This window comes from Oreochromis aureus, linkage group 14, assembly GCF_013358895.1.
Source record: "Oreochromis aureus strain Israel breed Guangdong linkage group 14, ZZ_aureus, whole genome shotgun sequence".
NCBI classification, from domain to species: Eukaryota; Metazoa; Chordata; class Actinopteri; order Cichliformes; family Cichlidae; genus Oreochromis; species Oreochromis aureus.
Genome location: NC_052955.1, coordinates 9,870,859 through 9,942,622, shown reverse-complemented (window position 1 = coordinate 9,942,622; position 71,764 = coordinate 9,870,859). Strand labels below are relative to the sequence as shown.

Below are 71,764 nucleotides of genomic sequence, written 5' to 3'. Positions count from 1 at the left end.
TGAAACCTAAAATATTCTTAACAATATGCACGAAGTACCATAAAATAGTTTAAAGTACAATGACTGTAAGGTATTATAAGTTTAAATGTTATCATTTATCTCAGCATTGTGTGTTTTCCAGTGTTCTCAGGAAATTTCTCCTCTGTCATGCCTGAAAGAAATCATAGCAGTGTGACGGAGTTCGTACTTACTGGATTCCCTGGACTTCATCAGGAGTACTATGGTCTTGTCTCAGCTCTATTGTTTTTTGTATATTTGGTAACGATGATAGCAAATGTTACAGTTATTTTTTTATTTGCAACCAACCGCAGCCTCCATAAGCCAATGTATTATATCATTTTAAATCTGAGTGTATGTGATATTCTCTTTAGCACAACCACTTTACCTAAGATCATAAGCAGATATTGGTTTCAGTCAGGAAGCATTTCATTTACTGCCTGTTTTATCCAAATGTACTTTGTTCACTATCTTGGTTCAGTCAATTCTTTTATTCTCTTTCAGATGGCTTTAGATAGGTATTTGGCTATCTGCCATCCTTTTAGATATTCACATATTCTTACAAAATCTAATATTTTAATTCTTAGTATTACTGCATGGATTATTGCCAAGGCATTCCCTCTAATGATGGTTATTAGAGCATATCCTCTTCCTTACTGTGCCTCAAACATAATCACTCACTGCTTCTGTGACCATATTGGTATAACAGTTCTGGCGTGCACTGAAAGGGCCCCTTATTCCATCCCTGCCTTTGCAGCAGCAATGGTTACCCTACTGGGGCCTCTGGCATTTATCCTTTTCTCATACTGCTCTATAATTATAGCAGTGTATAAGATAGCAAATGTGCAAGGTCGCCTGAAATCATTGTCCACTTGTAGTACTCAGCTGATCATAATCTCCCTCTATTTTTTACCCAGATGTTTTGTATATTTAGCCAGCAATGTTGGCATTACATTTAGTGCTGATGTGCGAATAGTGATCATCATGCTGTACAGCCTTGCCCCACCAATGATCAATCCACTCATATACTGCTTAAGAGCAAAAGACATGAGAGAAAGCTTGTTGAAGCAATTTTGCAAAAGAATTGTTCCACAAAAAGCTGAGGTTGCAGCTATTAGTAACTCGTAAGTTGACATATCTTTCAAACAGGCCTTAATGTAAATCATTCTAAAGCAGGGGTGGGCAATCTCAGTCCACGAGGGCCGGTGTCCCTGCAGGTTTTAGATCTCACTTTGGGTCAACACACCTGAATCACATGATTAGTTCATTACCAGGCCTCTGGAGAACTTCAGGACATGTTGAGGAGCTAATTTAGCCATTTAAATCAGCTGTGTTGGTTCGAGGACACATCTAAAACCTGCAGGGACACCGGCCCTCAGGGACTGAGATTGCCCACCCCTGTTCTAAAGGGAAGGCAACTAGATTGTCTTGTTGTACTGCGTTTATGAAAGAAACCTTTGCTGGATTTATGTAAAAAAAAAAAAAAAGTTTATGTAGTTGATGTTCAGTGGTGTCTGTTGCAGGACACAGAGGAACAAACGCTAAAAAAAATTTGTAAGCATTTCCTGGAATGTGTCAGAATATGTTTATTGCTTCTACTGACCCCTTTTTTCTACTGATAAAACAAACCAGGCTTTGAACTTCTCACATGCTTTTTTTCATGTGTTTATGCCCTCACCAAATTTAAAATTCTTCTTACCTGCTCCTTGTTATTAAAATCAAGTAGTTTTTTTTATGTCCATTTTGTTTTTTTGTTTTTTTTTTAATTTAAAGTTATACTAAATAATTTCTTAAGGTTATCTAATATAAAAAATAATAGTGTCCTGATAAATATACTTTAATTAATGTGTAATTACACCACCCAATTATTCATTTGAAAATATATAGGAGCAGGTGCTGGTTTGTGGAAGTTTCCCCACCATCTTGAATACAGTGGCCAAGACATTCTACCTAATAACATTTTTATGTATGTTGCTAGAGACCAGGCACATATGCAGTACTCTTTGTAAGTTTTTAAAAGTTGTAACTTTCAATTTTAGGATACCAAATATGTTTTTCAAACTATATGTGATCACTTCATATGCATCTTTCTCATAATGCCTTTCACCATGCGCTCTCTCCTGCCTTATTTCTACTTCATTCACTTTCTCCTCACTTCAAGCTTCATCTTCTGAACTAAAGTCTGGACTCTAACACAAAAAATGGCCATAAACATGCTTATTTGTCATCCATATCCCCAATCGCAATTATTTATTGTCATCAGATTACACACGTGACTCTCCTGTTTCCTGACAGCTGAAAATGGCTGACTAAACAACAAGAACAGTTTAGCTGCGAGTGGACTAAAATCACATTTTTCCCTCTGATAAGCAGTTTGACTGTATTCTCACATCGCATGAGTGTTTTTTCACTAAGTTTCCAAGTGCAACAATGTTTGATCGACTTCAAAGGAAGCTTCACTAATGCTGGCTAACAGCAGATAACAGCAACAAAAACAGCATTGCGCACTGACAGCCTCCTTCAGAGTAAATCAGTAAGGACACTAACAGTGGTAAACAGAATGATAAAATATGAAAGACAATATCTATACTGTTTCACAAGTTTAAAATGTTTTCTGACTGCCCTTATAACAAGATATCCATTTGTTTTTTTCTGTTTTTGTTTCATTCTGTGTTTTTTGTTTTTGTTGAGTTTTTATTTTATTTTTTTAAGAAGAAAATCTTTTCACTCTAACTGTGGAATGAATTAATTCTGCTGGCTGTAAAAAAAATATGCAGTTAATAAAAAAATAATTTATAAAGAAAATACATGATTTTTAACCTATTTATTATTGAATTTAGAGGTCTACATTTAGAATAGTGTTATATTTAAATTACAGCACCAGGGAAAATTCACATTCAAAAAAAATAAGCTAAAATAGCTGTTCAATGGGGGAAATAGCAAACAACATTTTTGTGTGTCTCCATGTTGGGCGAGCATGTGAGTATTTGTATGTGTGTGCATGAGGCTGGAAATGCATGCTTGTGACATAATTTCCTAGGGGTTAATAAAGTATTCTGATTCTGATTGTATATGTCTATGTGTCAGGTCAGGTCTTACACTTTAACTCTCTCGGAACATCTTAGGCTCCCTCAGGTGTGGTGGCCTATTTCCCCCGACCATTCTCACTGCCAGTTGCTGGTGCCAACATGCACCGGTGCATTGGTGGTTCTCTGTGTCTCTGGGTGGGTGCTTGGCTGTTTAGTGGCTCACTCCTGGTGGCTGCTTGGTGGGGCCTGGCTCTATTGGGCCCCTGCTGGGGGTCTCTGGGCCCGGGGAACAGTCTGCTAGCCAGACTGCCTGTGGAGCCCGCAGGCTCGCCACTGACGCCCCCTGTGGCTTCTGCACCATGGCCCCTGGGTGACCCCTGTCAAGGGCTCTCCTTAGCACTTTTCTAGGTGGGTGCTGTGATTGCTCTTGTACTCTAGGGGGGCTATGGATGTCTGGGGCCTGGATCTCCTCCATGCCTGCTTTATGTAATGGGGTCAGGGCTGTGGCTCCCCAAACCTACTATTAGATACTTAAATGGAGAAATCTTATGAACACAAGCACACTCACACACACAGGTGTGCACACAAGCGTACAAGTTTTCACACATGTGTACAAACAGGTACTTACAAATGCACACTATATTAGTTTACTGCTGAATGTGTAAAGCGCTTTGGGGTCCTTAAGGACTAGTAAAGCACTATACAAATACTAAACATGTCGTGTATCATTAATACGTGTATCATTAATACTGTGTCAAGTTGACCTGTATAGTAAAAGCTGTAATGGTGCAGTTGGGAAAATAAATCTGTTGATCATTTTTTCTGGCCTTCAAACAACTATTCTGATTGCTACACTGCCAAACAGTACAGGCAATAAATTACATGTTTTTGTAAGGCAACGATTTAGCAAAAAAAAAAAAAAAGAAGAAGTTCTGGAAACTATTTAGATTTTACAGTGTAGCACCAGGGAAATTCACATTCAAAAAAAGATTTTTCTAAAATGGTTGTTCAGTGGGGGAAATAGGAAACAAACAGACAAAGAATTAATGAAGACATTGTTGTACTTTTACTTTCACAAGCCTAATGCCTGCCTTCTAAAATTTGAAGTATAATTTTCTGACAGCAATAAAAAGAATCCTAAAAAGTCTTTTGCTTTTGAGAATAAGCAGTGTAATTACTTTGTACTTAATAATTTAATTGCACATATTCTTTATTGACTCCCCAAAAGCCTTGACACCAAACCTAAATAAATAAACAAAGAGAGATGGGTAGTAATGGCCTGTATTTGTATAGCGCTGTACTATTCCTTAAGGACCCCAAAGCGCTTTACACATTCAGTCATCCACCCATTCACACACACATTCACACACTGGTGATGGCAAGCTACATTGTAGCCACAGCCGCCCTGGGGCGCACTGACAGAGGCGAGGCTGCCGGACACTGGCGCCACCGGGCCCTCTGACCACCACCAGTAGGCAACGGGTGAAGTGTCTTGCCCAAGGACACAACGACCGAGACTGTCCGAGCCAGGGCTCGAACCGGCAACCTTCCGATTACAAGATGAACTGCCAACTCTTGAGCGACGATAGCCGGTAATGTTATGTGTTACAAGTAACACGTGACTGTAATCCGATTACTTTTTTCAAGTAACGAGTAAAGTAAGGGATAAATATAGCAAAAAATATTTAGATAACTGTTACTTTCCCGTAAGCACGCTGCATTACTCAGTTACTAAACCGTGATTTTGTCACACACGCTTACGTCATTGTCATGACGTAAGCGTGTGTGACATTTGTGGTAACAGACGTGCAGATCAACAATGGATAATATATCGAGTGCAGTGTTTAAAGCTTGGAAGTACTGATATTACTTTCAGTTTGATTCTGTAAAAAGTGACAAAAACATTAGCGTCCACTGTACACTGTGTGGGAAGAAAACCTCTTTTTACAGAGAAAAAAAATCCCTAAAACTTCTGAGCAAGTACCTAGCATGCTGTCACAGGAATGTGAAATTCACAGAGAAACCCCCGGATCCAGGCGCACCTGCACCAGGGCAAACCTCCACATGCCCCACTCCTGCTAAACAGGTGAAAATAGAATTATGAGCGACAGGACTTAGTGCCACTAAGTCTTTGATTTTATTTATTTTCTGCTGTGTTTTACTTGCATCTATTTGAAAGAGTGAGTGTGAAAACAAAAAATGTTATTTTATATGCTGGAATATGCAGAAAATAGGTTTAAATGTTAAACAAATTTCTTCAAGTCAAAGACTGTTGCATATAACTTTTGCTTGATGCAATGTCCATAAAGTTAAAAGATTAAAACTAATAAAACAAGTTTTAAAAAGAGACTTTTTCATTTGATTACATTTTATATGATAGATTATGCAGAAAAAGTAAAAAGGTCGGGCTGAAAGGTCTATTGCTTTATTACCTAATAAGGTTTTGTATCATGTTTTTAAAACGTAACTAAGTAACTAATTACTTTTGAAAATAAGTAATCAGTAAAGTGATGGGGTACTTTTTTAGAGGAGTAATCAGTAATTAGTTACTGATTACTTTTTTCAAGTAACTTGACCAACACTGTAAACAAACGCTGTGCTTTCAAAGCAAGAAATATAATTTTCTAACAACAACAAAAACAATCCTAGATGGCTTTCAGCTTATTTACAACTAAATTTAGCTCATTTCTACTAAATAATTATACATAATCTTTATTGAAGTCCAAAAAGCTGAATGACACCAAACATAAATAGATACAGATATACATACCTAAAATATACTTTTTTTACTTAAGCATGTCATACAGTTAGTACTTTGAGCATGTATATAGTTTTTAATTAATCTTAAGAGTAACTGGTAAAAGAACTTTTTCCTTTACTAAAAAATGCCATTAATGATGCTCTCATGGACTGACTGAATATTGAGGACTGACTGATCCACAGAGAATAAAAAAATGGCCCATAGCACACCTTCATCACAAGGCCATAGTGCAAGAAGTCTTTTTAAGCAGAGAACCAGGAGACAAGTCAGCAGAGTATACCCGAACATTGTATGAGAAAGGTATATATAAACTGAGCTAATTAAAGTCTAAATCACTACTATGTTAATTTATATTGTTAAATTTAACACAAAAAGGCTTTGTTTGTATACAAACATTCATGGATTGAAATCCTTTGTTAAAAGAAATAAGTAATCGAAAAGGATTAAAAACAATAATTTATAATCTTAGCATTATAAATGCATTAAATGGTACGATAGGGTTAAGAGTACAATGAAAAGAATCTAAATGAATTGGTTTGGTGCTGTACTTTATTGTGAGTTTAAATGTCATCATGTAAATGATGAGCCTTAAGTGTTTTATCTAAAGTATTGTATTTACTAGTGTTTTCAGGACGTCTCCCCTCCATCATGCCTGTGGAAAATCATAGCAGTGTGACGGAGTTCGTCCTGACCGGATTCCCTGGACTTCATCAGGAGTACTATGGTCTTGTCTCAGCTCTATTGTTTTTTGTATATTTGATAACTATGATAGCAAATGTTACAGTTATTTTTTTATTTGCAACCAACCGCAGCCTCCATAAGCCAATGTATTATATCATTTTAAATCTGAGTGTATGTGATATTCTCTTTAGCACAACCACTTTACCTAAGATCATAAGCAGATATTGGTTTCAGTCAGGAAGCATTTCATTTACTGCCTGTTTTATCCAAATGTACTTCGTCCATTATTTTGGCACAGTTGTTGCATACATTCTCTTTCAGATGGCTTTAGATAGGTATTTGGCTATCTGCCATCCTCTCAGATATTCACGTGTTCTTACAAAATCTAATATTTTAATTCTTAGTATTACTGCATGGATTGCTGCCAAGGCATGTCCTTTAATGTTAGTTATTAGAGCATATCCTCTTCCTTACTGTGCCTCAAACATAATCACTCACTGCTTCTGTGACCATATTGGTATAACAGTTCTGGCGTGCACTGACAGGGCCCCTTATTCCATTCCTGCTTTAGTATTTGCAATGGTTACACTACTGGGGCCTCTGGCATTTATCATTTTCTCATACTGCTCTATAATTATAGCAGTACGTAAAATAGCAAATGTGCAAGGTCGCCTGAAATCATTGTCCACTTGTAGTACTCAGCTGATAATAATATCCCTCTATTTTTTACCCAGATGTTTTGTATATTTAGCCAGCAATGTTGGCATTACATTTAGTGCTGATGTGCGAATAGTGATCATCATGCTGTACAGCCTTGCCCCACCAATGATCAATCCACTCATATACTGCTTAAGAGCAAAAGACATGAGAGAAAGCTTGTTGAAACATATCTGCGGAAGAACCGTTCCACGAAAAGCTCAGGTCGCAGTTATTAATATCATAAATCACAAATAACAGATCTTTTAAACAGGGTTTAAGTCATTAGGATTTTTGTATTGTATGAAAAACACCATGAGTTGTTGGAGAAAAATTACATATAAAAAATTACATATATTTGAGATCCAGTGCTATTTGTTGCAGGTTACAGAGGAAATAAAACCATTAGCAAGCATTTCCTGACATGTAACTGGATATCTTTATATGTTCTTTTGACCCCAGATATTTCTGCAGAGTTCTGTCAAGTTTTTATGGGAGCACAAACAGAGTTTGATATTCAAAAAACAGGCTGAGCTTCAAACTCAAAGTGTCTCACACAGTTTTTCCATTCCGTGTATTTGTGTCCTGAATAGATCAAAGTTTTGTCTTACCCACTTGAGCCTTTAGGCACCAGTTGTGATTTGGCGCTATATAATCAAAATTGAATTAAATTGTTACTTAGATAATGTACATTTCTTTTTTGTCCTGAGGGCAGAATTTTTTTTTGTAAATGTCAAAACATACCACAACATTTGTACTGTCCCAGGAGGGGGGGGGGGGAATTCTTTGTTTTTCTTAATGAGACAATCAGTTGGTGTGTAACTATAGAATAGATTGATTGTGTTGTATGTAAAAATAAAGAAAGAAAGAAAATCATTTTAAATTTTGCTGTCTTCCTCTGCTTGTCCACCACTGCTATATCTGGTTGGTTAGCCATCACTTGTTTGTCTGCCTGTATCTGGGAATTCCAGGCCATACTTGGCACAGATGTTCCTTTATACTATGCCAGCCACGTGCTTATGGTATTCCATGTATGCCCTGACTGCTAGCATTTTGTACCCTGCTGTTGTGCTGGATTGTCTCTGGGGCATCTTTACACAGCCTGCACCTAAGGTCTTGCCTGGTGTGTTAAACCCCAGCCTCTATCGATCTTGTGCTGAGAGCTTGTTCCTGTGCTGCCATGATTAGTGCCTCTGTGCTGTCTTTAGTAAGTATTTAGTACATACATGGTCAGTTATGGCCATCTTCCTGATGTGCTCATGGATGTTTGTTGCCATCATGTGATCATGGATAGTGGTTTTAACACTCACCAGTCCTTGGCCTCATTCATTCTGCTTAGCGCACAGTCCCCCCAGTCTCATGGTGCTGGATTTGGGTTAAAATCCAGGCTTCCTTGTCTTGATGTCAGTGGCTTTGATCTCCTTCTTTGGCCGGTTTATTATCCCAGCATGGAACCTGATCACCGGCAGGATACCTGATCACTTGCAGGGCATAGGTGTTGATTGCTTGGATCTTATTCTTACCATTCAGCTGACTACTCGGGACATGTCTTTGGGATTCCCAAGTATTTGCAGTTGTCCTTGATGTCTGAAATTGACCTCTAGTGTTGTTCGCAATATCCCCATTGAGTCCCCGATGAAGGCTCTTGGGGTCCTGTTGATCTTTTATTGTTCTAGGCATTCCAGGATCCATGTGTGGGCCACTGAGTTATAGGCTTTCTTGTAGTCAATCCAGGCAGTACAAAGTTTGGTCACTCTAGTCTTGCAATCTCGAGCGACTGTTCTGTCTACCAGAAGCTGGTGTTTCACCCCTCTGTTATTCCTGCCAATTATTTTCTGTGCCTCACTCATATATTGAGTCATATCCCTGTTCATCTTAGCCGCTATGATGCCTGGTCCTAGTGACTGCACCAACATAAGTATGTGGGCATACATTCTATTTTGTTTTATCCTATCATCTGCCTGTTCCTAATTTCATGATTTTAGATGCAGTGTCTCAGATCATAAGCTTGTGTTATTTGACATTTCATTGTCCATGCGATGTGTTGCTTAGGGTTGTTAATGACACCCTCCTGGCTACAACTTTAGGGGGTCATGTGATCTTGGTTCTCCAAGATAGCTGATTTTAGAACAGTAATCCATGCTTTTATTACAACTCAGCTGCATTACTGTAACTTGCTGAACCTTGGTAGTAGCCAGGCACCCTTGTCACATCTTCATCTGGTGCACGGTTTTTAACTGGTACATGGAGAAGGGAGGGAGAATATTACTATTGTTTTATCCTTACTACAGTGGCTACCTGTGCATTTTAGAGTTCATTTAATAATTCTTTAATTTGGTTTTAAAAGCCTTAAATGGTCTTGCCCCACACTACCTCTCTTAACTACTGCACCTTCACACCCCTTCTCGGTCTCTCAGATCGGGCTTTTGCATTTGCGGCTCCCAAATTCTGGAATGCACTGCCATTACAAATTACAAAGTCTTTTTAACTTGATATCTTTCATTCTGGTCTGAAGATGCACCTTTTTGGTTTGGCTTTTAACGCCGTATAGAACGATCAACTTTATTTGGATTTTATTGTCTTTCTGATGTTGGTGTTGTATATTTTTTACTGTTATTGTATTTGAATTGATGTATTTTTATTTACTTTTTCTTATTTTATGTTCAGCACTTTGGTCAGTGTTTGTTACTTTTAAAGTGCTTTATAAACAAAGTAGGCCTGGCTTGATCCCCAGAGAATACAAAGAGAACCTATAAGACACTTTCATCATGATCCCACACTGCAAGAAGTGTTTTAAAAAGAGAATCAGCAGGCAACACAGTGCGCAGAGCTTTCTCCCATTCCATATTAGAAAGGTACATATAAACTGAGCTAATTAAATTCTTTCTCATCCTCATCTTAATGTACATAGTTAAAGATTTACCATAAAATGAAATGTCTATTTTTCATATGCAAACATGATTAGATCTAAAGGCTTTTGTAGAAGAAATAAGAAATGAAAAATAATTTTTAAAAAACCGAACAATTACTTGGATTAAACATTTGAGTTAATGCTGTACTGTATTGTAAATTTAACATCATGTAATTGATGAGGTTTAACTGCTTTATCCAGAGTATTTTATGTTTACCAATGTTTTAACCAAATTCCTGTTTCATCATGCCTGAGAGAAATTATAGCGCTCTGACTGAGTTCATCCTTACTGGATTTCCTGGACTTCATCAAGAGTACTATGGTCTTGTCTCAGCTGTGTTGTTTTTTGTATATTTGATAACTATGATAGCAAATGTTACAGTTATTTTTTTATTTGCAACCAACCGCAGCCTCCATAAGCCAATGTATTATATCATTTTAAATCTGAGTGTATGTGATATTCTCTTTAGCACAACCACTTTACCTAAGATCATAAGCAGATATTGGTTTCAGTCAGGAAGCATTTCATTTACTGCCTGTTTTATCCAAATGTACTTTGTTCACTATCTCGGTACAGTTAATTCTTATATTCTCTTTCAGATGGCTTTAGATAGGTATTTGGCTATCTGCCATCCTCTCAGATATTCACGTGTTCTTACAAAATCTAATATTTTAATTCTTAGTATTACTGCATGGATTATTGCCAAGGCATCCCCTCTTATGTTAGTTATTAGAGCATATCCTCTTCCTTACTGTGCCTCAAACATAATCACTCACTGCTTCTGTGACCATATTGGTATAACAGTTCTGGCGTGCACTGAAAGGGCCCCTTATTCCATCCCTGCCTTTGCAGGAGCAATGGTTACACTACTGGGGCCTCTGGCATTTATCCTTTTCTCATACTGCTCTATAATTATAGCAGTGTATAAGATAGCAAATGTGCAAGGCCGCCTGAAATCATTGTCCACTTGTAGTACTCAGCTGATCATAATCTCCCTTTATTATTTACCCAGATGTTTTGTATATTTAGCCAGCAATGTTGGCATTACATTTAGTGCTGATGTGCGAATAGTGATCATCATGCTGTACAGCCTTGCCCCACCAATGATCAATCCACTCATATACTGCTTAAGAGCAAAAGACATGAGAGACAGCTTGTTGAAACATATCTGCGGAAGAACCATTCCACGAAAAGCTCAGGTTGCAGCTATTAGTAACTCATAAGTAACATGTCTTTTAAACAGGGTTTAAGTCATTAGGATTTTTGTGTTGAATGAAAAAAGACAATGGGTTGCCGTAGAAAAAACATTCCATATACTTGAGATCCAGTGCTCTTTGTTGCAGGTTACAGAGGAAGATGACATAAAATCACTAGCAAGCATTTCCTGGCATGTAACCGTATATCTTTATATCTTCTTTTGACCCCTGATATTTCTGCAGAGATCTGTCAAGTTTTTATGGGAGCACAGAGTTCTGTATTTAAAAAAAAACAAACCTCAAACTCGCCCACAGTTTTCCCATCTTGTGTATAGTTGTGGCCCGATCAGATCAAAATTTTGTCTTACCTCCTACTTGTTAAAGAGCCTTTAGGCGACTGTTGTGACTTGGCACTTTATAAATAAAATGGAATTGGACTGTTACTTAAATAAAGTACTTTTTTTGAGGATAGAGATTGAGGACAGATTTTTTTTGTAAATGTCCAAACATGCAACAAGATTTGTACTGTCACAGCAGTGAAAAAGATAATTGAGTGCCCGTTTACCAAGATGAGTATTTAATTTTTATTTTTTGGATTCTTTATTTTTCTTGATGAGAAGAAATGGGTGTGCAAGAGGTGTAATACTATAGAATAAATTGATTGTGTTGTATGTAAAAATAAATAAATAAAATAATTTAAAATTTTGCTTTCTTCCTCTGCTTGTCCACCACTGCTGTGTCTGGTTGGTTAGCCATCACCTTTTTGTCTGCATGTATCTGGAAGTCCCACAGTATCTAAGCTCGTTCATTCTCAACCACCCTACAAGTTGTGTCCCATTTTGACCACTGGAATTCCAGGCCATTCTCGGCACAGATGTTCCTTTATACTATGCCAGCCACGTGCTTATGGTATTCCATGTATGCACTGCCTGCTAGCATTTTGTACCCTGCTGTTGTGCTGGATTGTCTCTGGGGCATCTTTACACAGCCTGCACCTAAGGTCTTGCCTTGTGTGTTAAACCCCTGCCTCAATTGATCTTGTGCTGAGAGCTTGTTCCTGTGCTGCCATGATTAGTGCCTCTGTGCTGTCTTTCAGTCCAGATTTGTTCAGCCACTGGTAGGATATCTGGATGTCAGCCACGTCTTATACCTCCCCGTGGTACATACGGTACAGGGGCCTGTCCTTCTACGATGGTTCTTCTTATTGATCCTCTTCTTTCTCAGGTTTCTGCTGCCTGAGGTATTTAGTACATACATGGTCAGTTATGGCCATCTTCCTGATGTGCTCATGGATGTTTTTTGCCATCATGTGATCATGGACAGTGGTTTTAACACTCACCAGTCCTTGGCCTCCTTCGTTCTGCTTAGCGTACAGTCCCCCCAGTCTCATGGTGCTGGATTTGGGTTAAAATCCAGGCTTCCTTGTCTTGATGTCAGTGGCTTTGATCTCCTTCTTTGGCCGGTTTATTATCCCAGCATGGAACCTGATCACCGGCAGGATACCTGATCACTTGCAGGGCATAGGTGTTGATTGCTTGGATCTTATTCTTACCATTCAGCTGACTACTCGGGACCTGTCTTTGGGATTCCCAAGTATTTGCAGTTGTCCTTGATGTCTGAAATTGACCTCTAGTGTTGTTCGCAATATCCCCATTGAGTCCCCGATGAAGGCTCTTAGGGTCCTGTTGATCCTTTATTGTTCAGGGGTGTCCAAACTTTTTTCACTGAGGGCCACATACATAAAAATATAGGAGGGGCTGGGCCACTTACTAGAAATTAGGTATATAACCTTGACTGTAGTGTATTAAAGTTAGAAAAATCATTTAAAAGTGGTCAAATGTGTTATATTGTTGAATATAATTAAAGACAAAACTGCCTTCATCACAGCTTTCCATAAATGGATCTTTATTAATTTATTCAGAAAAAGCTTTCGTAGCTCATTCTCAGAACAGCAGCAGATTTCCTCTTGGACAGAAGATTTACAGCACAGAGAAAAAACAATAAAGGGGAAAATGGGACGGGTACATTTCAAGCTTGTTATTTAAGTTCTTAGGCTTAGCAACACACCTGTTAACGTTCGTTTGAAACGATTATCAGCATTAACAGACTGAACTGGACTTAATAACAGGAGTGCATATAATTTTAGTGAATTATTCTGGTGAGTATCAGCTGCACTGGGTATGTAAATCGGGCCATCCAGCTGCGGTGCTGATCCGACGCCACTCATGCCAAAAATCCGGACAAATGTCACTTAATCAAGGAGCAGATCTGCATCAGATGAGATCAGCTGACTTTATGCGTGCGTGTGCTGTGCACAGCGGTGTGTACTCTGTGTGTTAACAAGAAAACGCATATAAGAAAGTGGTGCGCAAAAGCAGGGTAGTGACAGAATTGATGCGCATTATTGATATTTGAAGCATGTGTACCTGCACATGCATGCTTATTAACACACGGGTACTGTGGAATGTATTTTTACTCACCTAAAGCGCTGCTTTCGCCCACTCCCCGCAAAAAAAAATTAGCAGCTGTGCGGTGTCTGTGGCATCAATGCTCGGATCGCATGCGATGGAGTAAAAAGCAAAAGCAAAAGCTTTATCAGACAGTTGCAGTTTAATGTTGGCTGGCGAGTCTTCAATGCGTCGCACAACTGTATTTCTGGACATGCTGACGTTGTTGAAGTCCTGCACTTTTTCCGGGCACATTATTTCGGTGACTTTAACGAGGCCGTGTTTTATGAGGTCTCCATCTGAAAAAGGCTCGCCATGTCTTGCGCGATGAGTTGGGCGACCTCATAGCTGCTATTGGAGCCTTTTCCTGGACAATTTGAGCACGAAAAATACTGTTGCTGACCCCGCAGGAGAGCTACCCTTTGCTTTAATTTCTGCTCTCGCCAGCACCAGTGTAGGATGCATAGGCCTGATGTTTGGTTTCATAATGACGTCGTACATTATACTCTTTCATAACTGCCACAGTTTCAGTGCAGATCAAACAGACACACGTCCCCTTGAATTCTTTGAAGAAATATTCACTCTCCCACCGTGTCTGAAATTTTCTGCACTCACTTTCTACCTTTCGCTTCTTTGGTTCTGCCATGTTTAGTAACTTGGGGTAAATTTCTTCTGTGATTGTCCTTTTTGGTGGAGCAACTGCCTTGATCAACAGTAGCTCCCCCTGGTGTTAAAACTAAGAAGTGCAATACACTCAAACAAAAGTTGAAGTGCGGGCCATTTTCTATTCTATTTATAAAATTACTTGAGGGCCAATCAAAAATGGATGCGGCCCGCGGGGCCGGACTTTGGACACCCCTGTTTATTGTTCTAGAAATTCCAGGATCCATGTGTGGGCCACTGAGTTATAGGCTTTCTTGTAGTCAATCCAGGCAGTACAAAGTTTGGTCACTCTAGTCTTGCAATCTCGAGCGACTGTTCTGTCTACCAGGAGCTGGTGTTTCACCCCTCTGTCATTCCTGCCAATTATTTTCTGTGCCTCACTCATATATTGAGTCATATCCCTGTTCATCTTAGCCGCTATGATGCCTGGTCCTAGTGACTGCACCAACATAAGTATGTGGGCATACATTCTATTTTGTTTTATCTTATCTTCTGCCTGTTCCTAATTTCATGATTTTAGATGCAGTGTTTCAGATCATAAGCTTGTGTTACTTGACATTTCATTGTCCATGCGATGTGTTGCTTAGGGTTGTTAATGACACCCTCCTGGCTACAACTTTAGGGGTCATGTGATCTTGGTTCTCCAAGATAGCTGATTTTAGAACAGTAATCCATGCTTTTATTACAACTCAGCTGCATTACTGTAACTTGCTGTACCTTGGTAGTAGCCAGGCATTCTTGTCATGTCTTCAGCTGGTGCACGGTTTTTAACTGGTACATGGAGAAGGGAGGGAGAATATTACTATTGTTTTATCCTTACTACAGTGGCTACCTGTGCATTTTAGAGTTCAATTTATAATTCTTTTATTTAGTTATAAAAGCCTTAAATGGTCTTGCCCCACACTACCTCGCTTAACTACTGCACCTTGACACCCCTTCTCGGTCTCTCAGATCAGCTGACTAGTTGTTGTTGGTTGTGCTGAGGACACATCGGAAGCTCTGGTGGGATCGGGCTTTTGCGTTTCTTGCTCCCAAATTCTGGAACGCACTGCGATTACGAATTACAAATTACAGTCTTTCCAACTTGATATCTTTCATTCTGGTCTGAAGGTACACCTTTTCGGTTTGGCTTTTAACGCCGTATAGAAAGGCCAATTTTAATTGGATTTTATTGTCTTTCTGATGTTGGTGTTGTATGTTATTTACTGTTATTGTATTTGTCTTGATATATTTTTATTTATTTTTATCTTACCTTATTTTCGGCATTCGGTCAGTGTTCGCTATTTAAAGTGCTTCATGAATAAAGTAGGTTTGGCTTGATCCCCAGAGAATACAAAGAGGATCTATAACACACTTTCATCATGATCCCACACTGCAAGAAGTGTTTTAAGCAGAGAATCAGCAGGCAAGACAGCAGCAATTTCTCCCATCCTGTATTAGAAAGGTACATATTCTAATAAACTGAGCTAATTAAAGTCTTTCTCATCTTCATCTTAATGTACATAGTTAAAGATTTACCATAAAATGAAATGTCTATTTTTCATATGCAAACATGATTAGATCTAAAGGCTTTTGTAGAAGAAACTAGAAATGAAACATTATTTAAAAATATTAACAAATAGTTGGATTAAACATTTGAGTTAATGCTGTACTGTATTGTAAATTTAACATCATGTAATTGATGAGGTTTAACTGCTTTATCCAGAGTATTTTATGTTTACCAATGTTTTAACCAAATTTCTGTTTCATCATGCCTGAGAGAAATTATAGCGCTCTGACTGAGTTCATCCTTACTGGATTCCCTGGACTTCATCAGGAGTACTATGGTCTTGTCTCAGCTGTGTTGTTTTTTGTATATTTGATAACTATGATAGCAAATGTTACAGTTATTTTTTTATTTGCAACCAACCGCAGCCTCCATAAGCCAATGTATTATATCATTTTAAATCTGAGTGTATGTGATATTCTCTTTAGCACAACCACTTTACCTAAGATCATAAGCAGATATTGGTTTCAGTCAGGAAGCATTTCATTTACTGCCTGTTTTATCCAAATGTACTTTGTTCACTATCTCGGTACAGTTAATTCTTATATTCTCTTTCAGATGGCTTTAGATAGGTATTTGGCTATCTGCCATCCTCTCAGATATTCACGTGTTCTTACAAAATCTAATATTTTAATTCTTAGTATTACTGCATGGATTGCTGCCAAGACATTCAATCTTATGTTAGTTATTAGAGCATATCCTCTTCCTTACTGTGCCTCAAACATAATCACTCACTGCTTCTGTGACCATATTGGTATAACAGTTCTGGCGTGCACTGAAAGGGCCCCTTATTCCATCCCTGCCTTTGCAGGAGCAATGGTTACACTACTGGGGCCTCTGGCATTTATCATTTTCTCATACTGCTCTATAATTATAGCAGTGTATAAGATAGCAAATGTGCAAGGCCGCCTGAAATCATTGTCCACTTGTAGTACTCAGCTGATCATAATCTCCCTTTATTATTTACCCAGATGTTTTGTATATTTAGCCAGCAATGTTGGCATTACATTTAGTGCTGATGTGCGAATAGTGATCATCATGCTGTACAGCCTTGCCCCACCAATGATCAATCCACTCATATACTGCTTAAGAGCAAAAGACATGAGAGACAGCTTGTTGAAACATATCTGCGGAAGAACCATTCCACGAAAAGCTCAGGTCGCAGCTATTAGTAACTCATAAGTAACATGTCTTTTAAACAGGGTTTAAGTCATTTGGATTCTTGTGTTGAATGAAAAAGAACATGGGTTGCTGGAGAAAAAAAAATCAATATACTTGAGATCCAGTGCTCTTTCTTGCAGGTTACAGAGGAAGACGACATAAAACCACTAGCAAGCATTTCCTGGCATGTAACCGTATATCTTTATATCTTCTTTTGACCCCTGATATTTCGGCAGAGATATATAAAGTTTTTTATGGAAGCACAAAGAGAGTTCTAATTTAAAAGAAAAAAACAAAAACAAAAAAACAAACCTCAAACTCTCGCACAGTTTTCCCATTTTGTGTATAGTTGTGGCCCAATCAGATCAAAATTTTGTCTTACCTGCTACTTGTTAAAGAGCCTTTAGGCGACTGTTGTGACTTGGCACTTTATAAATAAAATGGAATTGGACTGTTACTTAAATAAAGTACTTTTTTTGAGGATAGAGATTGAGGACAGATTTTTTTTGTAAATGTCCAAACATGCAACAAGATTTGTACTGTCACAGCAGTAAAAGAGATAATTAAGTGCCCATTTACCAAGATGTCTATTTATTTTTATTTTTTGGATTCTTTATTTTTCTTGATGAGAAGAAATGGGTGTATAAGAGGTGTAATACTATAGAATAAATTGATTGCGTTGTTCAATTCAAATTAATTTTCAATTAAATTTTATTTATATAGCGCCAAATCACAACAGCAGTCGCCTCAAGGTGCTTTATATTGTACAGTAGATACAGAGAAAAACCCAACAATCATATGACCCCTTATGAGCAAGCACTTTGGCGACAGTGGGAAGGAAAAACTCCCTTTAACAGGAAGAAACCTCCGGCAGAACCAGGCTCAGGAGGCGCGGCCATCTGCTGCGACCGGTTGGGGTGAGAGAAGGAAAACAGGATGAAAGACATGCTGTGAAAGAGAGACAGAGATTAATAATAGATATGATTCAATGCAGAGAGGTCTATTAACACATAGTGAGTGAGAAAGGTGACTGGAAAGGAAAAACTGAAGGCTCTCCCTCCCATTCTACTTTTAAATACTCTTGGAACAACAAGTAAGCCTGCAATGCGAGAGCGAAGTGCTCTAATAGGGTGATATGGTGCTACAAGGTCATTAAGATAAGATGGGGCCTGATTATTTAAGACCTTGTATGTGAGGAGCAGGATTTTGAATTCAATTCTGGATTTAACAGGGAGCCAATGAAGGGAAGCCAAAACAGGAGAAATATGCTCTGTCTTTCTAGTCCCTGTCAGTACTCTTGCTGCAGCATTTTGGATTAACTGAAGGCTTTTCAGGGAGTTTTTAGGACATCCTGATAATAATGAATTACAGTAGTCCAGGCTAGAAGTAATAAATGCATCAACTAGTCTTTCAGCGTCACTCTGAGACAGGATATTTCTAATTTTAGAGATGTTGCGCAAGTGGAAGAAAGCAGTCTTACATATTTGTTTAATATGTGCATTGAAGGACATGTCTTGGTCAAAAATGACTCCAAGGTTCCTCACAGTGTTACTGGAGGCCAAGGTAATGCCATCCAGAGTAAGAATCTGGTTAGATACCATATTTCTAAGATTTTCAGGGCCGAGTACAATGACCTCAGTTTTATCCTCAGTTTTATCTGAATTAAGAAGCAGAAAGTTAGCGGCCATCCAGGTCTTTATGTCTTTAAGACATTCCTGCAGTTTAACTAATTGGTGTGTGTTATCTGGCTTCATGGACAGATAGAGCAGGGTGTCATCAGCATAGCAGTGAAAATGTATGCTATGTTTTCTAATGATACTGCCTAAGGGAAGCGTGTATAATGTAAACAGAATTGGTCCTAGCACTGAACCCTGTGGAACACCATAATTGACCTTAGTGTGTGGAGAGGACTCTCCATTTACATGCACAAATTGGAGTCTGTTGGATAGATATGATACAAACCACTGCAGCGCAGTACCTGAAATATCTACACCATGTTCTAATCGTGCTAAAAGAATATTATGGTCAAAAGTATCGAACGCTGCACTAAGGTCTAGCAGGACAAGAACAGATGTTGTATGTAAAAATAAAGAAAGAAAGAAAATAATTTAAAATTTTGCTGTCTTCCTCTGCTTGTCCACCACTGCTATGTCTGGTTGGTTAGCCATCACCAGTTTGTCTGCATGTATCTGGAAGTCCCACAGTATCTAAGCTCGTTCATTCTCAACCACCCTACAAGGCGTGTCCCAATTTGACCACTGGAAGTCCAGGCCAAACTCAGCAGATGTTCCTTTATACTATGTCGGCCACTTGGTTATGGTATTCCATGTATGCACTGCCTGCTAGCATTTTGTACCCTGCTGTTATGTGCTGGATTGTCTCTGGGGCATCTTTACACAGCCTGCACCTAAAGTCTTGCCTTGTGTGTTAAACCCCAGCCTCAATTGATCTTGTGCTGAGAGCTTGTTCCTGTGCTGCCATGATTAGTGCCTCTGTGCTGTCTTTCAGTCCAGATTTGTTCAGCCACTGGTAGGATATCTGGATGTCAGCCACGTCTTATACCTCCCCGTGGTACATTCGGTACAGGGGCCTGTCCTTCTTCGATGGTTCTTCTCATTGTTGTTTCTCTTCTTTCTCAGGTTTCTGCTGCCTGAGGTATTTAGTACGTACATGGTCAGTTGTGGCCATCTTCCTGATGTACTCATGGATGTTTGTTGTCTCATCATAGACAGTGGATTTAACACTCACCAGTCCTTGGCCTCCTTCCTTCTGCTTAGTGTACAGTCTCGTGGTGCTGGATTTGGGTTAAAATCCAAGCTTCATTGACTTAATGTCAGTGGCTTTTATCTCCTTTGGCCGGTTTATTATGCCAGCATGGAACCTGATCACCGGCAGGATGTAGGCAGTAGCGGTTTTTGATACGGGCGACACGGGCGGTTGCCCGGGGCGGCGGCATCACGGGCATCGGCAAAAAACCCCCCAAAAAACAAAAAACAATTGCTCGTACTCATGCAGCCCCCGACGTCATGCCAGCGCATATTGGGAATGGCATAGGCACCGAGCGGTTTTCTATCGCCCATTTGCTGGGAGTAAAGGCGCCCTCCGTTTGCGAGGTGCGCCTGCTGCTTGCAGCACAGGGAGGAGAGGGCGGCGCGGCGGGGGATTCTCTGGCTGGCTGGAGCGGCATCTAATAATCAACTCGCAAAATAAAACAAAATAAAAACAAAACAACAAACCAACAAACACCAGACATTATGATACAGACTTATAATGTGCACCGGTGTTTTTTCGAAATTCAATACGCGAAAAGTGAGCGCGAGAGCCCTCGGTGCGCCTGCTCGCTGCTGAAGTCAAAGTAAACTTTATTGTCATCTCCGCTACATACAGTCCAGTATATAGAGAGACGAGACGACAAGGCTCCAGTTACAGCAGTGCAAGTAAACAAACAATATATATAAGAAGAGTAAGAAAATAAATATACACTTTAGGACTTGGGGTAAATGGATCAATGACAATTTAAAATTTATAATTTACAGTTTGATGATTTAAAGTCTCACACACAACCCGTCGAAAGGGGAGGGGCCGGCTGCTTCCAAATAGAGCACATTTCATTCATAATGATGTAAATCCAAGCCCATTATGTATTCATGATTTGAATCCTGGGTTGTGTGAAATCCCAGAAATACACCTTAGACAAAGCGAATCTGTGAACTAAGGTGTAGGTCTATTAGGTTATGTTGTGGTGATCCTCGGGTTGGGGGATTTGTGTTCATACTGGAGTGCAAAATTAAAACTAATGGAAGATGGACAAGAAAAGTTCAAAGCCATCAGATGCTCACTTTAGAAAAAATAGAAAAGAAGAGGAGGAGAAACGAGCAAAAGATACAGATAAGCAGATGTGTGATTGGATAATGGCAGGTCATCCTGAAACAATCAGAATCATACTTTATTAATCCCTAAGGAAATAATGTGGATTACAGTTGCTCCAATAAGAAATGGTAAAAATAGTAACAGTAACAGACTAAACTCCAAACAATACATTATGTTACAGATTTTAATATTAATGAGTCATTGTCAATTATTGATTTTGATTTGTCCTGTTCTCATTGTATGATGAATTATGATGGCTGTTTGGTAGCTGTTTGCATACAATGCATACTATCTCTCTCTTCATATGTGTGTGTGTGTGTGTGTGTCAGTATGGTTCCGACAACAGTTTTATGTTAATGTATAATCCTTAATGTGTTTTGTGTGTGTGTGTGTGGGGGGCAGAGGAGTGTTCGCCTGGGCGCCAAACAGGCTAGGACCGCCACTGGATGTAGGTATTGATTACTTGGATCTTATTCTTACCATTCAGCTGACTACTCAGGACTTGCTTGACCTTCTGCAAGGATTTGGTGGTTGTGGGTTTCTTACCCATCTCTTTGTGGTTCCCATGTGCTTTTGGGATTCCTAGGTTAACCAAGAGGCCAGAATAGTATACAGAAACATCTGTGCCGAGTATGGTACAGATTTTATAATTCTTTTATTTGGTTTTAAAGACTTAAATGGTCTTGCCCAACACTATCTGTCTGAGCTACTGCACCTGCACACCCCTTCTTGGTCTCTCAGATCAGCTGACCAGTTGCTGTTGGATGTGCTGAGGACACATCAGAAGCTCCGGTGGGATCGGGCTTTTGCAGTTCTGGCTCCCAAATTCTGGAACACACTGCCATTACAAATTACAAAGTCTTTCCAACTTGATATCTTTCATTCTGGTCTGAAGACGCACCCTTTTGGTTTGGCTTTTAATGCCATATAGAAAGGCCAGTTTTATTTGGATTTTATTGTCTTTCTGATGCTGGTGTTGGATATTGTTTACTGTCATTGTATTTGATTTTATGTATTTTTATTTTTTTATTATTTTATTTTCAGCACTTTGGTCAGTGTTCAGTGTGAGTGCTTTATAAATAAAGTAGGCTTGGCTTGATCCACAGAGAATATAAAGTGAACCTATAGAACACCACCATCATGATCCCACACAAGAAGTCTTTTTAAGCAGAGAATCAGCAGGCAAGACAGCTGAGCTTTCTCCCATCCTGTATGAGAAAGGTACATATGAACTGAGCTAATTAAGTCTTTCTCATCCTTATGTTTATGTGCATAGTTAAAGATTTACAATAAAACGGAATATTTATTTTTCATATGCAAACATGATTAGATCTAAAGACTTTGATAAAGAAAAAGAATTGAAAAAGAATTTAAAAATAATAACAATAAGAATTAGTTGGATTAAATATTTGAGTTAATGCTGTACTGTATTGTAAATTTAATAGTGTAACTGATAAGGCTTAATGGTGGTTTCTCAAGCATTGTATGTTTAACAGTGTTTTACTCAAATTCTTGTTTCATCATGCCTGAGAGAAATCATAGCAGTGTGACTGAGTTTATCCTTACTGGATTTCCTGGACTTCATCAGGAGTACTATGGTCTTGTCTCAGCTCTATTGTTTTTTGTATATTTGGTAACGATGATAGCAAATGTTACAGTTATTTTTTTAATTGCAACCAACCGCAGCCTCCATAAGCCAATGTATTATATCATTTTAAATCTGAGTGTATGTGATATTCTCTTTAGCACAACCACTTTACCTAAGATCATAAGCAGATATTGGTTTCAGTCAGGAAGCATTTCATTTACTGCCTGTTTTATCCAAATGTACTTTGTTCACTATCTTGGTTCAGTCAATTCTTATATTCTCTTTCAGATGGCTTTAGATAGGTACTTGGCTATCTGCCTTCCTCTCAGATATTCACGTGTTCTTACAAAATCTAATATTTTAATTCTTAGTATTACTTCATGGATTATTGCCAAGGCATCCCCTTTAATGTCAGTTCTTAGAGCATATCCTCTTCCTTACTGTGCCTCAAACATAATCACTCACTGCTTCTGTGACCATATTGGTATAACAGTCCTGGCATGCACTGACAGGGCCCCTTATGCCATTCCTGCTTTTGTATTTGCAATGGTTACACTACTGGGGCCTCTGGCATTTATCATTTTCTCATACTGCTCTATAATTATAGCAGTGTATAAGATAGCAAATGTGCAAGGCCGCCTGAAATCATTGTCCACTTGTAGTACTCAGCTGATCATAATCTCCCTTTATTATTTACCCAGATGTTTTGTATATTTAGCCAGCAATGTTGGCATTACATTTAGTGCTGATGTGCGAATAGTGATCATCATGCTGTACAGCCTTGCCCCACCAATGATCAATCCACTCATCTACTGCTTAAGAGCAAAAGACATGAGAGACAGCTTGTTGAAACAATTCTGCAGAAGAACCGTTCCACGAAAACCACAGGTCGCAGCTATTAGTAACTCATAAGTAACATGTTTTTTCTCAGGCCTTAATTTATGTAATTCTAACACAGAGGTAAAAATATTCTTGAACTGAAGTAAGGAGCCCTTGCTCTTTTTTGTGAAGAAATGTGGCATATATTTGATGTTCAGTAAAATAGGTTCCTTGATATGGGCCAACACTCTCTTAAAAATATTTGTAAGAGTTTCCCAGCATGTGACTAAATATGTTAATTGCTTCTATTGACTCTAGAAATCACTGCTGAGATCAGTCAAGTTACCGTTGGAGTGCAAAAGTAGTTCTATATTGATAAAAAAGCCCATGCATTGAACTCACAGTATCTCACGCAGTTTTTCCATTTCATGTATTTGTGGCCCTACCAAATCTAAAATGCTTCTTACTTGCTTCTTGTTTATTAAAAGGATGTACATTCATTTTTATCTTTCCAAAATATATATTTTTTTTCACAACTTTACAACTTCTCTACAGTCACAGCTGTCAAAATAAAAGAATAAATGCACAAATGATTAAAAAAACTTCACTCAGTGTCTATTTAATTCAGTATCCACGTGTTTTCTTATTTTTTCTATTTAATTCTTCATTTTTTTTATTCAATTTCTTTGTTTCTCATAACAACAAATTTTTCTACTGCAACTATAGAATAAAACCATTGAACTGTTTGTCAAAAAATGCAGTTAAAAATTATTTAAAAACAAAATGGCATTCATTCAAGATTATTATTTAATATTACATTCATCGGTCACTTCTTAGCATGGAGGAAGAATTTGGAATATAATCTGTTTTAAATTATGTAATAACAAAAATAGGTATGACAAGAAAAAAAACTATTATGAGTTCTTGAAATTATGTTGTCTTGTTGTATGCTCACAAAATAGAACAGCCTGGCTCGAGAAGGCATATTACTCAGTGTCTTTAGTTTTAGAGAGCTAATACTCACAGGATGCTGGCCTTCTCAGGGCTCTAGACTAACTTTTTGACATGGGCGCACCGGTACGCCTAACTTTAAAAATTTAGGCGTACCCGCACAAAAATTAGGCGCACTCAAATTTTTCAACTGCATCGCTTAACACCGCAGTTTTACATGTGCACTTTCTTTGGGGAAGTCCATACAGACAATATTCATTTCTAAATTATTAACTAACAAACTTGTGCTTAAATTGCTTTGTCAATATTGTAGAAAATGTTAAACTTAATCATCATCTTGGCTCCTCTGACGACCTGTTTGCTGCTGCCTGCTGCTGAAAGGCAGTGGGGAGAGGGCACACTTGGGCAGTGCATTTATTGCAGCATATGATGTGTTTTCTGGATACTTTGCTGTTTTTTCAGCATTCAAAGATTGATGGCACCGTGTCAGAGCTGGCTATGAATTTTAGATGGATCAGTCCTTAACTTAACACAAAAGTTATCAATAGTTCTTTTCATCTTTTCTTATTACCCACAGCTACATCCACTTCTGTCAGGCCTAGGCTGATCACTAGGGCTGGGTATCATCACTGATTTCTATAATCTATTCGATTCCGGTTCTCAAAGTCCTGATTCGATTCAATTTAGCCTCAGACAGTCAGAAATATTATAATTCTGATCATTTATCAGTACTGATATACATGAGACTTCATCAGAATTGTGAACATCACAGCAGATGCCTTTGTGTCAAAGTAACTGAGAATAAACCACAGAAAAACATGAAGGAGACTTTCCTGGTCTGGCGTTTTATAGCAGATAACCTTAAAAATATTTTGCAATATTCTGCAATTTTGCATAATTTTAAGAAGTTTAAATTTCTTCAGTATTGAACAGCAGAAATTAGGCTTTCTTGTCCGAGGTCATTTAAGTGAAAAAAGAAAAAGAAAAGAAAAGACAGCGGCCGAAAAGCGCTGTAAACAACGGTAGACTGGTGGGTAATAAGCGAATGAATAATGCAGAAAACAGAGATTTGAGACGGGAAACTGTTCTTGAAGTACAGAGAGAGAGAGAGAGAGAGAGAGAGAGAGAGAGAGAGAGCTGTGCATGAAGTGTGATTTTTATCGTAGTGGAAGCAAAACAGCAAAACTCAGATGGAATTCATGACGACATTGATCAAATGTGAAGCGTAGTTTGCTGCTTCTTTTGCTGCTGGCTCGGCGAATTTTGGTTGGAGAGACAAAACCTGCAGCTCAGAATCAGCGCAAAAAGACGGAAACACAGCGCTGACCCGACGCATCAGAATCGCTAAGCACCGGTCCGACCAAATATTTTTTTTTTAGTCGTACTGTGGAGGTAAGCATCACGACACAGAGCTCTCAGTTCACACTCCTTCTTTATTTGTCTCCAACATCAACTGCACATATCGCGCCACAAAACAGAAGAACACACTTCCTCAACACTGGGTGTGAGTGGAGCCCTCTAGTGGTCCACCACACACATGCCCCCCCGAACACCCAGCAGAACTAGTCCAGGACCCGGGGCCTAAGCAAACGGCCGGAACGGCTGAACCGGGGTGGGGAACTGACAGAGGGCAACCCAGCCCGGAAGCGAGGCTGGCACTGGCGGTCAGAAAAAGCTGCAGACGACTTGGACTCCGGTGATTGTGGATCACCCTGGGGAAAAACAGAATCCATCAGCCCGGTGGCAGGTGGGCGGCCGCGACGAGGGGCCTGGGCCGGGACCACCTGATCGCCTTGCATAACATGTGCAGGCTTAAGTCTGTCAACAGAGACAACCTCCTGCCGACCGCCAAAGTCCAAAATGAAATGTTTGTTGCCTGGTTTAAGAACCCTGTACGGCCCGTCCATATGGGGGACGCAGCGAGTCCTATGGGCATCGTGCCTGGACGAAAACGAAACGAGCAGAGTCCAACGAACTCGAACAAAAGTGTCAGGCAGGCAGTGGTGCACGGGACCAGGAACAGGAAACGAGCCTTCGGGGCGAAAAAGGCAACAAAGAGGATCAAAACATGGGGAGGGCTCAGGCAAGAATTCCCGGGACCGGAGGGGCTGGCCGAGACCAGTTCAGCCGGGAAACCCCGAGGTCTTTTTAACCGCGCTTACGCAATCCCAGCAAAACCCACGGAAGACGGTCGACCCAGTCGCCACCTGTTAAGGAAGCCCGGAGCGCCGCCTTAAGAGACCGGTGAAACCGTCAGCACATCCCGTTAGCTTGCGGGTGGTATGCTGTGGTGCGGTGGACCTTGACCCCAGGCCGTCAGCCATAGCAGACCAAAGCTCAGAAACAAACTGTGGGCCCCTGTCCGAGGTAATGTCAGCAGGGGACCAAACGGGAAACCCACGCCGACAAAAAACGCTCTGGCCACCGCCGCCGCTGTCGTGGACGCCAGTGGCACCACCTCCGCCACCTGGTTAGCGGTCCACCACAGTCAAAGGTGCGTGAAACCCTGTGATCGCGGCAAGGGACCAACCAGGTCCACATGAACGTGATCGAAACGCCGACCGGGATACGGAAAGGTTCGAGGGTGCCTGCGTGTGCCGGTGATTTTTGAGCGTTGGCATGGGACACAAACCGCCGCCCATTCTTTCACCGTCTTGCGAAGGCCCGCCAAACGAACCTGGCGCTGACCAGCTTGACCGAGGCCCGGACGCCGGATGAGAGAGGGCATGCACCGAGTCAAAAACACGACGACGCCACGAAGGGGAACCACCGGGCGGGGCGGCCGGTAGAAACGTCGCAAAGAAGGCGCGGACCGCCGTCCCCACACCGGGTGTCCTCCAGCACGAGGCCCGCTTTCATTGACTGAAGCGCCAGGATGTCCGGGTCAGCATGCTGCTCGGCGGCCATGGCAGCGTAGTCGACGCCGACATACACTGGAGAAACCAACACACGTGACAGACAGTCAGCGACGTGATTGGACTTACCAGCCACGTGCTGAATGTCTGTGGTAAACTCCGAAATGGCCGCCAACTGGCGCTGCTGGCGCGGCGCCCATGGGTCAGAGACCTTGGACATCGCAAATGTCAAAGGTTTGTGGTCAACATACGCAGTAAAGTTGGCGACCGAGGAAAAAACGAAAATGCCGTGGTCGCGAGGTGCAGGGCTAGCAACTCCCTGTCAAAAACACTGTACTTGCGCTCGGCATCCCGGAGCGCACGACTGAAAAAGGCGAGCGGTTGCCAGAGACCTGAAACCCGCTGTTCCAACACCCCACCCACTGCCACGCCGGACGCTGGCCGGTGGTCAACGCGATCTCCGCCGACGGGAGCGGGTGTGCCAGCCGGGCGGCGCCAGCCAGCGCGAGACTTGGCTGCGGAAAACGCATGGATGCGTTCCGCAGCCAGTCAACCGGATCTTTGGCTGTTTTACCTTTTAAGGCAGCATAGAGTGGCTGCAGCAGGTGGGCAGCTCTGGGGAGAAAGCGGTTGTAAAATTTATCATCCCCAAGAACTCCTGCAACGCTTTAACCGACGTGGGGCGTGGAAAAGCTGAAACGGCCTGGACTCTGTCGGGCAACGGAACCACACCTTCAGCGGAAATGCGGTGCCCGAGGAAATCCAGAACAGGCAACCCAAACTGGCACTTGGAAGGGTTGATGATCAGGCCGTGCGCTGCCAAACGCTGGAAAACCTGGCGCAGATGGGACTCGTGCTGGCTCGCTGAGCAGCTGGCCACCAATATATCGTCCAGATAAACAAAACGAACGGCAGCCCACGCAAAACTGAGTCCATCAGCCGCTGAAAGGTCTGGGCGGCACCTTTCAGGCCAAACGGCATGCGCAAAAACTTCGAACAAGCCGAGGGGGTAATGACAGCGGTCTTAGGGGACGCCTTCGGCGCCAAGACGGGAACCTGGTGATACCCCCGCACCAAGTCAATTTTAGAGAAAATCGACGCCCGGCGAGGTTGGCAGAAAATCCTGAATGTGGGGGATGGGGTAACGGTCATTCTCCGTGGCATTATTTAAACGGCGGAAATCTCCGCACGGCCGCCACCGACCGCCTGATTTGGGCACCATGTGAAGCGGAGAGGCCCATGCACTGTTCGAACGCTGTACAATGCCAAGGCGCCCATGGCTGCAAACTCTTCCCGAGCGACGGACAGTTTCGCTGGGTCGAGGCGAGGCGCGCTGCCGAACACCGGGGCCCGACCGTGGGAATATAATGCTCAACCCCATGCGCCGTTACCGCGCCAGAGAAATCAGGGACAGACAGCGATGGAAACTCTGAAAGCAAACGCTGAAAAGCATCCCGAGGTCACTACATTAGCCTCAATTAGGGGTTCGCGCCCGTGTAAAAAACATGGTAGCGAAGAAAACGAAGAGCATCAATTAAACATCTGTTAGCAACATCGACAAGCAGTCCGTGAGCGCACAGAAAATCGGCACCTAAAATAGGTACAGAGCTAGCGGCAACAACAAAGTTCCACTGGAAATCCCGCCATGAAAACAAACAGTCACCAACCTTTCCCCAAACGTTTTGATGGGAGAGCCATTAGCTGCCATGAGCTGCGGTGCCTGAGTTCGCTGCCAGTCCGTCGGCAGCGGTAGGGGAAGGGAGGCTCTTCTGGGAGCCGGAGTCCACGAGAAAACGCCTCCCGGAGCGCGAGTCCTCTATGAAGAGCAGCTCTCTGTATTGCCAGCGGTCGCGGCTGCTACGGGCGCTGGCGGGGTCCATTTCTGGGCCGTGAAAGCGCAAGGCGGCAGGCAGCGACGCCGCTCTGTCGCCAAATCGCTGATGGTAGAAACAGATGTTCTTGCCGCCGCGCGGGCGTGTAGCAATCCCCGCCGTCAGCAAGGGGCGGATGCTCCCGGGAGGCAGGTGGTGGCGTGGAAGGCGCCGCCGGGCGAGTCCGTAGCCACGGCGTGAACGCTGAAAGTGCGGCTAGCCAGGAGAATGCGATCCGCTTCTTCAGCCAGGGAGCGATAATCCTTCGCAGGCAGAAGCGGGAGTTTGCGAGGACGGCTCTCACGGCGGCCGGTAGCTGGCGAAGGAAGAGGTGGGCGAAGAGGAATCCCCGTCATCCGCCCGAGCAACGACAGCATGTTCTCCATGAGCTCGAGCGCGGTACCGCCACCCAAGCCTGACAGGTTGAGGAGCTTTTCGGCTCGTTCAGCGTCGGAGAGGGCATAGCGCCCGAAGAAGCAGCTCTTTAAGGGCGCGATTTCCCTTGGGCGGGTGGGTCCCGGAGGAGCGGCATCGCGCGGCGGGTGGCCAGCGGGTCGAGTGAGGCCACCACATGGTGATACTCGTGTCGTCAGCCGAGATGCCGCGAAGGCTTAACTGAGCCTCACGTGCACGCAACCATGACGGGGGTCATGGAGCCAAAAGTCCGGCAGTTTCAGCGCCACAGCGAACGTAGCTGCAACAGGAGGCGGAGGTCCGGGCGGCCGCCGATGCCTCCAAAGCGAGTCTGCGTTATCTGCGGCCCGCTGCATGCTCGAGTCAGGGGTCACCAATGTGGAGGTAAGCATCACGACACAGAGCTCTCAGTTCACACTCCTTCTTTATTTGTCTCCAACATCAACTGCACATATCGCGCCACAAAACAGAAGAACACACTTCCTCAACACTGGGTGTGAGTGGAGCCCTCTAGTGGTCCACCACAGTACCACTGAAAAATTTGGTCGCATTTGCAACCAAATTGGTCGCACTCTAGAGCCCTGCTTCTAAATAGGGCTGCCACAAACGATTATTTTGATAGTCCACTAGTCCCCGATCATTTTTGCAATTAGTCGACTAGTCAGATCATGCATCCATTGGACATAAAACGTACAGTTTATAGCACCAGCATGCATCTGCTCTTATATAACTATCATCAGCTTACAGCTTGAAGTGTTAAGGTATGTGCTAACTAAAAATAAAGAGCAGATGATAGCTTATTAAACTTTTAATGAAATTTGCAAATTGTCTCAGTGGAGTTTAATAACCTCAGCTGTCTGATCTTTGCTCCCTAAAATATAACACGACATTGGTGTAAATTCTCTACCATCTCACCTTCTGTTTAATCAGTTTTCTGTTTGACGTTTATTCAGCTGTGTGAAAACTATAACTCTAATCTCAGCCAAAAAGATTTACTCAGGAACAAATAAAACACTGAAAAAAGCCAAACAATAACATTTTTAAGTTATCTAAGTGACTTATATATCATGTTTAACCTGAGTAGCAAAAGACCGCGGGGGGTTGAAAGCCATAACACTTTTGCAAATATGTGATGTTGTGGAGGTAAGCATCAACGACAGAGCTCTCAGTTCTCACTCCTTCTTTATTCGTCTCTCTATAAACTGCTCATATCGCCACACAAAACAGAGGAACACACTTCCTCAACACTGGTGTGAGTGAGCCCTCTAGTGGTCCACCACATGCCCCCAACACCCAGCAGAACTAGTCCAGGACCCGGGCTTAAGCAAACGGCCGGAACGGCTGAACCGGGGTGGGGAACTGACAGAGGGCAACCCAGCCCGGAAGCGAGGCTGGCACTGGCGGTCAGAAAAAGCTGCAGGCGACTCGGACTCCGCTTGATTGTGGGTCGCTCCTGGGGAAAAAAACAGAATCCATCAGCCCGGTGGCAGGTGGGCGGCCGCGGCGAGGGGCCTGGGCCGGGACCACCTGATCCTCATGCATAACATGTGCAGGCTTAAGTCTGTCAACCGAGACAACCTCCTGCCGACCGCCAAAGTCCAAAATGAAATGTTTGTTGCCTGGTTTTAGAACCCTGTATGGCCCGTCATATGGGGGACGCAGCGGAGTCCTATGGGCATCGTGCCTGACGAAAACAAAACGAGCAGAGTCCAACGAACTCGAAACAAAAGTGTCAGGCAGGCAGTGGTGCACAGGAACAGGAAATGAGGCCAATCCAGGCCAAAAGAAGTTACGTAATACGTCTTCTTGACCCCAAGATGTCCAGCTAAGCTGGCATCGTGCGCGAGACTGAGAATCTGGAGTCTATATTCCTTTGGCACCAGTACCTGATTTACTCTGTGTAGATCAGTCGAGTCAGGAGACCAAGACCGCAAAAGCACACCGTTCTCAAGGAAATATTTTACTGGCGCTTTAGATGCCTCTGTCCACAACAGAGGAAAAACAAGGCACCAGTGAAGGGTCACCCTGCTGCGCTTTGATCAACATTTCTCTGGACATGTTTAAGCTTTGATTAATGTCTTCAAGAATCATTTCAGGAACATCACATGCTGATATTTTCACAGACTCAATGGGTGACACAAAAGAGTCGTCTTCATCAAGCGTTGCCATAAACGACCCCGACAAGTCCACCATCTCACCCATTTTACGAGCCTGCGCACGAGTAATTGCGCACGCAGGAAACACCTCTGAAGCGGGTGAGCCTGAATCAGCAGCGAGGGCAGGAACATCAACGACTTCTGGCGGGGGAAAAACATGCCCACCAGCTAGATCATTACCCAGAATGAAGGAAACTCCTTCAATTGGCAATCGCTGGCGCACGGCGACTTTAACGTAGCCCGACACTAACGGCGAATGCAGGTGTACCATATGCAGAGGGGCTTTGGTCACACTCATTGTTATTCCCCACACTAGTATGTCGGAACCACAGGATGTTTTCTCAGATAAAGGCAGTACAGACTAGTAAAAATGAGTGATACGCACCCGTATCTCTCAGGATTGTGACTGGCACTTTATCATTTTCTTCACCTGTCAACGAAACAAAGCCGCGTGACACAAATGGCAGAAACTGCGGGTCGATGTCAGTTTTCGGGTTTCGCTCAGCCTCCATGCGCACCTTTGGCGAGCAAGCGGTTTTAATCAAACCCACGCCTGCAGGAGATTTAGCGCCCTCGCTTTTCTTTTTAATACTGGGCACGCAGCAATCAAATGCCCTGAGTCGTGACAATAAAAACATTCGCGACCGCTTTGATTTAGCCATAAACGCAGACACATTGTTACGCACTGCTTTTGGTGACCTTTTTCGTTCAGCGAAATTTTCCTGAACGAATTCTGTGCACAGAACACACTTTTTTGTGCGTTAAAACAAACTCGTCAGCCAAAAGTGCCGCGTTAGTGAGAGATGACACCTTTTGCTCGTTTAAATAAGTCACGATGCTTCTGGCAAACACTTTTAAACTCCTCCAGCAGAATAAGAGTTTAACTCTTCCACGGTTTTAACTTTACACTTAACAACACCATTTTTTTCAAATAACACATTCTTTTCTCGCGCAAACTCAAAAGTCTGGTGAGCAGTTTTATTAAGATTCCTAAATTTCTGCCGATATGCTTCAGGGACAAGTTCATATGCCTGCAACACAGTTTTCTTAAGAGTTTCATAATCTAAACTCTGCTCAATAGACAGGCTTGACCACACTTCCTGGGCTTTTCCCACAAGCTTACATTGAAGTAAGAGGGACCAAAACTCCTTCGACCACTTCAAAGCAGCGGCTATGCTACCGAATGCACTAATATAAGAGTCTACCTCAGACTCACTAAACGGGGAACCAACTTGATGTGCTTACTTATGTCAAAGCTGGCAGAAGAAGAAGCACTTGTGCTTGATGACGTCGGGGAAACACTAGCTGAGCCCTTTTCAAGCTCAAGAGCCCTGATACGGAGATGCATGGCCTGCACTTCCAGCTGCCTGTTGCGGGTCTCCACCTCTCGTATGCGGAGCGTGAGGCGCAGATCTTCAGTGGACGTACCTTCACTGGATTCAGAAACCCGATCAGCCCCCGTGCCAGCAGCAGACGCATCAGCTGCGTTAGCAGCCGTTTCAGATGCAGTGCCATCTGCCTCTTTCACTGGCTTGTTTCCAGCATCGCCCCGTTGTAGAAGCACACCTTTCTCCACTAGCTTTCCAGCCAGGGTTTCCTTCAACTCTGCTTTGCGAGCACTGTAAGACACTCCCACATCATAAGAGTTAGCCACAATGAGCAGGTCCGCCTTCTTACATTTGTCAAGTTTTTCCCATGAAGGTGCCACCACAAAATCCTCAAGTGAAAAATCCATTCTCACACCCCCCCACACAAAAAATAAAACTGCCAACCAGAACTGAACACGCCAACCCAACTTACCAAAAAGCGAGAAAAGACACGGAACGAGCCCCCAATTATGTTATGGCCCGCCTAGGCGCGCCAGACCACAACATCCATCCCCGTCCAACCCCAAGCAGCACGTCACACACTTAATATTTTGTGACAGTGATTTATTTACAATGAGTGCAGTTAAACAAAGGAAGGGAGCATATCATAACTTCAGGGTGAACCCAAGGCCAAAACAACAAACAAAAGATAGCCTATCTCAGGAATAAACACAACTTACCTACTCAAAAGAACTAAACTGAACGACAATCACTTTCCTCCCTACCTAACAGAAACAGGAGAAAACTGATCAAACAAAAGGCGGTCCACCCCTACATGCTCTTACATTAACCAACATAGTAACAGTGACACAGTGAACGGTCTGCCGGTTGGGTTGGGCCGAGGATGAATGAATGGCAGTCCCTGGTGGTCTCTTCTTATCCGCTGCCTCCCGATCGTCAGCCAATCGGTGCGAGCCATCCACCCTGGATGCACCAACCACGGAGGAGCACCTGCACACTCAAATTTGCATATGATTACGATCCCAGTCGTAACACTTAGTGAATACTGAGTACTCACTGATCCACAGAGAATACAAAGTGAACCTATAGAACACCACCATCATGATCCCACAATGCAAGAAGTCCTTTTTAAGCAGAGAATCAGCAGGCATGACAGCGGCGCTTTCTCCCATCCTGTATGAGAAAGGTACATATAAACTGAACTAATTAAGTCTTTCTCATCCTTATGTTCATGAGCATAGTTAAAGATTTACAATAACACTGAATGTTTATTTTTCACATGCAAACATGATTAGATCAAAAGGCTCTGGTAAAGAACAAAAAAATTAAAAATAATATAAAAAATATTAACAATAACAGTTAGTTGGATTAAATATTTGAGTTAATGCTGTACTGCATTGTAAATTTAACATTGTGTAATTGATGAGGCCTACCTGTCATTTCTCAAGCATTGTATGTTTAACAGTGTTTTAATCAAATTTCTGCTCTGTCATGCCTGAAAGAAATCATAGCGTTCTAACTGAGTTTGTCCTTACTGGATTCCTGGACTTCATCAGGAGTACTATGGTCTTGTCTCAGCTCTATTGTTTTTTGTATATTTGATAACTATGATAGCAAATGTTACAGTTATTTTTTTAATTGCAACCAACCGCAGCCTCCATAAGCCAATGTATTATATCATTTTAAATCTGAGTGTATGTGATATTCTCTTTAGCACAACCACTTTACCTAAGATCATAAGCAGATATTGGTTTCGATCGGGTAGCATTTCATTTACTGGCTGTTTTATCCAAATGTACTTTGTTCACTATCTCGGTACAGTTAATTCTTATATTCTCTTTCAGATGGCTTTAGATAGGTATTTTGCTATCTGCCATCCTCTCAGATATTCACGTGTTCTTACAAAATCTAATATTTTAATTCTTAGTATTACTGCATGGATTATTGCTAAGGCATGTCCTTTAATGATGGTTATTAGAGCATATCCTCTTCCTTACTGTGCCTCAAACATAATCACTCACTGCTTCTGTGACCATATTGGTATAACAGTCCTGGCATGCACTGACAGGGCCCCTTATTCCATCCCTGCTTTTGTATTTGCAATGGTTGCCCTACTGGGGCCTCTGGCATTTATCATTTTCTCATACTGCTCTATAATTATAGCAGTGTATAAGATAGCAAATGTGCAAGGTCGCCTGAAATCATTGTCCACTTGTAGTACTCAGCTGATAATAATATCCCTCTATTTTTTACCCAGATGTTTTGTATATTTAGCCAGCAATGTGGGCATTACATTTAGTGCTGATGTGCGAATAGTGATCATCATGCTGTACAGCCTTGCCCCACCAATGATCAATCCACTCATATACTGCTTAAGAGCAAAAGACATGAGAGACAGCTTGTTGAAACAATTCTGCAAAAAAAACATTCCACAAAAAGCTGAGGTTGCAGCTATTAGCAACTCATAAGAAACATCACCTTAACATGCTTTAAATTGTCCTATTCTAATGGGGAGGCAAAGAGATTCTTCCATTTCATTAAGGAGTCTTTTGCTGGATTAGTGTATAGAAAAGTGTTATATTTTCAGTGGTACCCCTCGCAGGGTACAGAGGTGACACTTCCTGGCATGTGACTTAAATTATTTATTGCTTCTACTGAATCCAGAAAATAATCTCAGAGCATAAAGGAGTTCTATTTAATCAAATTGGCAGTTTATGCTATGATATGATATGATATGATATGATATACCTTTATTAGTCCCACAAGGGGAATTTTCATAAGGCTGCCGAGCTATTGCACGCAATGGCGGCGCCATCTTACCCTCCGACCATACATACATTAAAGTTTAACATTAAATTCTTTAGTTTTCCTTTTTAATTTGAAAAACCCACAATAACAAGAACTTTAATACCAAGGTGTGTGTTTTATTTTTTCTGTTTTGGGGATTCTTCACTTTGTTTATTGCTTTTTGTAAGGAAAAATTGTATTGGAATGTAATTATAGAAGAAATGAATTGTAGTGTTTGTTAAATCATTTGAAACTGGTATACAACTTTGAATAAATTAGCGTGGAAAATGCATCATTTCTATTATTTACCATGATATTTTTGTTTTATGTTACAAATAATGATGCAGCTTAATCATCAGTTATAACAAATTTTGCTAATATATGTATGTGTGAATGATTTCAAAATTTCATTCCAATTAAATTTAAAATTCCCCCTTTAGCGCCATCCCTTTTACACCTACAGCTGACATGAAGTGAGAATAGAAATCAACACAGTGTTCTTAGAAACTTGAATTGAAGTGTTTGAAAATGTGTAAGGATTTTCAAACACCAGAGGACACTCTGGTGGTGGCCCCGTGGAGGTAACTACAGCATCTGAAAGACGGTCATTTACACAAGCCCTTTGATCTCTCTCAGTCACGAATTCATAATTCAACTCTGTATGAAAAAAAAACAAAATAAAAGAAAAAAAATTCCTGAAGCAACTTTAAGGAAAGTTCATAGTGTTATTTGAGGAAAAGAGCTTTGCATCATGCATGTCTCTCTTTATCTGATAAGCAAATTTGCATATTATAGATTAGTGCAGTGGTTCTCAAACTTTTTTTGCCAGGCCCCCCTTTTTTACAAGAAAAATGTTCGCGCCCCCCCCCGCACAAACACATCCTCCAAACACACACACCCATATTTTGTTTACAAACTCCATTGCGGTTTATTTCACACCTCAAACATTTAGTAAACAATTAAGCAAATACAAGTAAACGGCAATAAATTACAGGTAGTAATAAAATATACTACTAACTCTTTTACGTTACGTCCACACCTACACGGGTATTTTTGCAAACGCAGCTGTTTCTATGCGTTTGGGCTTTTCGTCAACACGTAAACGGCGTTGCGATTCACCGAAAACGGAGATTATTTAAAACTCCTTTGTGGACGAGGATTACAGAGTTCGTCACGCAACGTCAAAGGTATGTGCCTCTTTTCACGTCACGCTGTGCGCCACGTTATTGTTTAAATGAGATGAATTGCAGAATGGCAGATAGAGACAAAATACTGTTACTGTTAATCTGACTATCTTCAGGTTTTACAGCTTACATATACACACGCAGTTACTGTCCCTCCATTTAAAAAGGCAGAGGCGTCACGGTGTAATTATTTTACATGTAGTTGTTTTTTTCCTGTGTAATAATATTCAACATTGCTATCAATACATTTTTCAAAAAAATGTCTCTCTGTGCAAAATGGGTTTAAACACATAAACAGCTGTGGGATACTGTTTGTCCGTGATTTGAACCGGGGGAACAAATTATGGCAGGATCAGCCTGATATTATTTGTATCCCACTGTAACTTTACTGTATAATGAGTTAACATGTCCAAAATGTCAGGAGTAGTTAGTTATTACAAGAAGTGTTTGTGAACTAAAAATCAAGAATGTGGGAGACTGTTTGTCCGTGATTTGGAGAGCCCAGCGCGTGCTCCCGACGCTGGGAAACTAATTTTGCAGGGGAGACCTACCTTGCTTGTGCAGGTGAAGCCAAAGGGAAGATATGCTTCACCATATTTTCCTGTCTTTGGCTTGGAAGGAAGTTGGTTTGGAAACATATTTGGCGATGCTTCATCTCCTGCTTTGCGTTTATGTGGGAGCCCCGTCAAAAAACCTGTCCACAGTGTCCAAGCGCTCTTTTTTTTTTTTTTTTTTCATACCGCCCCCCCCAATGGCTCTGCGCCCCCCCTAGGGGGCGGGCCCCACACTTTGGGAACCTCTGGATTAGTAAATGTTATTCTAAATTTATTTTATTTCCAAAGCACCATAAATTTTAGAAAATGACTTTAAACACCTCCACAGACTTTTTCTACTGTGAATTGTTTGTCTTCTATTAGCACTTTCATTATGGGAAAGTCTTAAATCAGTCCTCATTCAGAATAAGAACATAAACTTGAGCTCTATTAACATTTAACCACATCAAATTTACCATTGCAGTGAGGCTGGGAAAATAGCATGAACCCCTGCAGAGGGCATCGCTCCATCACAGGAATAACAGAGAGACAGACAATCAAACACTCACTATCACATCCTACAGCCATAACCACTGAATTCATTCTCGTTTCATATTAAATATCCATCTCTACAACTGCCCACTCTCATCTAAATAACATCTTGAGACTCCAGCCTCATACCTCCATCCTGCACTACTGTAAAGCTGTCCAGTTTTGTCTGCCTATTAAAGCTCTGGACATGTTGCAGTTTGTTCAAAACTCAGTTGCAGAGTTCTTACCCACACTAAGTGCTGCAAACATATCACCCCCTCACTTATACACTTCCATTGGCTCTATTGCTTCTCAGTGATCTGATCTTCTCCACTGTATTCCATCTTGGATCCTTCGTTTCACACATAAAGGAACTCTCCATACGTCACACCAGACTATCGTCATTTAGGGACAGAGCCTTCATTGCTGTTGCCCTCATTCTCTCAAACAGGCTCCCTGTGAGAATTGTAATGCCCTGTCTCTGGTCATTTTCTAAAAACTGTTGAAATGCCACCTATTCACTGATGCCTTTGGCCTTTGAGATTTTTGTTTTAATCAAACTTAGGCTTCTTAAAATGTGCTATATAAATCTGATGTATTATTATAATTTATTAAATGCATCTGTCAATATGTCTTTGGACTGTAGCAAGAAATCAGAACACTCAGAGAAGACACACACAGACACAGGGAAAACTAAGCACTTCTCAGTGTAAAGCAACCATGCTTACTAACTGAACCTATGTGCTGTCTGTAAAAACAAGACTCAGGTCTGTCTCATTGTCAGATCTACAAGTGTATGATAGCTCAGTTGCACACTGTGATGGGGCGTGGTCTGCGGTGTCGCTGCAGGGGAGGCGGATGCACCTGAGTGGCATCCGCAATCACGCCTTGTTGGGTTTAAAGTGTGAACTGGTTCCTGTCATGGTGTTGTTGTTGTCAGTGTGTAGCTGCGAGCAGCAAAGCTGCAGTCATCTGGAGTGTACAGCAACCGTAGTAATAAAAGATGCTGAAAAGCATGAAACCGTCATCGGGTCTGCTGTGGTTTTGTTACAGTGGTGTCAAAATCCAGGAGGGGGACACAGCAGACTCAGGACCGGGCCAGCCAGGGATGGAGCTGGCCAAAATGGGCCACCGGGAGCAGGACTGATCTGACCAGCTGATCACGAGTCTGGCAGCTCATGTTGGTTCCTGGCCAACACTGCCACCACCCCCACCGGCAACCCTCGATTGCACTGGAACTGAGGCCCGGACTAGTGGGTGAAGGCAGCCAGGATTCAGCCTGCCTCTGCATCCGTCCCCACACCTCGGGTGAGAGTGGCTGGTGCCCAGCAGGGGCCTGCACCTATTCCTGGATCTTCAGTGGAGAAGATCCACTGAGCAACTGCTGGGCCCACCACCAGCCCTGAGGGACCTCACCAGCCAGAGGTGGAGGACGAGGCGCACGAGGGACCTCATCAGCCAGAGACGTAGTTCGAGGGGCGCGAGGGTCCTGGCAAGCTTGAGTTTGGTGTGCTGGCTAGACCGGCCTAAGGTCAGCATGTTGAGTGGTCCTGTGCGCCGGCCATATGCCAAGCCACCTGGGAGCTTCCACTCACATCCACGCCTCCTGCGCCAAATGTCCGTCGAGCTGCCTGTGAGCCCTGGCTCACGGCTGCGATTGCTACGCCACTGCCACTTGCCACATGGGTGGCCCCCAGACAAGCTGCGTGGTTGCTGCTGGACACATAGGCAGCCCCGGAACCACCTCGTCTGACACCTCCCTGTCGTTGGCTCAGGGGATTTAGGAGGCGCCAGTTTTGACACCCCTAAATCGGGCCATTTCTGTTGATGATTTAACTTCTACTTCGCTGAGCATGGCGCTATTTAATGCCCGATCAATGACAAATAAAACATTCTTGTTGAATGATTTTATTCTTTCCAAAAAACTGGATTTCTTATTTCTAACTGAAACCTGGCAGCGCAATGGTGACTACTCATCCCTCATCGAACTTTGACCAGGCGGGTACTCCTTCATCAGCCGGCCTCAGTCGTCTGGTTGAGGAAGTCGGTGTTTGGAAGCCGGTTTCACTGTCGCTCAGTAATGGTCGGACATTTTTCATCATTTAAATTACAGCTGGTTAAAATTGGAAATAAAGATCCACTTTACTGTGATGTAGTGTATCGTCCACCTGCATAAATGGTCAATTTTTAAAGGAGTTCATTGACTTTTTATCCTCCACCTTGAAGCTGTCCAGACTGGTTATAGTCGGGGATTTTAATATACACATTGATGATGACTCTGACCTCTTTGCACAGCATATGTCTGGCCCAACACACACCAAAGGACACACACTGGAACTTGTTTTTACCTTACGATTAACCATTGATTTTATTAGTTCTGGGGACATTTTTACTTCGGACCATTGTTGTATTCTTTTTAACTTGTCTTCCCATCTGTCTCTCTCTCCTGTTTGACATGTGGTTAGATCTCGCATCTTAAATTCCTCTACTGCTGCTAAATTTTCTGATGTTTTTAAATTATTTTTACCTTCCTATAACAATGTTGATTTATTAACAAACCTTTTTAATAATCATCGTCTTTCTATCTTAGACTATGTTTGTCCTGTGAAAACCAGACTAGCTCCTGTTTCAAAGTCATCCCCCTGGATAAATGACAACATTCGCTGTTTAAAGCATTCCTGTTGTAAAGTTGAGTGTTTGAGGAGGAAAACTCGTTTACATGTTCATCACCTTCATTTAAAGGACCTTTTAGTTTCTTTTAACACTTCAGTTCGAGATGCGAGGGCTGCCTATTTCTCAGACGTCTCAAAGAGCAGAGGTAACCCCAAGGTTTTTGCTGTTTACTCCCTCTTCAGCACCTTCTTAGCAATTTTAAGGACATTTCGTATCACTGCTATGCAGATGATTTTCAGTTATATATCTCCTTTAAGCCACATAATGTTTCCAAAGGTGCATAGATCCCATTAGAGGTTGGATGGCTGATAATTTTCTTCAACTTAACGAGGAGAAAACTGAGGTCCTTCTTTGTGCTCCCGATAAATTTGTGTCCTTGGTAGTGGAAAATTTAGGCCCTCTTGCTTTATTTGCCAAATCTTCTATTAGGAATCTTGGTGTTACTTTTGACCCAGCTTTGACGTTGGACGCTCATGTTAAATCTCTGGTCTGCTCCTGTTTTTACCATTTAAGAAACATTGCTAAGCTGAGTCCTATTGTGTCACGCTCTGACCTGGAAATGATCATTCATGCATTTGTTTCATCTCGTTTGGACTATTGTAATTCCGAGTTCACCTGTTTATGTAATTCCTCCTTGGAACATCTGCAGGGTGTTCAGAATGCTGCCCCAAGGCTTTTGACCAAGTCTTCCAACTACTCCCATGCCACACCCCTCCTGATCCAGCTGCACTGGCTCCCCATAAAATTCAGAGTCCACTTTAAGATTATGATTTTGACATTCAGGGCTCTGCATGGACAAGCACCAACATACATCAGTGATCTTTTACATCCTTACATTCCCAGCAGGTCCCTGAGGTCATGTGATCAGGGCTTGCTCGTTGTCCAGCACACAAGGCTGAAAACAAAAGGTGACAGAGCTTTTAACTAACTAACTAACCGTGGCGCCCAGACTTTGGAACTCTCTCCCATCGAGTTTGAGATCTGTGGACTCAGTCACTTGTTTTAAAAAACAGTTAAAAACTCATCTTTTTAAACTTGCTTTTGGCTGATTTTAGTTTTTATGTTTTAGCTTCTGTGAAGCACTTTGTGATTCTATCTTGAAAGTGCTATATAAATAAAATTTTAGTGACTTACTTTACTTATGTACACTCTTGTTTAGTACAAATTTCTCCAGACTTCAGTTATTGGCACATAATTTTGCAGCCAATGCACTCCCAAATCTTCAGGAAACAGCACTTGGGAAATTTTTGACCAAGAATAATTCATTACAAGCTAGCTTGGCAGGAAGACAGAATGATGTGCTGAAGGGTATCCATTGAGGATACAGCAGGTCAGATCCTATAAAAGATGGATACTGCCTACCACCCAGACACTGTTTTGAATATAGAGCTGCAATCAGAAGCAAAAGCCATACTCAAAGTATGTAACAGAGATCATTTAATTAATTGCATCAGGTTTTTTTTTTCTAAGACAACCTTTTAATAGCTATTTTTAATGATTTCTGGAAAATTATTAATGTATAAATGTTATAGTGCATGTTGGTAGTATATTCTCATATCAATATCTCAAAGCTCTAATCGGTGCTTTTGCCTTTGAGGTTTGTAATTTATGTCTTTGCTCTGATAAAATCGAATTTGTTACTGAAACTATGATCACCAATGTTACAAGGATGAAAAGCTTCTTCATCCTTGGATTTCCTGGACTTTCACCACAGTATTATGGAACCATATCAACTTTTCTTTTTTTTGTTTACCTAGCCATTGCAGTGGGGAACATTTTCATTTTATCATTTGTTGCCTATGAAAAGTCCCTGCAAAAGCCAACATATCTGGTCTTTTGTCACCTGGCCCTGAACGATTTAACATTTGGCACTGTGACACTGCCAAAAATTATGTCAAAATATTGGTTTGACAATAGTTTTATTTCATTTTATGGCTGTTTTGCGCAAATGTTCTTTGTTCATTATTTGGGATCAGTAACATCTTTCATCTTGCTGGTAATGGCTCTTGATAGATTTGTTGCAATATGTATTCCTCTTCGTTACCCTGTTCTAATTACAAACAATGTCATATCTGTGTTGTGTGGGTTTGCTTGGTTCATACCTCTGCCTTTGATGATAGCTGTGGTACTCCATGCCCTAACTTTGCCTTTCTGTAAATCAAACATCATTGTTCAGTGCTACTGTGACCACATATCCATAATAAGCCAGGCATGTGGAGACGATGTTAGAATTGTTGTAGTCACTTCACTCTGTTTAGCCATGTTTTGTCTTTTGCTTCCTCTTGCATTCATTTTGTTTTCCTACATTTCTATTATTGTGGTTATTATGAAAATGTCCAGTTCTGCAGGGCGCAAAAGAACCTTATCCACTTGTACTTCACAAATATTCATCACATGTCTTTTTTATCTACCCAGATGTTTTGTTTATGTGGCTAATGCTGTTGGATTTTCTTTCAGTTTAGATGTCCGCATTGGGTTGATATTGCTGTACAGTCTTTTTCCTGCTGCTGTTAATCCAGTCATATACTGTTTTAAGACTCATGACATTAAACACATGCTGATGAAGAAGCTGAAGAAAACTAAAATTGGATTACAGATAAAGCTTTCCCTTTAATATGTTACTCTGAGAAGTGAGTCAATACGCCAAAAGCAGGATATATCTTTCTTGGACACTTTTATGAAAGTAAAGACTACCTGATTTTCACAATGTTATTTTATTTGCATATATTTTGTACATAATTATAGGAAACTATACTGAAAAATGTCACTTCTCTTGTAAGGGTTAATGTTCAAAATCTGTAAAAGTATGAAAGTATGCCATTTACCCACATTATTAAACATCAATGAAATTAATCAAATGAATCAAATGTTGCTGTTACTGTATATACTGTATCAGGGTGGCTTTTGTTGATGCTGTTTTTGTGAACCTGTGACTACAATTACACATTTGCATCTAGCCACCACACATTTTTTCAACTTGTGTTTGTTTTGTTTTTCAAGTCAAGCTTTCATTACTATTCTGTCATCTAATATTTAAAATATGTTTAACGTGTAATTTAATTACATTTTAATTTTAATTACATTTTAATAATTTGTATTTCACCAAGGAGCCTTTTACTGGGTTAGTGTATAGAAATATGGCATATAGTTGATGTTCAGTGGTATATCTTTCAGGGTACAGAGATGACATTTCCGGGCACGTGATTTAAATTGTTTATTGCTTCTACTGAATCCAGAAAATAATCTCAGAGCACAAAGGATTTCTATGTGAATCGAATAGACTGTTTAATATTTAATTCTTTTGTTTTGCATTTTAAATTGAAAAACCCACAATAACTAGAATTTTGCTGTTAGTTTTGCTTAATATAAGGTGTATGTTTTATTTTTTCTGTTTTGGGGATTCTTCACTTTGTTTATAGTTTTTTTTTATTTTTTAAAGAAAAATTTGTATTGGAATGTAATTATACAAGAAATGAATTGTAGTGTCTGTTAAATAATTTGAAAGTAATATGCAACTTTAAATAAATTGGAAGACAAGATGCATCATTTCTTTTGTTTACTGTGAGATTTTTATATTTTATATTTCAAATAATGATGCAGCTTAATCGTCAGTTATTATAAATTTAGGTAATGTATGTATGCATCAGTATGGTTTCAAAATTTCTGTGGCGAGAGTGAGACACTGTGAGACCACAGGTCATGTTTTTGAGCCATCTTATTGAATGCCGCGGCAGCTCACAGACTCCCAGCCGCGCATACACCACGCCATATCTCACAACTCTCTCCCCAAACCCTGATTACCCCATGTTTAACACGGCGAATGCGATTGCGGATGCCATGCAGGTGCATCCGCGCGGCACAGCAGACCACGCCTCACCACAATTTCATTTCAAATACATTTAAAATTCCACTTTTGAGATGAAGTGAGGATTTTGAACAGAGATCAACACAGTGTTCTTAAAAAAAAAGAATTCTGACTTTAATCTCTTTCGGCAGCCTCCCTGGACTGCCTCTCCCCTAGCCCCCTAATTCCCTTAGCAAGCTCGTTAGCAAGCTGCCATGCTCGAGTGGCTCTTAGGCTGTGCTCCCCTGGCGTATTCCCTGCATTTCGACGGCTTACGCACCAGTCGGACCTTGCTGCGGCAAGTTTGAGTTCTCCAGCCTATTTTAGCCGGGTTTCTCTCTGGCATATTTCCCGCGGTGCACAGGTTTACGCGACCAGCAGGGCCCCTCTCGTTACTCGGCGGCTACAGTGCTTAATGTTTTAGCACTCCACACGACATTAAAGCTCATAAGCAAACACACGAAAGCAGCGAAGCCATACCATACACACTGTGGGAATAAACAGTGAAGGGGAGATTTAGGTGGTGGCTCGTGCCGGCTTGCCCCCCCCCCTTGCTTTGGCCAGAAGTATGGCAGCCCATACTTCCTTAGCCCAAAGTGGGGAGAATGACTGCCACTGGAGTGGAGGCAGAGCATACAGAACCATGGGCAGGTTTCCCTCCCCTGGCTACCGATTTGCCAGGCCCGTCCCACAGTGTTCCCTCCCATGGCCCCACCTCTGAGCCTGGGCCCATGGAGGATAGCTATCAGGTGGAGGACAGTGAAGTGTCTGCCCTCTCCTCTGGCAACTCTCACCTGTCCTCTGGACGGCCCCCAGCTGCCTCCCCACGCATGGTGTCTGGCCTGGTAGGACTCTATCAAATCATAGATAAAGCATCCCGGGTACTGGAATGAGCCTCCCCTGAGGTTTCCGTCTCAGTGACCTCAAGGTTTCGCAACCACAGCGCCTCATATCGAAGGTGCCACTGCTGCCAGACTGGGGAGGCCCAGAGCTTCTGGGCCTCAACCTGCCCCCTGGACTCCAACTTGGGGCCCTGGAGATCTCAGGCCCCAGCTTGAGGCCTTTCACAAGCGGCCATACATAGGGGAGGCAGGGAATACGTGGAGCCAAGACTCAGCCGTCCTTCAGCCGCCCACCTCCCTCCTGGCATCCTTTGAGTCAGGCCCAGTGGTGAGCTGCTGCTGCCGGCTATGTTCCCCTGTCGTATTGCCTGCAGTTTGTCGGTTTAAACGCCAGTCGGTCCTCGCTGCATCTGTCACCTCAGCTGGCAGTTGAGAGTTCTCCAGCCTGCAGCCCCGGCTCTCTAGCATATTCCCCACGTGTTCTGTCTGGTGTATTGCCCACATGTTGTGGGTTTACGTGGCCAGCGTGACCCAAATTGGTAGCTCGGTGTGGTACGCTTCGTGGCGGTCGGCCTAGCGGCTCATGGGCTGACCTTGAGTGGCTGCTCGGTTGCTGTCCTTGTGTTTCGCGGGACAAGCTCAGGCCCCTCTTGTGTCTGCAGATTGTTGCCTCTGCTCCCCAGCTCATCCTTTGTGTCAGGTGAAGCCCTGTATACATGTCCATTTGTCTGTAGTTCATTGGTACTTTTACTCTGGGATTCGGTTGCACTGTCTCCTCGTGGGGTGTCTTACAGAGTCACGCCATACATATATATGTAACGTAGTGGAGAGATAGTCTCAATATGATAGAGAATGTACGGTTACATTGTAACCTTGGTTCTCTGAGTGAGAGACCACCTTTCTCCTCCTTCAGGCTGCTCTCAGACGTGTTCCGATCAAACTATCACCGGTGTCACATTCAGACAGCTGTTCTATACATAAGCTGAGGGGTGTGGCCGGGCTAGCTGGAGTGACTTGAAGAAATATCCACACGCCACGACTGGGGGAGGGAGGGTCATACCCCGTACATATGGAATATGCAACGGAGTAGAAAAAGATAGTCTCTCACTCAGAGAACCAAGGTCACAATGTAACCGTACGATCTCTCTGAGTCAGGAATTCATAATTAAACCTCATAAGACACAAAACAAAACAAAAAAAATGGCAAAAAGTTTGTAGTGTTCGTTTATGTTATACAGGGAAAAGAGCTCTGGATCATGCATGTCTCTCCTTATCTAATAGGCTAATTTCTATATTATAGATTAGCAAATGTTATTCTGACTTTATTTTTAATCCCGAAGCACCATAAATTTCAAACAATGACTTTAAACACCTCCACAGACTTTTTCTGCTGTGAATTGTTCGTCTTCTATTACAACTTGCATCACTTTGATTATGGGAAAGTCTTGTGGAAAAAACTTTAAAAGGCTTGTTTGACAGTACATTAAGAATCACCAGAGATAACTGGAGTTGAGAGACAGGGTGCGATGCTACTCTAGAAAAACATCTTATTTTAAAGTTAAACATTATTTCCAAATAGAGCTCTACATTCACTGTGCAAAATTTTAATTGCTTCCTAGTGATCTGATCTTCTCCACTATATTCCATCTTGGATCCTTCGTTTCACAGATAAAGTAACTCTCCATCCTTCGACCAGGTTTGTTACGGTAAACTAGGGGACTCAACTATATACAGTTGTGCAGGTGTGGGGTCTCCAGGGAATCCAAGGGAAGGAAACGGTGAAATCACTCTCACTCCTCTTCTGCCAGCCACTCTCCACTCGCTCACAACTTGAGTATCCACAGGGAATGGGAACAGGTGTGGGATGACTATTCACAAAGAAAAGGCAAATTAGAACAAATGCATAATCCAAGAGAGCTACACAAGCAATCTCAAAGCTGGGGCTACACTGACACTAGTTAAACAAAGATCCAGCAATAAGTAACCTTGCTTCTTCCCCTTAAATAGTGGCAGGCTAACGAGACACAGTGTGTAGGCCAAAGACAGGAACCCATAATGAGTTCTGCCCAGGCATCAGAGGGAGAGAGTGAGAGGGCGAGGGAGAGAAAACAAGAGAGGGTGCAAAACAATGATAAAACCCAGTTGCTGCTGAATATTCCTCAGGCTGGTCTAGCAGGCTGTGACAAGACTATGTTGCCCTCATTCTCTAAAACAGGCTCCCCTCTGAGAATCGTAATGCCATGTCGCCAGTCATTTTCAACAAACTGTTGAAATGCTACCTATTCACTGATGCATTTGACCTTTGACATTTTTGTTTAAATCGACCTTGGACTTCTTATAATGTGTTATATAAAATGGATGTATTATTATTATTTATTTAATGTGTCTGTCAATATGTCTTGACAGATGTCTTGTTGGTGGCAAGAAATCAGAACACTCAGAGAAAACACACACAGACACAGGCAAAAGTAATAAAGTCTCAGTGTTGGGGAGTAATGGAATACATGTATCGGTGTTACATCTTTAAAATACAAAATATGAGTAACTGTAGAGTAACCGCAGCCAACTAGGAACTTTGAAACCTCGCTGTAAGGCAACCATGCTTACTAACTGCAACTATGAGCTGTCCCTAAAAACGAGACTCGGGTCTGTCTCACTGTGAAATCTACAAGTGTATGATAGCTCTGTTGCACACATTTTGAGTCGTTTGTGTACACTCTTGTTTATTTCAAATTTCTCCAGACTTCAGTTATAGGCACATAATTTCACAATGAGTGCACTCCTAAACCTTCAGGAAACAGCACTTAGGAAATTTTTGACCAAAAACTATTAATTATAAGCTAGCTTGGCTGGAAGAGGGAAGGGTGTGCTGAAGGGTGTCCACTGAGGATACAACAGGTCAGACCTCATAAAAGATGGATGCTGCCTACCACCCAGACACTGTTCTGTGTTTTGAATATTGAGCTGCAATCAGAAGCAAAGGCCATACTCAATGTATTTATACAAGAATATCTAAATAATTACTTCAGGTTTTTCTTCTAAGACAACCTTTTAATACCTGTATTTAATGATTTCTAGAAAATTATTCATGTATAGATGTTATAGTGCATGTTGGTAGTATATTCTCATATCGATATTTCAAAATTCTAATCAGTGCTTTTGCCTTTGAGGTCTGTAATTTATGTCTTTCAATTTCACCAATGTTACAAGGATGAAAAGCTTCTTCATCCTTGGATTTCCTGGACTTTCACCACAGTATTATGGAACCATATCAACTTTTCTTTTTTTTGTTTACCTAGCCATTGCAGTGGGGAACATTTTCATTTTATCATTTGTTGCCTATGAAAAGTCCCTGCAAAAGCCAACATATCTGGTCTTTTGTCACCTGGCCCTGAACGACTTAACATTTGGCACTGTGACACTGCCAAAACTTATGTCAAAATATTGGTTTGACAATAGTGTTATTTCATTTTATGGCTGTTTTACGCAAATGTTCTTTGTTCATTATTTGGGATCAGTAACATCTTTCATCTTGCTGGTAATGGCTCTTGATAGATTTGTTGCAATATGTATTCCTCTTCGTTACCCTGTTCTAATTACAAACAATGTCATATCTGTGTTGTGTGGGTTTGCTTGGTTCATACCTCTGCCTTTGATGATAGCTATTGTACTCCATGCCCTAACTTTGCCTTTCTGTAAATCAAACATCATTGTTCAGTGCTTCTGTGACAACATATCCATAATAAGCCAGGCATGTGGAGACGATGTTAAAAGTTTTGTAGTCACTTCACTCTGTTTAGCCATGTTTTGTCTTTTGCTTCCTCTTGCATTCATTTTGTTTTCCTACATTTCTATTATTGTGGTTATTATGAAAATGTCCAGTTCTGCAGGGCGCAAAAGAACCTTATCCACTTGTACTTCACAAATATTCATCACATGTCTTTTTTATCTACCCAGATGTTTTGTTTATGTGACTTATACTGTTGGATTTTCTTTCAGTTTAGATGTCCGCATTGGGTTGATATTGCTGTACAGTCTTTTCCCTGCTGCTGTTAATCCAGTCATATACTGTTTTAAGACTCATGACATTAAACACATAATGATGAAGAAGCTGAAGAAAACTAAAATTGAATTAAAGCTATAGCTTTCACCTTAATATGTAACTCTGAAAAGTGACATGATAAGCCAAAAGCATGATATATCTTTCCCAGATACTTTTATGAAAGTAACGACGTGATGATTTTCACAATGTAGCCTATTTTCAACATTTTCCCTCCCAAACAATGGATTCCAACATTGTTTTTTTTTTATTTTATGTGTATATTTCATACATATTATGGCAAATTGTACTGAAAAATGTCACTTCTCTTGTAAGGTGTAATGCTTAAAATCTTTAAAAGTATGCCATTTACTCACATTATTAAACATAAGTTGTATGAAATTAATCAAATTATGCTATCATTGAAAATACATAAATATTCCTACTTTAGTACATATTAGCAATTAAACATCAGGATGGTTTTTGTTGATGCTATTGCCTTGAACCTGTAACTACAATTACACATTTGCATGTAGGCAACACACATTTTTTAACTTGTCTTTGTTTTGTTTTTCAAGTCAAGCTTTCATTAGTATCCTGTCATCTAATTTTTAAGACATGCAAAATCTAATTTAATTTTTTCTTTCTTTATAAAGATCTAATGATTATAAAATAGTATGTGATGTTATAGACATAGACTCAGAATATTGTTGAAACTGATCAAACTATTGCTGTCTATGTTTATGATGTGTCACTGTGTGTTTAGGCAGACATACAAAGAATTAAATTCAGACATATGTGTAAAGCGTCTCTGTTATGATTTTATATTCTTTAAGTAACATGCTGGACAGGGTTTATCATTTTTAATAATTCATTTTTTAAAAGCACAAAATTAATAAATACATAAATAACAAGACTTTAGGAAAACACATGAGTAGAACAGGTGTACGTTGCCTGTGCTTTCTCGGTTTGTCAGAATCATCTATAAGACTGCCCTCACACCTTTATACATAGCTCAAGGTCTACAAGAAGCTTTGTAACGGTTTCTCGTGAAGCTTTGATGAACAGTAGTATCATGTACTGTGTTCAGGCAGAAATGGTAGATCCAAAAATGCACACTCACGGAGGCAAACGTAAAATCAAAACTCATCTTTTATTATGGGCTCAAAATGTGGTCATAAATATTTTGTACTTGTAAATCAGTTTTGTACTTGTAAATCAGAATTTGTATGTGTAAAAAGAATTTGTGCGTGCGTAAAAAAGATTTGTATGTGTAAAAAGAATTTGTGCGTGCGTAAAAAAGATTTGTATGTGTAAAAAAGATTTGTGTGTGGACTTAGCCAAAAAAACCCCTGCAAGTTACAAGTACGAATTTTGACCCTATTTTTCTTCCTGTCATCTGATTGGTCAATGTCATGTCAATCACAAATGTAACAATCCAATCAGAGAACAGATGGGTTTGGCTGTCGGAGGGGCACTTTTTTGAACTGCAGGTCCTTGAAGGGTAATACAGTTTGAAGCTGGAGGATCTCTATATAAATATCCGATAGCAGCTAGGTCCCCTAACTTTCAGCAGCTGTTGAAAGGATAAAGTTGTGGTATGTCAGTGGTTAGAAATACCATTATTACTTTAGGATTAGTTTAACACAAAGTCAGGGCTGACCCGGGACCACTGCTGTGAGTCACAGTGCGCATCATAAAGGTCCTTTCACATCAGACGCAGGATGTGCTGCTAATGCTAACTGCTAACTAAAAGCAAAGGATCCAGAATTTGTTGCGCTGGCTGCTGAGCTCTGTGGGTTTTGCAGCAGCTCTACCTGTACTAGATGCACCTGCTCCTTGTCGTTTCTATCTCTGACTTTATGTCCTCTACAACAGTTTCTGGTTTTTTTGCTAGTTCTTCAAATGTTCAATAAAAACATGTATGCTAATTCATAACGAAGAAAGCTTTGTAATGAAGACTGTCATTTCCAAACACACCCCCCCGCGGTCCACAGCGCTGTTGAAAAGGCTGTGGAAGTCCCTGTATAAAGCACGTAGACCTGTGACACAAAAATCACCAAACTCGGACGACCACAGACTGTTTTCCTTCGTGGTGATGAAGGAAAACGCTGGGTTGGCATGTAAAAGGGCATTTATTCCTTCAAGGACCTGCAGTTCAAAAAGTGCCCCTCCGACAGCCAAACCCATCTGTTCTCTGATTGGATTGTTACATTTGTGATTGACATGACATTGACCAATCAGATGACAGGAAGAAAAATAGGGTCAAAATTCGTACTTGTAACTTGCAGGGTTTTTTTGGCTAAGTCACACACACAATCTTTTTTACACACACAAATCAAATTCTTTTTTTACATATAAATCTTTTTTTACGCACGCACAAATTCTTTTTACACATACAAATCTTTTACACACACACAAATCTTTTTTACACATACAAAATTTTTACGCACGCACAAATTCTTTTTACACATACAAATCCTGATTTACAAGTACAAAACTGATTTACAAGTACAAAATATTTATGACCACATTTTGAGCCCATAGTCTTTATCCTGTCTTCCTTCTCTCACCCCAACCGGTCGCAGCAGATGGCCGCCCCTCCCTGAGCCTGGTTCTGCTGGAGGTTTCATCCTGTTAAAAGGGAGTTTTTCCTTCACACTGTTGCCAAAGTGCTTGCATAGTGCTTCATAGGGGGTCATATGATTGTTGGGTTTTTCTCTGTATCTATTACTGTAGAATCTACTGTACAATATAAAGCGCCTTGAGGCGACTGTTGTTGTGATTTGGTGCTATATAAATAAAATTGAATTGAATTGAATTGAAATAATAAATTTGGTAGTAAGGTGCATGGTGCAACACAATGGAAAAAGATTTGTGTTAATTATTAATAAGTAACACACAGCTAAAATACAAGGATTTCACCTGCCAAACGTTTATGACAAATTCTGGGAAGATCAAGAGCATACTTAACAACACAGCAAGCTATGTAATTTGAAAGATTTTTTCTGTGGTTCGTAGGATTATGTAAACTCTTTCTTTAGTTTTGCACAGTGAAGCTCTGACAGTCTTCAGTACAAATCATTTCATTATACAGTATAAGCAACGAGTCACTTCAAAAGTTTGAATGCACATGGGAGTTGTTTCCTCTGAGCGTTATTCACCCCACACATCATTAGTTCAGACTCTGTTGGAAACATTTACAATATAAAACCATCAACACTGTTTTGGAAAGTGGGTTATGTTCTTGCAGAGTTAGAGCTAAAGAGCTGAGGCATATTGATGATATGAATAGAGCTAATTAATCATTATTATAACAGAGTATCTAACCTAAACATTTGTATCATTTTTGTCATAGGACTAAAATGTGGTTTGTTTAATTTTACTTTTGGTTTATGATTATTTCTGTGTATATATAATTATGAAATACACCAATATTACAACTATAAAAGAGTTCATTATTATTGGATTTCCTGGACTTCCTCCTGAATATTATGGTCCAGTGTCTGTTCTTCTTCTTCTTGTTTTCCTTGCTATTGTAATTGGAAATGGTTTCACTATAGCTGTTATCATTTTTGAGCGGACTCTGCACAAACCAATATATGTGATCTTTTCTAACCTTGCAATGACAGACATCTGCTTTGGCGTGGTGACTCTTCCAAAAATCATAGCCAGATACTGGTGGAATGACATGATCACTTCTTTTGGAGCTTGTTTTACACAGATGTATTTTGTTCATTCTTTGGGAGCTATTCAGTCTTTAAACTTGCTGATGATGGCTTTGGATCGTTTTGTTGCCATATGGTTTCCTTTTAAATATCCCGTTTTATTTACAAACAAAGCAGTGGCTATTGCTTGCACCATGTGCTGGGTTTTAACATTTATACGTTTGCTGGGAATTGTGCTTCATGCCTTAACTTTGCCTTACTGTGACCAGAATATTATCATGCAATGTTACTGTGATCATATATCAATAACAAGGCTGGGTTGTAGTGATGAGCGGGAATATGTGTACAGTGTTGCACTTGCTAATGCAATGGTCACTCTGCTGTTTCCTTTAACATTGATAATTTTATCCTATTTTTCTGTCATCATAGCTGTTCTGAGGATGTCTCAGACTGAGAGACGTCACAAAGTCCTGTCCACTTGTGCCCCTCAGCTCTTTATTACCTGCCTTTACTATGTGCCAAGATGCTTTGTTTATCTTGCTAATGGTGTGGGATTCAATTTTAATCTTGTTATTCGGATTATTATTACAATGTTGTACAGCCTAATACCTGCTGTTGTGAATCCAATGATTTACTGTTTCAAGACTAAAGAAATAAAAAATGTTTTGATGCAGAGATTCAAAAAAAGAAAGGTGAGCACTGGATTAAAAACTGACTGTAAATAAATTGTTAATATTTTCCTCCACCAGCTTCAACAAAACAAACATGGTTTTTGCATTATTTTATTTTATTTAGGAATACTAACAACTGATAATGATGCTCATAAGTTATTCATTGCAAATTTATATGTAAGTTGTCAAACTAAATATTACGGTCTTTATTAATATATATCATTTAAAATGTATTTTTATGTCAAATGTTTAGTTTAATAATATTTTTAGAAAGGTTTCTGATACTCAAATTAACTTACAGAATAAAACAGAGAAACATTAATTGCTGACATGTCTTAATGTGATAACTTTATCAAGTCTTCTTGTGATATCAATTGTTTTGCATCTTTTTAAAACTGAATTTTTGTCTTCTCTGCACTTAAACTGCATTAATCCTTATATAAGTGATATGAAAATCGTCCATTTTAAAATGTTTGTCACACTTACATCCTTCATCTCATCAAACACTTTTAAATATTAGACAAAGATAACACAAGTAAACACAAAATTCAGTTTCTAAACCAAGGTGTTTATTATCACCTGAATTCTATTGAGATGGTGTGGCATGACCTCAGTGTTTTATGCTTGAAAACCCTCTCTAACCCTCTAGAATTCTGTACAGATGAATAGGCCAAAATTCTTCTACAGTGCTGTAAAAGACTCATAACCAGCTATTGCAAATGTTTGATTGCAGTTGTTGCTGCTAAGGGTGGCCCAACCAGTTATTAGATGTAATCACTTTTTCACACAGGGTCATGTGGTTAAGATTTTTTTTCCTTATTGATAAATACCTTCATTTAGAAATTTCATTTTATGTTTACTTTTGTTATTTTTGTTTAGTATTTAAATTTAAAATAAAGACTTTTTCACACCATTATAGTTCTTTTGAAGATGGTTTGAAAAATAGGTCTCTTGTTGCCTTAAGTTGCAAACTCAACCTCCTAGGACCTGGCGTCCACATATGTGGACATCACATTTTAGGTTATTTAGACCAAAATACTCAATTTTGCTCTACAAGGGCCTGATATCCACTTACGAGGCCATCATACTGATACTGTTCTATCGAAATTTTAAACGAAATATGTACCTCTCATTTTTCTTAGAAACAAAAATCAGGTAAAAAAGAAAATCTGGTAATTCTTTGTTTTTACATTCATCGGGTCCCAATATGCCCAAATATCAAGGAGAAATTAAAAATACATGCTGTGAAAGGGTTCGGGTCTTAGGAGATTAAACCAATCAAACGTCATATATTTATAATTCTTGCCTGTGATAACAAAAATTGTCCATACTCATTCTAAACTTTGGCACATTTCATAACATGTTAACTCTATGTGCTTTTAACAGAAGACAAAAACATATAAAACTTTTGTAGTTTTACAAGGCCTGAAGCTATAAAAACTACAAAATGAAACAAAACAAAACAACAACACCTATAAAGTATAAGCCTGTGTGAATAAAAAGATTTTCAGTCTGTTTTTGAATGCATGTAGGGGCCCCTTGTTTCAAGGAATGGAACTACAATAACTGAAAGCATCATTAGCACACTTTGATCTAATTCTGGAAATAGTTATAAGATGTGCAGCTGATGAACTGAAAAATCTGACTTGGGCAAGTCAAATATATGGGGTGAACTATTCGTCCGTCCATCCATCCATCCATCTTCTTCCACTTATCCTTGACCAGTGTGCGGGGGCAGGAGCCTAAGCAGACAAGTCCAGACCTCCGTCTACCTGACCACTTCATCCAGCTTGTCAGGGGGGAACACCAGGGCGTTCCCAGGGCAGCTGAGCGATATAATCTCTCCAGCGTGTCCTGGGTCTGCCCCAGGGCCTCCCCAAGGTGGGACATGCCCAGAACACCTCACCCAGGAGGTGCCCAGGAGGCATCCTTGTCAAATGCTGAACCACCTCAACTGGCTCCTGTCAATGTGGAGGAGCAGCAGCTCCACTCTGAGCCACTCCCAAATGACTGAACTCCTCACCCTATCTCTAAGGGAGAGGCCAGCCACCCTCAGAAGGAACCTAATTTCTGGCGCTTGTATCAACGGTCTCATTCCTTCTGTCACTACCCACAGCTTGTAACCATGGGTGAGGGTAGAGGCGTGGATCGACCAGTAAATTGAGAGCTTCGATTTTTACACTCAACTCTCTCTTCATGACAACGGACCGGTACATCATCTGCATCACTGCATCAGTGCAGCTGCAGCACCAGTCCGCCTTTTGATCTCCTGTTCCTTTCTCCCAGCACATCTAAACAAGACTCCAAGATACATAAAATCCTCCACTTGGGGCAGGAACCTGTCCCTGACCCAGAGTGGGCACTTCAAGCTTTTCCGGCTGAGGACCATGGCCTCAGATTTGCAGGTGCTGATTCTCATTCCCACTGTTTCACACTTGGCTGCGAACCATTTCAGTGCAAGCTGGAGGCCATCACCTGATGGAGCTAACAGAACCACATCATCTGCGAAAAGCAGAGATCAGATTCTGATACCACCCAAGTGGAATCCTGAAGCCACTCGGCTATGCCTAGAAATTCTATCCATAAAAATTCTGAACAGAATCGATGACAAAGAGCAACCCTGGCAGACTCTAACACCCACTGGAAATGAGTATGACTTATTACTGGCTATGTAGAACAAGCTCTTGCTACAGTTGTATAAGGATTGAATGGCCCAAAAATGAGAAATGTCTCAGAGTGACGCTGAAAAACTAGTTCATGCATTTATTACTTCCAGGCTGGACTACTGTAATTCATTATTAGCAGGAAGTCCTAAAAACTCCCTGAAAAGCCTTCAATTAATCCAAACTGCTGCAGCAAGAGTACTGACAGGGTCTGGAAAGACAGAGCACATTTCTCCTTTATTGGCTTCCCTTCATTGGCTTCCTGTAAATCCAGAATTGAATTCAAAATCCTGCTCCTCACATACAAGGTCTTAAATAATCAGGCCCCATCTTATCTTATCTTAATGCCCTTGTTGTTCCTAGAGCAGGGGTGCCCAATCCTAGTCCTCGAGAGCTACCGTCCTGCATAGACTCTATTCCAACACAGAATCAAATGAATGTCTTGTTATCAGGCCTTTGCCAAACTTGATGGCACTGCAGGCATCAAACCTTGTTGTTCATCTAGAGTATTAGCTCGAGAGAAAAGTAGAATCTAAATATTTAAAAGTAGAATGGGAGGAGAGCCTTCAGTTTTTCCTCTTCTGTGGAACCAGCTTCCAGTTTGGATTCGGAGACAGACACTATCTCTACTTTTAAGATTAGGCTTAAAACTTTCCTTTTGCTAAAAAAGTATATAGTTAGGGCTGGACCAGGCGACCCTGAATCCTCCCTTAGTTGTGCTGCAATAGACGTAGGCAGCCGGGGATTCCCATGATGCATTGAGTATTTCCTTTCCAGTCACCTTTCTCACTCACTATGTGTTAATAGACCTCTCTGCACTGAATCATACCTGTTATTAATCACTGTCTCTCTTCCACAGCATGTCTTTATCCTGTCTTCCTTCTCTCACCCCAACCGGTCACAGCAGATGGCCGCCCCTCCCTGAGCCTGGTTCTGCTGGAGGTTTCATCCTGTTAAAAGTGAGTTTTTCCTTCACACTGTTGCCAAAGTGCTTGCATAGTGCTTCATAGGGGGTCATATGATTGTTGGGTTTTTCTCTGTATCTATTACTGTAGAATCTACTGTACAATATAAAGCGCCTTGAGGCGACTGTTGTTGTGATTTGGCGCTATATAAATAAAATTGAATTGAATTGAAATAATAAATTTGGTAGTAAGGTGCATGGTGCAACACAATGGAAAAAGATTTGTGTTAATTATTAATAAGCAGTGTTGGGTAAGTTACTTTAAATTAGTAACTTAGTTACATTACTAGTTACTTCCATCAAAAGTAACTCAGTTACTTCAAGTTACTCATTACTTTAAAAGTAACTAGTTACTAGGGAAAGTAACTTTGGTTTTAGTCAGACTTCTCTTGTTAATATGTTGCTTCCGTAACTGGATACCCAGCCAGACTGCCAGTCTTCTAGCTTGCTTACTTGCCACAAGTGCACTGTGCCACCTACCAATAGAAAGGAAAAAATAATGTGCATACTTCCACGAGAGAAATCCCACGCCTGGACCATCGTCGACTGCGCGATGATTCTAGCCTACGTCACAGCATCATGCGCTTTTACATCCAACACAAAAACTGCAGTCGTGGTGCTTTTGATTGTACTCAGAACTCAGAAATTCTGCCTTCTGAATAGGAAGATGTAGGTAACACCAGACTACAGATGAGCTGCATCCAGGGCTGGACTGGGACAAAAAAAATCGACCCGGGCATTTTGACTAGAGACCGGCCCGCCATTATAGGAAAAATCATAAAGCCTTTGAATGAAAACAACACTGTTGTGACAGTGATGTACACTGTCTTGATGGTATATATGATCAATTGTTTGTTGTAAGACTCAGATAATTATTTATTAAAAGCTAGACATTTTAAATGAGAATAAGAATTAAAAGTATTTCTTTGTGCCCCCCTTTCCCTGTTAACGCCCTACCTGGCCCCCTGGCATCACTTTGCTAGATCCGCCCCTGCACAGTTACCAGCTATCAGCTACATAGAAAAGGATCCTGGTGTTATTTGTCTCTCAGAAACAGTTCATAACTTCAACTCATCCATGTCACCTAAAAGGTAAACCTGTTTCTCCATCACCTGTTCAGCTCTGATGATTCAGTAAGGACATCTCCTGGTTTCATCTTCATGTTTCCCACTCACCAGATAATCAAACCGACATCATACCAGCAGCTTTACAGCTGTGGCTCCAGCAAACATCAGCTGATACTAGAAATTAATATTAAATAAATTCTAACAACAGCTGATCAAGATTAAACGTGCTGCTGTCTCGTTTAGCGCGACATCCGCTGGTTTCCTCTTTCTGGCGCAAAGTGGGCGATAAATAAAACGAGAGAAAAGCCGATCAGCTGATCATTGATCAGTTTCATGATTGAAGTAGAAACAGGAGAGAATAGAATGAGAGAAGAAGAGGCGGCTGACAGCGTAAACACAGAATAACTCCAGCTTTGTGTCTTTTTCATTGTAGCTGAAGTACGGGACAAACTGTGTTCCTTCTCAGCTCAATACGAAACGCATAATGTTTTCTCTGAATACGAGACGATTCCGTTTTTTAGGGCACGGTTGGCAACACTAATAATTAACCGTATGAACAAAATAAAGTTCAACATCAGTAACATAGCAACCACACAGCTGTATAGAAACTCCGTCATGCTAGCTAGTACGCAGTACGAAAAAGTCAGCATAACGAAAATAAACTCCACCTAAACTTGGTTTATATCTGACCCAGATAGACTGCAGGTCATAACTTCTTACCTGAAGTTCCGTTCACCTGACACTCGGACCGGCGGCCGCTTCGGGTCTCTCCTCCTGCCTCCCCTTTCTCTCATCCACCTGCTGGCCTCCACCACTTGCTAATGTTACTGAATCTGTGGAAGCTCCGCGATAGCCACCACACGAAGTAACGAATAACGAGCCTATCTAAATCCCAGTAACGAGTAACGCGTTCCTGATTTTGGCATAATAACTAGTTACCGTGCTCGTTACCACAATAATAACGTAGTTACTGTAACGCGTTACTTAATAACGCGTTAGTCCCAACACTGTTAATAAGTAACACACAGTTAAAATACAAGGATTTCACTTGCCAAACGTTTATGACAAACTCTGGGAAGATCAAGAGCATACTTAACAACACAGCAAGCTATGTAATTTGAAAGATTTTTCTGTGGTTCGTAGGATTATTATCCTGCTCTCCTTGTGTGTATATGCTACACAATTCAGCAGTAGCCTAACTCCACTTGAAATCACGCGCGAAGTCAGGATGTAGCGTCCAACTCCTTTTAATTAGTATTTCCTCATGGAGTAAAACTGAAATACAAATAACATAGCTAAAATTAACCTAGCATCATTAGCACAACAAAATTAGATTCCAATACACATCCATTAGCGTTAGCACACAACTACTAAAGTATTCGTCTATAGCAAATATTTCCACAAAATATACATAAAATACAATCCTACAATTCAATACAAATGAAAACTTACAGACGGTGGTGTCGATGGCACAAACAAAAGGCAGATGTCGCTGGATCAAATTTCCCCACATGTGATCTGCTAAGAACTAAACAAACATGGCTGACTTCCTGTCACTTCCCAAAACTGGTTTTCAAAATAAAACGAATTTCAAAATAAAATTAGCTCACTACAAAGAGCGCCTATATTGCAGTAAAATTAAGAGCGGAACAATTATGTAAACTCTTTCTTTAGTTTTGCACAGTGAAGCTCTGACAGTCTTCAGTGCAAATCATTTCATTATACAGTATAAGCAACGAGTCACTTCAAAAGTTTGAATGCACATGGGAGTTGTTTCCTCTGAGCGTTATTCACCCCACACATCATTAGTTCAGACTCTGTTGGAAACATTTACAATATAAAACCATCAACACTGTTTTGGAAAGTGGGTTATGTTCTTGCAGAGTTAGAGCTAAAGAGCTGAGGTGTATTGATGATATGAATAGAGCTAATTAATCATTATTATAATAGAGTATCTAATCCAAACATTTCTTTCATTTTTGTCATAGGACTAAACTGTTGTTTATTTAATTTTATTTTTGGTTTATGATTATTTCTGTGTATATATAATTATGAAATACACCAATATTACCACTATAAAAGAATTCATTATTATTGGATTTCCTGGACTTCCTCCTGAATATTATGGTCCAGTGTCTGTTCTTCTTCTTCTTGTTTTCCTTGCTATTGTAATTGGAAATGGTTTCACTATAGCTGTTATCATTTTTGAGCGGACTCTGCACAAACCAATATATGTGATCTTTTCTAACCTTGCAATGACAGACATCTGCTTTGGCGTGGTGACGCTTCCAAAAATCATAGCCAGATACTGGTGGAATGACATGATCACTTCTTTTGGAGCTTGTTTTACACAGATGTATTTTGTTCATTCTTTGGGAGCTATTCAGTCTTTAAACTTGCTGATGATGGCTTTGGATCGTTTTGTTGCCATATGGTTTCCTTTTAAATATCCCGTTTTATTTACAAACAAAGCAGTGGCTATTGCTTGCACCATGTGCTGGGTTTTAACATTTATACGTTTGCTGGGAATTGTGCTTCATGCCTTAACTTTGCCTTACTGTGACCAGAATATTATCATGCAATGTTACTGTGATCATATATCAATAACAAGGCTGGGATGTGGTGATGGGCTGGCATATGTGAACAGTGTTGCACTTGCTAATGCAATGGTCACTCTCCTGGTTCCTTTAACATTGATAATTTTATCCTATTTTTCTGTCATCATAGCTGTTCTGAGGATGTCTCAGACTGAGAGACGTCACAAAGTCCTGTCCACTTGTGCCCCTCAGCTCTTTATTACCTGCCTTTACTATGTGCCAAGATGCTTTGTTTATCTTGCTAACGTTTTAGGATTTAATTTCAGTCTTGTTATTCGGATTATTATTACAATGATGTACAGCCTCATACCTGCTGCTGTTAATCCAATGATTTACTGTTTCAAGACTAAAGAAATTAAAAATGTTTTGATGCGGAGATTCAAAAAAAGAAAAGTGAGCACTGGATTAAAAACTGACTGTAAATAAATTGTTAATATTTTACATTTCCAGCATCAGAAAAGCCAACATGCATTTGGCCATACAAAACTGCAGTTTCTTTTACTGTATGTTATTTTATTTTGTAAGATTAGAAAAAAAGATTTAGGAAAAAATGAAAAGATTAAACTCTCATAAGTTGGCTATAATTTACATAAATATAAATTATTAAATTTTAAGGTTTGCATTTTTATTTTTCTTATTTATTCATATGGACCACAAAATTGTATCATATTGTTTTAAAATTGTATATATAGTTTTGTTGTGGTGTAAATCTACGGTGCACACACACACACACACACACACACACACACACACACACACACATATATATATATATATATATATATATATATATATATATATATATATATATATATATATATATATATATATGTGTATATATGTGTGTGTATATATCAATATATATATATATATATGTGGTTGTGTGTGTAATTCAACTTGAAAAGAGAAAGGGTTATATTAACCCTGCATGTAAAAGATATTTATGTGCTAAATAAACAATCTTTACAAAATCCACACAGTATATCACCGAAGAAGTCTTATAATCAGGCTGTTAACTTGGCTTTCTGTAAGAAATAACAAGAGTATTTGGTTCTGAAACAACTGATACTACATCACATGACCACTAGAGGTCACTTTACAATAAGTTTTAAAACTAATTGGCTCAGTATGTTTGATGGAGTTTGATGGAGTGAAGGCTGAGTTATACCTTTTATTTTTATTTTATTTTTTATTTTTTAATTTTCATTTCACAGGAGGGGATGACAGGGCATGTAGAAGGTGGGGAAATATAGTTTTCCAAATTTAGTGAATTCTTCAGCTGCCTTTGAAGGATGTTTTTGAAAATAAGTATATTTATTCATTTTAAATTTTAATTTTTACATCACATGTAATTTCAAATTTTACTCTCAATGAGAATAAATTTCCCAATGAAAAAATACCCAGTGTTGCATTTTTTAAAAACCTGTCCTGCCCAGCAGTTGTAACAAGCAGAATATCTGTTATTATTCATAGTTTTATCTGATTAGATATTATGCTGGAACAGACAGGAGGTGGTGGTCAGATTGGCAAAAGGTAGGAGAAAGCGGAGGAATAGAAAAAGAAAAGAGAAGAAAGAAAGAGAGAAAAAATGGGGGTAAGGGGAGGGGGAAGCAAAGGATGAACACACATGTTGGGTCTCCAGTTCCTGCATTTGTAACAAAGCACATTCAGACTACACAACAACAAATACACAATTTTGCTCCCCCAAGCAGCCAGAGGTTGACAAGGAAGAAGAGACCCTGGCTATCCACGGCCCCCAAGAGAGCTAAAGATCTAAGTCCACATCCTGATGACAGCCGTGCATCCACCCCAGCCTAGGGAAGAGGTAGGCCCCGGATGGAACTATTGCAGCCAAGGGCAGGAGTGCCAGGGGACCAGAGGCGGCAGAAAGTTGCCTGAGACTCACCCAACTCCAGCCCGACCCCTCACCGTGCCACAAAGAGGTCTAAGCCACCCTGTATCCATAATCCACAAGCGACCAGGCCAACAACCACACCAAAACACCCAGTCAAGTGTTATCAGGTGATATCCTTAATAATATTTTATCACTGAATTTTAGAAAATTAAGATACACATGGGTATATTGGGGGTATGTGCAGGAGATTGTTTATTTATTTGAAAATTCTGAATGTTACAGGACATTATAGAATGAAACTGAGACTCTCACAGTAGATTTCCTTATCTCTTTAGTATAAACCTTCCTTTTGCATGTTTTAACTAGTTCCCTATTGTAATGTACAGTATGCAAACAGCATCTTCGTGCAGCATCAAAAAACAGATTAAAAAACAATCAGTGCAAGAGACATGTCTAGTAAATGAGAACAATTTGAAGCCTATAAACAATTTTATTGTCCATTAAGATTAAATGCTGTTATTGATCTATATGTGTTCATATAAAGTGAATCATGAGACAAAATCTCTGGCCATTCTGAAGATACACAATTAAATTTTACCTGACAAGTCTTCAAAGACAACCAGCAACAAATTGATGAAGTAAACATGAACAGGTTCTTTATCCACTCATTAATTAATTTATGTTGTTATGTTATTGATCAAGTAGACATTTTAACTATAGTTAATAATATCAAAAATATTTCTAGAATGTGCAACAGTTAGACTATCCAGATGAAACCTTTGTTACATCTATATGGGTGATATGAAAATCAAATAATTTCTTCTATGTCACTTTGCATATCATTGCTATTACTGGCTTCACTGGGTAGGCATGCAATATCTTCAAATACAGGGGCATAGCTGCTAAAAGGTAGGTGCATATTTAAAATATTTTCCCACTGCTCAAATATACTTAAGGGAATACTCTCTTTGTCAGCAGATAGACTTGTTTGTTTGAAGAATGGGTTGAAAGATAGGTTCTGTTGTTGCCCTAATGAATGGTCATGTATGTAATTCCCACCAGTGACAACAGAAAACTGTCTGAACTCAGACTCTGAGCACATAAGCGTGCTCTCTGTTTCACTTTCACATGAGTCATCCACCATTGTGATTTGGTCTGTGGCTCCACATTTCAGAGCTGATTGATGCAATATTTTTTTCACAGGAGTGTTTAGCTTGCTAATTTCTTCAAAAGTGAGACATTGCATTGGCTCCAGGAATTCTGGTTGTACGAATCTCTTCGTGTAACAAGAATCTGTCTGCTGGGACTGTTTTGAATGAAGCTTATTCAGCAACTGTTCATTTATCAAAGTAACGTTTTGAGGCTTTGGGGAGCTTTTGTCGTCCCTAGAGCTTTCTTTCTTAAATCCTGCAAACAGCATCCTCAAATCTCCCCACTGTTTCGGATCAGCTTTCCCACATTTTGAGCTGTATAGATGCTTCTGCCAGCTGAGTTTCAGTGAGGTATCATCCGAATGAAATGTACTACAGATGCTGCCGATTTCATAATACTCAACCTCACTCTTTGGTAATGGCTGAACATTTGACAGACTGTTATCACAGTATATCTCCGCACTTGACTTTGGCTGATTGGTACTCATGAGGTCAGGTCTGTTCCCTTTTTCTGGTGACAGAGCTTCTGTGGGCATTGTGTTGCCATCAAAGGAAAACGCTTTGTTGTCTGCCCCATGCTCTGTTTTCACTGGTAAGCTCGCACTCTGACATCTTGAATCAGAATGTCTTACTTTGTAAAGGCCAACACACATTACTGCAATCACCAGAATGGTGATGAGAGGAAGAACCGTGGCAATGAGCCACAGTGGCAGGTTGCCTTGCATTTCAGAGCAGTGATCATGGCTATCCCTTGTGGAGATGCATATATCACAGAAATGGTCAGTAACATTGTGTAAACAGATGCAGGAGTTGTTCTGCACACCGGGTTCACATGTCCAGTGATTTTGACAGTGTGAGAGACAAGTCCTGCTGGGACCGTCCTTCTCAGAGCATCCTGAAGGGAGGCAAAAATGCGGAAAGCTGCAGTTGGTCTGGGTGAGAGTCGAGCTTGGCCTGACATCCACCATTACGCTGTGTCCGCTGACAGGCAGAGAGTAACCTGTCACATTGAAATACTGCACACATCCACTGAACCCTGTCATAAAAAACAAAGCAGATTCAGAGGTCCACTTACTTCCACGTTACTCCTTCAATGTAACTTTACTGGTACGTGTTGCTTTTAGAGTGATCAGTTTAAACAGATAAGAAGATCCAGTCTGATTAAACAGTTACACAAAACTCTCATCAATTGCAATGACAAGACTGTATGCAGTATATATTTTCTGGCCTTCATTTCATATGTTGTACAAAAGTTGGCATTTTAAAAACTGACTTTAAGAATAAACTTTACCTGATTGATTGACTGTTTCTCTTGTGGGAGCAGCACCAAGAATGATCTTTTGTACGCTAAGTGGAGTGAGATCCATACTTTGGCCAGTGATGTTCAAAACTGGTTTCCCATCCACAGAGAGGAAAGTGTTCTGCCCCCTGCTGAACAAGGAGAGGAGATGCCAGACCCCATCAGCCACAGGAGGGTCCACAGAGAAGTCGGACAGGTTTCCCAAAAGTGCATCTTCAAAAATGTAGACAGGTTTTTTGTCTTTTATCTGAATAAAGGGGAAAAACAGTTTCATACTTGGATATAGAATACAAGAGATATATATGGTTAAATAGATTTCATCTACCTTCAGCATAATATATGCTCTCTGTCCGCGGATAAACATCAGCACACCATCATGTTTAGTCTTGAACTTGATGTTAATTGCTTTTTGATCTCTGTTTGATCCCAATTTTTCATCCAAAATCTCTTTCATCAGGTAGTCCCTCTTAAATTTCTCCTTAATAACATAATCAATGTAGTCACTGCCATTAAATTTCAGAACAAGTTCCTCTGACATTTCTGTTTAAAAACAAGTTTTAAAAAACTGTTTAATCTTCTGCACCTGATTTTAAAACAGAAGCTCAATATCATATGCACTATTATTGTTTTTTATACCTTTGTCACAGTTTTTTCCAGTAAAAGGGCTTTTGCACTCACAAAAATAGTCAGACCAAAGGTCATGACACACACCACCATTCTTGCATGGGACACTATAGCATAATGACACTGCTGCTCGAGGACACCTAAAAGTAAACAGTAAGACATTTTTTTTTTATATCCAGCAATGTTTAAAGTATAAAGACATGTACATGCACTAATTTTAATAAGCCTGCCTGTCAAAGATGTTATATGCCGCTAAGGCCATTGAGGGTCTCAGGAGGATGCCATTAACATGAATGTTTCGGATACATCCAACAAAGTCATGGGTTCTTATCTGAGAAGGATGCATTAAAATAGCTTCAGTAGTTCTTAATCCTCCAAAGGTCATATTACTGTTGCCAACATCAAGTGTCCTAATTGGCGATAAAGACAAAGAAAGAAAAAATTTGAAAAACGAAAAATATTGCTTACATGAAGATGAAAATTAGAAATGAGGAATATTCCAATTAAATATTTCACTGCTACCTTTCTGAAATACTTCCATCATTCGTTGAAAAACAGAATCCATTGTTTTCATCCTCCGTGCAGTTGTCCACATGCAGTGAACCCATCTGTGAAATGCAATAAAGATATATGAATGTAACTCAAATTCAATAAAATATGTTAATGTATAAAGCACTCAGATTACTTTTTCAATGAAGAAACATAACACATTACTTATGCAGTTCAAGTAAACGGTTATTTTCTTATTCAATTAAGTAATCCATTAATAGTAGACATACTATTAGCCACTTTATTGGGTACAACAGTTGAACTCATTGTTAATCAACCAATCATGGCAGCACCTCAAGGGATTAAGGCAACAGAATGGGAATGTAAGATAATTTAAATGACTTTAAACATAGCATTATTGTTGGTGCCAGTTGGGCTGATCTAAGTGTTTCAGAAACTGCTGATCTAAAAGATCAGTATACTCAGAGGTAAATGTACTGCTAAGTTGCTCATGTAATGCAAAGTACTCTAATGAGTAAACATTTCTCTGCAGGCAACCCTGTAACCTGGCAGTTGTTTTTTTTTTGTTGTTGTTTTTTTGTAAACCTCTTATACTGATATATTTAAAACTCACGCTGCCAATCCTCCTGGCAATAACACTGTGAAAATATCCCTCTGCAACTTGCTTGTATGTTTGCAACCTCACAGGTCCTGAACCCAGATCATAAGAGAGGTGTACTGCTCCATCCAGTATCTCCAGTGCAAAGAACTCTCTGCTGTTTGAACCTCCTGGATTGTAGAGGAGGAGGGAGTCCCTCTGCACTGTGGCAAACTCCAAAGAGATTAAATTAGTCCTACGATCCAGTGGTGGAAACTCCATGAAGGACAGCTCCTCAAAGCCATAACTGTGATCCTCACACCGGACTCCACTGACTCCTAACATAAAGATGAGTTCCATATTATTTTTTCCCATTTACTACTTAGAAAACCTCTTAGCATATTTCATATATGTGCATAAACATATAGCATATATAGCTACTGATATCACCCATTGATGTGAAGTCTTAGGCTGAGCATTTTGCTGTTGCTATTTTGGTGTTTTGAAACTGTATAACAAGAAAAGGGTGGATCTTGCTGATAATGCAAGGGATACTTCATATAGACAAGCTTTATCTTTCTTAATATGCATCATAGTTTACACAATTAATCTCATCTTACATTCAGTATGACATGAAACTAGCGGCTCTCATGAGGAAAGCATTTATAGACCAAGCGAGTTGAGAACATCATTTGCACCCGGAGGAGTCACAAACTGGTACAGGGAGTGCAGAATTATTAGGCAAATGAGTATTTTGTCCACATCATCCTCTTCATGCATGTTGTCTTACTCCAAGCTGTATAGGCTCGAAAGCCTACTACCAATTAAGCATATTAGGTTGCATCTCTGTAATGAGAAGGGTGTGGTCTAATGACATCAACACCCTATATCGGGTGTGCATAATTATTAGGCAACTTCCTTTCCTTTGGCAAAATGGGTCAAAAGAAGGACTTGACAGGCTCAGAAAAGTCAAAAATAGTGAGATATCTTGCAGAGGGATGCAGCAGTCTTAAAATTGCAAAGCTTCTGAAGCGTGATCATCGAACAATCAAGCGTTTCATTCAAAATAGTCAACAGGGTCGCAAGAAGCGTGTGGAAAAACCAAGGCGCAAAATAACTGCCCATTGAGAAAAGTCAATGCAGCTGCCAAGATGCCACTTGCAACCAGTTTGGCCATATTTGAGCTGCAACATCACTGGAGTGCCCAAAAACAAGGTGTGCAATACTCAGAGACATGGCCAAGGTAAGAAAGGCTGAAAGGCGACCACCACTGAACAAGACACACAAGCTGAAACGTCAAGACTGGGCCAAGAAATATCTCAAGACTGATTTTTCTAAGGTTTTATGGACTGATGAAATGAAGTGAGTCTTGATGGGCCAGATGGACGGATTGGTAAAGGGCAGAGAGCTCCAGTCCGACTCAGACGCCAGCAAGGTGGAGGTGGAGTACTGGTTTGGGCTGGTATCATCAAAGATGAGCTTGTGGGGCCTTTCGGGTTGAGGATGGAGTCAAGCTCAACTCCCAGTCCTACTGCCAGTTTCTGGAAGACACCTTCTTCAAGCAGTGGTACAGGAAGAAGTCTGCATCCTTCAAGAAAAACATGATTTTCATGCAGGACAATGCTCCATCACACGCAGCGTCCAAGTACTCCACAGCGTGGCTGGCAAGAAAGGGTATAAAAGAAGAAAAACTAATGACATGGCCTCCTTGTTCACCTGATCTGAACCCCATTGAGAACCTGTGGTCCATCATCAAATGTGAGATTTACAAGGAGGGAAAACAGTACACCTTCTGAACAGTGTCTGGGAGGCACTGCTGCACGCAATGTTGATGGTGAACAGATCAAAACACTGACAGAATCCATGGATGGCAGGCTTTTGAGTGTCCTTGCAAAGAAAGGTGGCTATATTGGTTGCTGATTCGTTTTTGTTTTGTTTTTGAATGTCAGAAATGTATATTTGTGAATGTGGAGATGTTATATTGGTTTCACTGGTAAAATAAATAATTGACATGGGTATATATTTGTTTTTTGTTAAGTTGCCTAATAATTATGAACAGTAATAGTCACCTGCACACACAGATATCCCCTAAAATAGCTAAAACTAAAACAAACTAAAACTACTTCCAAAAACATTCAGCTTTGATATTAATGAGTTTTTGGGTTCATTGAGAACATGGCTGTTGTTCAATAATAAAATTATTCCTCAAAAATACAACTTGCCTAATAATTCTGCACTCCCTGTACACATGACAATGAATGCAGATTGAAGTCACTTCTGTACTGGTTTCACTTTTTAGACCGAAGCTATGTACGTCTTCTGTGGATGAAAATGAACACGCACACAAAAAACAGCCGTTCTTTAAATGGCTACTTGACACTGGCTCTAAGAATCAGTCTGTTCCCATTGACTTGTATGTTTTAAAATAATCAACATAAGGATAAAAGGAGCATGATTATAGCCAGGTACAGAACATGAGTTTGGTCTCAATAGTTAATTTCTCTCTTCTTTTTTTTAAACCACTGTACACCCCTTTGGTGATACAACCACTCTTGAATTTTGTTAAGCTTCAAGTTAGGGGTGTAGTCACTTTGATTGACAGATGTGTTGACAAAGGCAGTTGTAGACATATGCTGTGTCCAATAAATACAAGTTACAAGCCATAAAGTAGAGGCCTGTACATAGGTCAGTGGACAAATTACCCTTTGGTACCCATGCTCCGACCTCAGTAAATATTTTTGTGTTGATTTTATACTTATTTTGTAAATTGTGGCCCCAGTTAGAGTCAAGAAGGAAAATAAAGCAGGGTATGCCTTAGGCCAGATTTAGATCTTTGTAGAGCCTACAATGTAACCTACATGTGTCCAAGGGGACTGAGGAGTTTGCACTTATGTTGGAGGTTACATTGTGAATTTTCCAGCTGAAGCATAAATTAGGTGTTAGAGTGGGTTTACTTTGTGACTGACAACTTATTACTCTTTCTGGATTAAAAATGATGCTAAAAAATGCTCAGCTTAAAGCTTCACAATGAGATATAACTAAACAGTGGGTGTCATCAGCCTTGCTATGTCCATCATTTGTATACAGTTGTTTGTTACAAGCAACCCTTTTTTTCTAAATATATGCAAGAAAGTGTGTCTTTCCTAAGATTTTACACTTTTGTAGACAAATGTACATCTAGCATTATGTATTATTCTTACCAAAGGGACAATTACAAGAGAATCCTGTTTGTGAATTAATGCAGATACCATGAACACAGGGTGATGATTTGCAGTGGTCTACGAACTCATCACAGGTTTCTCCTGAAACAATTAAATAAAAAAGAAGTTTTATTTTAAAAAACAAATTAACAGTTGGTTCTCAGATATTAATTTTTTTTCCATCTATCTATACATGAGAAAATGTACCTTCAAATCCAGGCGCACAGTGGCACTGATATCCATCCTCGGAGGGGATACAAGTCCCACCATTTTGGCACTTCACCTTCAGGCATCCATTGACATCAGCAGCGCAGTGGGAACCAGAGAAGCCAACCTGACAGTGACAGAAGAAACTTCCCACTGTATTCACACATGTGCCTTTATTCTCACAGGGATTTAGCTCACATTCATCAATGTCTTCTTCACACAGTGAACCAGTAAATCCGGATGGACAAGTACAGTTAAAAATCTCTTTCTTTGGCGCAACAAAGATGACCGCTACACTTTCAAGGACGGCAACCTCCTGGCTGATGTAAATATTTTTGTGGCATGATGCTCCATTTTGACAAGGGCTGCTAAGACATGGATCACTGGTGATGTGAGAAATTGTCACATTGCTCTGAGCCTCCAGTAATTTCTTGTGTCCAGATGATATACCACTCGCCACCTCTCTGCTAAGGTACTGACCGTTGTAATTTTTGACTGCAGCCAACAGAAGGATTTCCCTCCCAATATGTTTGATTCCAAATACATGAGTCTTAGAGGCTTGTAGGTTAAACAGACTGTCCAGAGCTTTTACAAACCTCAGATAGTTATTAGACAAAAACTGCTCTACTGAAGATGATGACACATAAAATAATATACAATTGTCTATAGAAGCGTTTGTGAAACCTTTGTAGTTAACATAGACGCTGTTGTTTACAGGAAAGTGCAGCTGGTCTGTAGCTTCAATGGAGATGTTAAATGTAGCTTCGCCTTGAAAAGGAAAAGACCACAGCTCACATGTGCCATTAAGGATTGTGAACATGTGAGTTGGCCCACTTTTGATGGCGCAGTTGAATCTATCAGACTCATCCTGATCCTCAGGATGGACGTTACCAATCATGCCACCTTGGAAAGAACTACCAAAATATTTCACCTCAATAAAGATATTTCTTGGCATTGAAGGGTTATCATTTTCATCCACAACGCTGATGTGGAAGGTTGATGTTGATGATAGTGGCAAAGGAAATCCTGAATCCCTGACAGCCACAAGCACTTGATATGCAGAGATTTGTTCCCGATCAACTGGGCGGGTGGTGAGCAGAACTCCATCAGGAGTGAGTGAAAAAGCACTGCCCACTGAGGAGTCTAATAACCAGTACATAAAAGGGCCTTGGTTGGGTGGTAAATCAGAGTCAGATGCAGTTAATCTAGTGACTATGGTGCCTTCAGGCTGATTTTCTTTCACATGAGCTTCAGTTGATGTGAGTTTGGGGGCATTGTCATTAATATCACCAATAGTCACGATGACATTAGTAGTCCCAGTGGCTGGTGGAGAGCC

At 40.6% G+C, this 71,764-nt stretch overlaps 9 protein-coding genes and 1 pseudogene across 9 annotated transcripts; all 10 read left to right on the top strand.

The window, feature by feature from the left end:
- Window positions 1-147: 147 nt before the first annotated feature.
- Window positions 148-1,125, top strand: LOC116322253 (olfactory receptor 2AT4-like). Its single transcript, XM_031742286.2, has one exon. It carries the CDS (start codon window positions 148-150, stop codon window positions 1,123-1,125), a length of 978 nt encoding a protein of 325 aa, XP_031598146.2.
- A 5,310-nt stretch (window positions 1,126-6,435) lies between these two features.
- Window positions 6,436-7,422, top strand: LOC116322254 (olfactory receptor 2AT4-like). Its single transcript, XM_039598017.1, has one exon. It carries the CDS (start codon window positions 6,436-6,438, stop codon window positions 7,420-7,422), a length of 987 nt encoding a protein of 328 aa, XP_039453951.1.
- Window positions 7,423-10,321: 2,899 nt separating this feature from the next.
- LOC116310872 (olfactory receptor 2AT4-like) lies at window positions 10,322-11,299 on the top strand. The gene has a single exon (XM_031727796.2). It carries the CDS (start codon window positions 10,322-10,324, stop codon window positions 11,297-11,299), a length of 978 nt encoding a protein of 325 aa, XP_031583656.2.
- A 4,833-nt stretch (window positions 11,300-16,132) lies between these two features.
- Window positions 16,133-17,110, top strand: LOC120432809 (olfactory receptor 2AT4-like). The gene has a single exon (XM_039598016.1). The coding sequence runs from the start codon at window positions 16,133-16,135 to the stop codon at window positions 17,108-17,110; it is 978 nt and encodes a 325-aa protein (XP_039453950.1).
- A 5,371-nt stretch (window positions 17,111-22,481) lies between these two features.
- LOC116310873 (olfactory receptor 1-like) lies at window positions 22,482-23,459 on the top strand. Its single transcript, XM_031727797.2, has one exon. The coding sequence runs from the start codon at window positions 22,482-22,484 to the stop codon at window positions 23,457-23,459; it is 978 nt and encodes a 325-aa protein (XP_031583657.2).
- Window positions 23,460-34,432: 10,973 nt separating this feature from the next.
- Window positions 34,433-35,409, top strand: LOC120432808 (annotated as a pseudogene).
- A 6,783-nt stretch (window positions 35,410-42,192) lies between these two features.
- Window positions 42,193-47,202, top strand: LOC116310870 (olfactory receptor 52E8-like). Its single transcript, XM_031727795.2, has one exon. The coding sequence runs from the start codon at window positions 42,298-42,300 to the stop codon at window positions 43,261-43,263; it is 966 nt and encodes a 321-aa protein (XP_031583655.2). The 5' UTR covers window positions 42,193-42,297; the 3' UTR covers window positions 43,264-47,202.
- Window positions 47,203-48,362: 1,160 nt separating this feature from the next.
- Window positions 48,363-49,479, top strand: LOC120443502 (olfactory receptor 52E8-like). Its single transcript, XM_039622331.1, has one exon. It carries the CDS (start codon window positions 48,517-48,519, stop codon window positions 49,477-49,479), a length of 963 nt encoding a protein of 320 aa, XP_039478265.1. The 5' UTR covers window positions 48,363-48,516.
- Window positions 49,480-52,754: 3,275 nt separating this feature from the next.
- On the top strand, window positions 52,755-53,774 carry LOC116310869 (olfactory receptor 52B2-like). The gene has a single exon (XM_031727794.2). It carries the CDS (start codon window positions 52,796-52,798, stop codon window positions 53,765-53,767), a length of 972 nt encoding a protein of 323 aa, XP_031583654.2. The 5' UTR covers window positions 52,755-52,795; the 3' UTR covers window positions 53,768-53,774.
- A 6,684-nt stretch (window positions 53,775-60,458) lies between these two features.
- LOC116310868 (olfactory receptor 1500-like) lies at window positions 60,459-61,430 on the top strand. The gene has a single exon (XM_031727793.2). The coding sequence runs from the start codon at window positions 60,459-60,461 to the stop codon at window positions 61,428-61,430; it is 972 nt and encodes a 323-aa protein (XP_031583653.1).
- Window positions 61,431-71,764: the final 10,334 nt, after the last annotated feature.

Excerpts from the sequence above, each read along its gene's own strand:
- LOC116322253 (XM_031742286.2), top strand. The coding sequence starts at position 148 with ATGCCTGAAAGAAATCATAGCAGTGTGACGGAGTTCGTACTTACTGGA.
- LOC116322254 (XM_039598017.1), top strand. The coding sequence starts at position 6,436 with ATGCCTGTGGAAAATCATAGCAGTGTGACGGAGTTCGTCCTGACCGGA.
- LOC116310872 (XM_031727796.2), top strand. The coding sequence starts at position 10,322 with ATGCCTGAGAGAAATTATAGCGCTCTGACTGAGTTCATCCTTACTGGA.
- LOC120432809 (XM_039598016.1), top strand. The coding sequence starts at position 16,133 with ATGCCTGAGAGAAATTATAGCGCTCTGACTGAGTTCATCCTTACTGGA.
- LOC116310873 (XM_031727797.2), top strand. The coding sequence starts at position 22,482 with ATGCCTGAGAGAAATCATAGCAGTGTGACTGAGTTTATCCTTACTGGA.
- LOC116310870 (XM_031727795.2), top strand. The coding sequence starts at position 42,298 with ATGATCACCAATGTTACAAGGATGAAAAGCTTCTTCATCCTTGGATTT.
- LOC120443502 (XM_039622331.1), top strand. The coding sequence starts at position 48,517 with ATGTCTTTCAATTTCACCAATGTTACAAGGATGAAAAGCTTCTTCATC.
- LOC116310869 (XM_031727794.2), top strand. The coding sequence starts at position 52,796 with ATGAAATACACCAATATTACAACTATAAAAGAGTTCATTATTATTGGA.
- LOC116310868 (XM_031727793.2), top strand. The coding sequence starts at position 60,459 with ATGAAATACACCAATATTACCACTATAAAAGAATTCATTATTATTGGA.